Source organism: Vidua macroura, chromosome 1 (genome assembly GCF_024509145.1).
Source record: "Vidua macroura isolate BioBank_ID:100142 chromosome 1, ASM2450914v1, whole genome shotgun sequence".
NCBI lineage: Eukaryota > Metazoa > Chordata > Aves > Passeriformes > Viduidae > Vidua > Vidua macroura.
Window position 1 is genome coordinate 146,855,758 of NC_071571.1, and position 60,948 is coordinate 146,916,705.

General features: G+C 41.0%; 1 long non-coding RNA gene across 1 annotated transcript; it reads left to right on the forward strand.

Annotated features, from left to right (window-relative positions):
- The first annotated feature begins 40,483 nt into the window (after nucleotides 1-40,483).
- On the forward strand, nucleotides 40,484-41,070 carry LOC128819871 (uncharacterized). Its single transcript, XR_008440775.1, has 2 exons — nucleotides 40,484-40,530; nucleotides 40,876-41,070. It is a non-coding gene; the product is annotated as an uncharacterized LOC128819871 (long non-coding RNA).
- Nucleotides 41,071-60,948: the final 19,878 nt, after the last annotated feature.

Consider the following 60,948-nt stretch of genomic DNA (forward strand, 5'->3'; position numbering starts at 1 on the left):
ATAAAATTCTTATTATAGATTTTACTTGGCTGTGGGGAAATTATTGACTGGATATGAAAGCTTTTACCCATTAGGCTAAGAGGACTTGCTCTCAGGGAACAAAAAGTTGATTTCTGATCTCAGGGAGAACATATCTGGGAGAAGCTTAGCTAGGGACTGCTTTCCTTTGCAAAGCTCATTCATAAGAGAACAAATCCTTAAGCGTGCTAAACAGTCACTTTCAGTCATCACCCTCATCCTTTAAGTGGTTCAAGGCAACTTTCTTAGCAAAAAAAATTATCATGGCAGAAAAGTAGTGATAATTTCTCAGTAAGGTTAAGGACTGCTAGATGAGTGACAAATAGATTAATTTTGTAAACATCCCCTTTATCTATTGTTTGGTTTTAACTTGATGCTTAGTGTTATGGAATATTGCCACATGGTGTGGCCTGGAATTTTCACTTCCTTTGGCAGGCTGCTTAGAGCTGAATAACGAATTGTCTGTCCGATTCTAAGGGAATTACCTCTGCTGTTTAAATGCCAAACTCCAAAACTACGGTCAAAGTCACATACCCAAACAATGTCAACTTGCAGATACCTAACCATCTGTCATACAGTAGAAATCCTTTTCCTGTACTGTTTGAGTAGGAAATTCTTGATCTACCTCAATAAGACAAGGGTCTTCACATAATAATGCAGCAGAGTTCCAACAGCAAACTACTGAGAGATACCTAATATCAAAACTGATGAAGAACAGATAGAACCTGAGTACCCACAGGGACAGGTTCTTAAAAAAGTCTTCCTTCTTTTTTTTAATACAACTAAAATTCACCAGAAGATTTTGGCCATAAAAAAGCAGTATAACTTTGGTCTATACACAAGGATTGAGTTATTGTAAATCTCTCCTTTTTTTTTTCTTTTAATGTTAATATCATTATTCTTTTATAAGCAGAAAATTGGCCTATCTGAATACTTTTGAGAAGTATAATCAAATTATTATCATGAGTTATTCTCGGTTCATAAGGCAAAAAAAGAAGATGCCTACTGGGGTGGAAGATATATTTTTTCCCAGCATTGTATTTTATATTTATAGGAAAAAGAGCCATTACTGTCCAAGAGGTGGTATTTGATGGCACTGTCAGTCAGAAAAAGAATCAGGGAAAAGAGCTGCCTCTGTTACAGCATGTCTGGGGATATTTGACTAGCAGAAAATTGCTCAGTAAATCAATTAATGCTGAACTTGGTTACTGATGGGCTCTGAACATCTATTTCCTACATAATGTGGGTTTTACATCACTGTCCAGTATTTCAGGCAAAGAATTATGTACTAACTGGTTTATAATTGGATTAAAGTGGATATATTACTTTGGTGTATCTGAACTCAGATAGACCTGAGGCTTTTTACTTTGCTTCCATTTTTCTATATCTCTACAATTTATTGCTACAGAAAGCTTTCTCTAAACAGGCCATTCTGCAAAAGGATCTGAACAGAGCTGACTATTGATAGATCTGGACTCCTCACTGGGGGTCTTTCCTCTGGGTCCCACAAACAAACCTCCAGGCAGGCAGGTCCACCTCCAACAAGAGCCCCTTGTCTCATTGTCAAGGGATGAGCAGCAGCTCCAAGAGATGAGCCCACCCTTACCCAAAGTGATTCACTTACTGCATCCAGAGAAGAACCACTTGTGTGCTGTGATCTCCTTATATTGATTCTTCTGGGAAATCAGACTGAGAACAGATTGCAGGCTTGGTTTTCATATTTTATACACATTTTTCTTTTTGTGGGGGGGAGGTGGGGTAAATTCTAATCATGGAACTCTGAGTCATATGGTGGTTTCATTTCATGTTCTCAGAAGTTATGATGTATAAAATACCAGGCATTGAGTTGGTTAAGTAATGTAAAAAATAATCAGAATTTGTTTGTATGAAAAGAAGATGCTAAAGAAGGGAGAGAAAAATTAAAAAAAAAAAAAAATAGTATGGTTACTTTGAGCCTATTCCTTCTCTCAGATTCATCAGATGCTTACTGGACTCAGAAAAAAACCCATATTTTTTCAGAAAGGCAGACAGAAAAAGAATGTTTTTTCAAAAGGCTAAAAAAAAATCAAAAATATCAGTTGGCTTTGTACAGCCTGCTTAACCCTCAAGAAAGCAGTAGACACATGAAGAATAGATGGTTCAAGGTCACCTGATCTCAGATGGAAAAGAGAGTGGCAGCAAAAGCCCAAAATTTCAACAAGTGAGAATTTGGCCATTTCTTTCATACAGTCCTTTCTCAGAAATGCAGGAATCACACTTTTGTTTGAATTAGAGTCTCATCCCTTTGTCAGAAGTTGCACCAATGTCCGTAAATAAGGCCACAAGGATAAGGATCTGACCTTTAACATTCTGTTTCTTTTGAAATCACTGATCAAAGATGGCTTTTCTATTCCCCTCCATTTTCCCCTTTTTTCTTGCTTCCTCAAGAGGGATCACAGCATCCCCATCTCACCCCTGTGCACTGAGGCAGGTGCCAGCAGAAAGGTCAGCAGCTCTGTGGTTTCCAGCACACTGCTGCCCATACAGTTGTGACAAAAGCACATTCTGGCCCAAGACGTTTAGGCTTCAATTCTGCATTTAAAAGCATGTTCAACCACAACTTTAATGTTCCCCCCAGGACAAAAGGCACAGAGTCAAACTGGAGCAAGGTCAGTGGAAGGCCATTAGGACAGAGCACTTGCCCACTGAACAAAATCTGAGGAAACAGGACTCATTCAGAGGAATCCAATCCTAAAATGTTTTCAAGACTGGACCGCATAAAGCTCAAAGTGACCTGGTCTGAGCCGTAACTGACCCACTTTGAGGAGGAGGTTTGACAAGAGAGCTCCAGAGGTCCCTTTCAACCTGGATTATCCCATAACCCAATGATCCCTAATGCTTTGCTACACACAGGTACCCAGTCCCCATGCTGTAATTCTCATCAAGAACATCAGAGCACATTTTTCTTCTTTTTAACCTCATTGTGAGGTGGACTTGGAGTGTTTCCACTGCAAAAGGTCACAGCCCCTGCCTTCCCTGGTGTGATGGCATCACACCCATGTCCTATCACTGCCTTTTTCTGAGCCTCTTTCCTGGCTTAAAGAGGCTCCTAAGTCAGTCAGCAGCACAAGGGATCTCACTGGGGAAAGTTAGAGAAACTCTGCCTAATGCTGTTTCAAATTAAAAAAACAAACAAACAAACAAACAAACAAACAAAAAACCAAAAAAACCACCTAGTTTATGGTTAAGGGATTACTTCTTTATGCACAAAATGGGGCAATATTTATGTCTCTGGTAGAAGCAATTGAGCAGAAAAGTAAAAAACTATTTGCTTCCATACAGAGTTTAAATCTCTCAGACTGCTCACTGTAACTGTGTGGTCATTGTCCTGAAGGGTTGAAAGGCAGTTTAACATTGTCTTGTTGCTCCTCCATTGTAGGAGCAAATGAAAATAGCCCCAACTTTGCTCAATAAAGCACAAAGGGGCTGCCATCCAATCTGGTGCTCCTTGTGCCTGGTGGTTACTGGCCTGAGGTTAGGTTTCCCAAGCTCTGCCTCCCTGATCACTGCAGGTTAATTGGAACCTGGAGACTGGTGCTTCATCACATCCTAAGACACAGCAACAGCCAGAGGAGCATGTTTAATAAACTGCACTGGAAGTTGATACACACTTATTTCTATCAGCTTCTGCTTGCAGTAAAGAATAACACAATTTAATTCTATCTAACCTAGTTGGGCTGAGGATTTATCTGATGCCAGTGTTACAAACAATTAGCAAGGCTGAAAATTACTATTCCATTGATTACACGTTTGGGATTTTTAAATTTCTTTTCTCCTTAATCACACCTCAACCAGGTTCTATGTTGCCCTTGACTGGGCATGACATAAATCACTTTGTGCTTGTAGCAGCTCACTTTGCTGCTGGCCTGTCTGGTTCACTGGGTAACATTGCAATGTGCAGATAAAGGAAGTCAGCTCCTTTATAAGGTGCTGTCTTCCACTACAAAACTCTTAAATGCAGAAAATCATGTTTGCATAAATGGCAGTTAATAAATTCCAGCCCTTGACACTTATTGACTAAAGTTCCAGAATAGGTAAATCCATTGCTGGTGGCTTATTAAAATAATAAGATGAAAGGAGACCCCTATCTCCGTGCATATTTGTGATCCGTCAGGCCTGAGATTTGGCAAGGAACTAGCAACAGGTTAGGCTGATGTTTCCCTTCAGAATATATTTTATTTTAAGAGGAATATATGTGATTAAAACCAAGTACAATTCCAAAAATTTCCTGTGTACGAGGGGAATAGCTCTGTTCTTCAACATCAAAACACTTTTTTGTTTGTTTGTTTGTTTGAGGTTTTTGTGGTTTTATTTTGGTTTTGTTTGGTTGGTTTGGTTTGTTTTTTCTGGTTTTATTGGTGGGAATAAAATCACATTCCAGGTGCTGGTCAAAACTCAGAAGAACAGCTCACAGTTCTGAATTATGCCACCTATTCAGAGGATGATGTCAGAAAATTAATTTTCCTTTCAACTTCCCTATCCAAATAAAACCAGTAATGTTGATCTTCATTGCTGATGGGCTGTTGACTGACAGAAAACACTGCAACAGTGATTGCTGTAAAACTGGGGCATGTGAAAACCGGACAGTTAAAACTCTTACCAGATTTCTTGGATTTGAAGGATGGTATTTGGTTTTGTTTGCAGTTCTGCTATAAGAAAAAATCCCACAAAAAATGTGAACCAGGGTGCCTAGACCAGCATTTCAAAGGCTTCTCAGTACTGGGGTCTCCTGATATTCTCAGTTTTCAGGTTTATCCTGTAAGAGCAGCTACAGCTCAGACTTAATATTCCTGACATTTTATTGCTCTTTTTTTCCAAAGGAAGAGAGGCAAATCCCAGCTGCCCTTGGGAAATCTCCCTCACAAAGAAGAGGACAGGGATTTGCTTTACAGAGGTGCTGGACATTGACTTGTTCTAGAACAGGAAGAACACTTTCCATTGCATTAAGGAACATGAAAAACGTTTTTATCTTGAAATTGAAGAGGAGATAAAACTTAAGTGACTACAGCAGGAGCCTTTCCAACTCCAGAATCAGCAGAAGAGTCCATCTGTCTCTGAATTTAGGAATTGTTTGGGCTGGGTAGTGCAGCTCACTTGCAGACAGCAATACAGAAAGGAGGGACAGTAGCTCTTTTCCATTTCCTACATTTATAAAGACACTATTTTATTGAAACCACTCTTTCTGAGACTTTCCTTAGCACCTTATCTCCCTGCCTCTTCATTTACAAAATATCAGTATGGGGTTTCTGCTCTTTTTTATTTTTTTTGAAACAAGATTTTTCTTTGCATTTTGTTCAAAGAAGCACCTTTATCTGAAAATAACTTTCCTTAAAAAAATGATAGAAAATACTTCAGTAAGTTCTTAAGGTGCTTTTACAACCCCAAATTAAAATGAAATATTTGAATTAGAGTCAAATAAAATTTCACGAAAATTTTATATCCATAAATATATTTTGGTTTACTTTTTTTTTTCCTGTGGGATTTTTCTTTCTCCCCAGTTGACTGAAGAACAAATAATACTCTTCCTGTGAAGAATTACAAAGCTTGAAAGAGGGGAATCACCTGGCATATGTGTCTTTTCCACTCTCACAGATGGGACCTGCTGCTCACAAGTCCCTTTTGCCTTTCAGTCACATGTTGTTATGAAAATATGAACTATGTTTAAAGCACCATGCAGCTGACGGACACTTTATGAAATGCTTTTTTAAAGCTTTGAAAAACTGCTTTTGAAACCAGTTGCCTGTCAGAACTTCCTCTCATTAAAATTCCCACTTCAGCTACATTCCTCATTTTTCAGAAAAGCTTTTTTCACCACTTCCAATCAGATACCAAGAATCTGAAAAAGGTTATTTTCCCTCATGAAAATGTGGATTGTGATTTACTCCACTGTGACAGATAATATTTCAGATTTATGTTTGCTTTTTTTTTTTTCTGAGCAGTAATATTAAATTACGAACCCTAAGTGTTTGCACTGTGTGCTTTTCTTCCTTTGTTTCATTTTCACAGCTGAAAATTAATTAGCTCAGTAAAACTTTTTTTTTTTTTTTTTTTTTTTTTTTTTTTTTTTTAATCTTCAACTGCATTTTCTTCTACTCATGGGCTTGAAGTCAGAGACTGGTTGAATGTTTTATCATCTGTAAAAGTGCTGATTTTGGTGCTGGATGTGGCTGCTGGTGTTGGAGACCATTGTGCCTGTAAGAGATCTAGTTCTGTTCTACCAGGGGTTGCAGGATGCTGCAACCTGGGAACAGCCTCTACATTCCTAAAGCTGAACTGGTTGTCATCAAAAAGCTCCTTCAAAAAGTTCCATTGACACTGAGATTTAGGCATGATGCCTCCTTAATTTATACTACTCTCTCATTCAGAAATCAGCAATTCCAGAAAACTTTTGCTGATACAGACTTGACACAGAAGGAAATTTTATACTCTGGGTGTGTATGGACTGCATGTGAGACAGCTGGTCTGCTACACCTTTGGAGCTGCTGTTTCCTTTGATTCTCCATCAGATTTGGGACAAAAATGTACCATCACTGCTTTTTCCCTTCTCATTCGTCAGCTGACCTGTAAGTTCCTTTTCAAAAAACTCATCAGTGCTGACTTGTATCTCAAAGTTATCAGGTCTTGTATTTTGATTAAGACTCCAGTTAATGACAGATAAGCCAAAGCAAAACGATTTCCAGCTCCCATGGTTGCCCACTACAGGACTAACAGCTCCTTTTTTTGGCATTATGCAAATGGGACTCTGCATATACACAGTGATAAAATATGCTGAGTAAGAAAGCCTTCCTGCTACCTACTCAGTCTCTGAAGCAGAATATCACTCTTAAGTCAGAAACAAAAATGAAAATAATTCAGCAATAAAAATAATTACAATGTATTTCTTCAGTTGAGTGCTTTAAAAGAAATTTACTTTTCCTGTCTTGGAAGACACTGTTAATTTTCTTAATATAAACTTCCTTTTTATTAATGCTGTAGCAAAGAAAATATTTACAAGGAGGTGAAGGAAAAAGTCTCCTGTTTCTTTAGGATTTGGTTTCCCAAAAATTTCTAGAGCAAACTTGTTTATTTTGTCCATTCATCAGCCTTTCAAGATATCCTTTGTGTTCCAATTTTGCCATCTGTAGTTGGGGATTTTTACAGTTGTCACTATTCCAAAGACTTAGTTTTGCAACTAATTTGGAGAAGGCAAGGACTCTGCAATATGTAAACTTTAGAGCAGCTAAAGAAGGACTAAATTATATTTGGGAATTTATTTCATAAGAAAAAACATCTTACAGGTTCTCTTGTTTTCTAAACACCACGTTGACAGGCAGTGTTTAGATTTAACTATGTCAAGATAAAATCAGATTGAAGCTGTGAACCATGCTCCAAATCATCCTTTCCATTATGTACATGCAAATTTTTGTGCTGCTACAGATTTTGAACCACATGCAAACATCTAGTGAATCTAGTGCTGTATACAAATGAGCCCCAGTACACACAGGCTTTGCTGTAGCCATTTTATACCTTTCTGGTCTTTTAGACCAACTTTGGAAAATATACAAGGGGCCCCTTGGGAAGTATGAAAACACCACTTGGCTTTTCAAAGCTTTCAACACCTGTGTAAGCTGCCAAGGAGACAAGATGCAGCCTGTGAAGCTGAGGATCACTGCACCACCATGGCACAGCTCAATGCACCTGATCATTTGCTTTTCTTCTGGTTCCCTGGATTACCTATCCAAGGTAGGTGGCTAGGGGTCCCTTCCTACCCCCAAATTCAGTAATGAATAGGGACGATTTGGAAACCTGCTCTGAGATAAGAGGAGGGACTGCTGTGGTGGTCTAGCCAATTTAGGCACATCCCTAACATGGACCAGAGACCTAAATGTGATAGCAACTGGTCATTTGTTCTCACTGTCTGAATCTCATGTTTTGCAAACACTGCACCTATTTTTGCACAAGGGACACTGTTCCATGTATGTTTGCCATGTGTTCCTGTTATTTTTCTGTGTTTCTAGTACTTGGGGTGTTTTTTGGTTTTATTCCAATTCCTGGTGACAAATGGAAGATTGTTTGTATGTGGAATATTGCACTCCCCCTTTTCAGTCCCAAATCTAGATGCTGGCAAACACCCCAGAAGGAGACATAAGTAACACCTATTCCCCAGTTATTTCAACTGTGACTTTATCTGCTTCAAGGAATAAATTAAGATGAAACCTCACTTCTGCTATTTGTGTGTGAAAAAAGGCAACAAGCTGCTAATGACTGTCCCATTTAGAAGATAGGGGTCTTCTGTATCCAGAATTCCCTTCACTTGAGTTGTAGTAACTAGAGTTGTGTATTTCTCCATACATGAATTCATTTTTTGTAAGCTACTCTGGGGCTAAGAAGGTGAAGGTCTCAAAATAAAAAACATGTTGGAATTAACATTTCATCTTCATGGTTAAAATCAGGTGATCGAGTATTTTGACTATAACTCAGTTCTTTTATAGTATTTTGATGTGCTCAGAAATTTGGAACTGGTTTTTGGATGAAGACAGCTGTCAACAGAGTGCTGTTATTGAACCACTGTGGCTTGAGAAGGAAAATACTGCTTTGGTCATCTGTTCCTTCTATTGCCAGGACAGGATTGGTCTTCATTATTGCACACTTGGCTAATGTTTTGTTCTGTTTTTCTTCTTGCCAGACCACGAGTTTTGGAATTTTTTCCTGGGAGATGCTTTTTCTGGCTAATAAAGCTGCAAAATTAAATTAAAACTGAAGCTGTTCAATTGTGAATCACTTTGTTTCTCACGGATGTTTATGTGCCTACTGGCTTAAGCTGGGAGAGCTTAGGTTTGCCTTTTTATTATTTTTGAAGTGCATTTAAGTTTTAAGGATTGCAAGTAACCAGATGTCCCTCAGTGTGGGTGCTGCAGATCTTGCCTCATCAATCTGGGCATTGCTTTGTGAGCAGCACCAGGATCCTACAGGCTGGTGCTGATCTCACAGAATTATCTCTGCCTGGAAGGACAAACCAATGGTTCAGAGCCAGCTCACCAGGTCACCATTTCAGGCTCTGCCAGGAATTACCACCTGACAGCTTTTTGGCAAGCAGGGCTTCTGCAAAATGAGCTGATGAACTCAGACCACTCCAAAGAGGTGCTTATGTTTTAGAAATTGTCCCCAGATAGCCTGAAAGAGCACAATAAACATATGCCAACGTAAGGCAGTACTGAATGCATCTGGCCAGATATGCCTGCCCAAAAGATCCTGTTTCTTTACCTGAAAACTACAGCCTAAGTCATGCTGATATCCCCTATCTTATTATAGACCAGCAGGCTTGGGGCAAGATGTTAATATATGTGAAGAGAGGGCATCATCCAGGGTTAAGAGAATGAGCATGGTAACTCCAGCCCAATTGTTTCAGAATCCCTGTTTCTCCTAGTAACTGGAATAGAGCAGCCAAGAGGATCCTGCAGAGGAAGAGAAACCAAGCAAAAATGGTTTTACTGGAATTTTTCTACTGTCTATTAATATTGACAGGGACTAAGGCACAGGAAAGGGCCTGCAGTTGTCATCTTCCATTTATTTCCCTGTTACAGCCTTGGGAAGAGCATTGCACCTTCCCTGCAATCCCCTAGGGGATGCAGAGAACTGCAAAAAGCTGTGACAAGGTAGGAAGGGATAGCTCATGGCTGTGACATTGAAGTTCTGTGCCACTGATCCATGGGATCCCAAGGGAGCCTTGTGTGGATGTACCAGCTCAATTTCAGCTCCAGGGCTGTGTTAGATACATAAATCCACAGCAGGAATTTTGTAACACCACTCACTGCCTCCTCTCAGGACATAGATTAATCTGTGAGCATGTTTGGAATTTCCAGAATTTTGAGGATGACAGTCTCAGCAGTTCTTTAGCTTCAGGCACAGCACATGCAGCTTTGAGGCAAGATCCCAAGAGAAAGTGGTGGCTGTGTCTGCTGAAGAGCCAGCAGCCTTTGGGGGAAATTGAGCAGCTGATATAGTTCAGTCACAGTTCCCATTAAAGCAGCTTCTTAACTTTGTCCTTTGATTAAAATGCAAAAGCATCTTCCAGGAAGGGTCTGCCATGCTCTTCTGTTAACAGATGGCAGACGGGAGCTGGGCCACCTGTGCTGAGCTGAGGATGAACTTTCTAGCACCCACCTCGACAACAAATAATATCAGATGCTGTTTCTCTAAAGCCCTGGCAGGGAAGGTAAAATTCATAAATGGAGAGTTATTTGAAGCAGTGTTGTCTAAGCTTAAATGATCCACCTATTTAAGAGTAAGACCAAAGGATTAGAGCAAAGAAACTGGATGCTCTGTTAGTGTGCTGAGCACAATCAGTGCTCCAAAAAATGTCCCTGAGCTCACCAAACCAAGGGCACTCAAGGGCTGAAGTAGAGCACTCAGCACATTGAAGGAGGAGGCTCTAAATGTGCTCTTTATTAAGATGATAAACTCCAAAGAAGGTACAGAAGGGAGCGTATTTTTTAAAATGCAGAATTCTGAAAAGGTGTGAATAGCTTCATCAACCGAACACATGAATATTAATATTCATACACTCATTTCTAAAGCAATTGCTGGTGAATCAAGTTGGTATTTTCAGAGCAGGATGCAAGGACATTTCATTTAATCAAGTTTTTTAACTGGTTTACTAATTAGTTTCCCCCAAAGCAAAGAAGCTCAAATAGTGGTATTGAGACCTGAATGAGTCAAGTTCTGAAAAGATCAAGCCTTGTGCTTTTTTTTTTTCTTTTTTACATGATTTATGCGCCTTTTATGGTTGCCTAAGTTGGCTCCCTATAACTATTGAAAACGAGTTATTAAATTCAGGGTATAAACTGTAGATCCTCATATGAAACTTTTGAGGTTTGTTGATATGCCAAAATTTGCCAAAATTAGCGCACTAGCTGCACTTTCAGTGCAAAAAGATCAAGTGAATATTAAATCAAATAGCCCAGGTGCAAAAGAGAATTGTACGTTAATGTGCTGCGCTTGGTAGAAGTATCCAGGTACATACAGGAAAGCATCTCCATGTCCATTTCCAATAGATATAAATAAAGAAAAATTCTTGTGCCAATATTTGTGCTTCACAGTATCATGACAGCAGGAACAATTCTGCTTTAAGCAATTTTACAGCCTTTTTCCATCTTTTCTAAATCACTGATGTGGAAGCTATTGAACCATGTAAACTTTAAACCAAAGTTTTCAAAACTGGAGACTTAGAGAAAGATTCATGAATTTTTGCACAGGTATTTAAACAGATGTGCAATTGTAAAAGTGCTGAGTACATCTGGGAGCAATTTGCCTGAAAAAAGGTGTTGGAACCTCATATTTGGCTATTTACAAAAGGGAATTAAATGCCTAGAGGCAGATTCTGGGCACGTGAACATCACATATGCCTCCAACTGAGACGAATTCTGGGCCTGTTTAGCCTTGACTGAGAGGGGACCTTATCAGTATCTAAAAGTAACATAAAGCACTTCTCAAAGCATTAACTTGACCCATTCAACTTTGCAAACTCTAAGCCTGTTTGATTTTAAGTTACTCAAAAATTCCAAGAAGAGGGAATGAGAAGAAGAAAAAGACAGAAGAGATATAGAAGAGAATAAACGTAACTACCACTCCTGGATCCAGCAGTGTGCAGCTGATAGAAATTCCAAGAGGAGGCAAGGTCAAGACGTGCTTGCCTTGTGTTTGGCCTTAAAAACCCCTGGCCTTCCTGGGCCCTTCCCCCAGGTGTGACTCCTGGTCATTTGGCCACTCAGGAGCTGGGTTAGGGGCTTCAGGAACAGAGTGTGGAGCATTGCCTTGGTGTTCTGGGGATTGGCAGCCACTGTGGGGCTGGGACATATGCCCAGGGGTTGTGGGGTGTGCAGGGCAGGGCATCACCTCCCCAGAGCCAAAGCCCAAGCTGCCCCTTCCCCTCACCCAAAATGCTTCAAGCCAGCAACCCTTCCAGTCTCTCACACTAGGTTATTTTGCTTTACTCTCTCCTACAATAGATTTGTCTTTGAATCCTGGCACAGGGTCTAGGGAGCATTGTACGGTGTAAATCACAGAAGAAACTCCACTGAGGATTTCTAAAAGGTCAAAGACTTTAAGCCTGACTGAATAAATCCTATTGGCTAAGTTTAAGCACAGCACATGGGCCTGTGACTCCTGCTCCTGGACATCTCACAATATCCAAGCCTTCTATGAATTCTGAATGCCAAGACACACACTAAGAATGAAGGTGTCGTATATATAAATACCTAAAAATTCAGCAATGTCGTAGTCTAGTTCCAGTTTTTTAACTAATCCACCTTTTCCATAATCTCAGCCAGAGCAAAGAACTATCAGTAGTTCCTTCAGTTGTGACTGAAACAGGCTCCTAGGAAATTATTCTGTTCTCTTTCCAGACAACAATCTTCAATTAAACTCGGGCTGTGATGGTGGGTAGAAAGCCGTATTCATTTAACCACTTTTGTTCATAATAGTTAGAAAGAGGTAGGATAATTGCTCTTGATAACAGACTGTGTTTCAGGATGTGGGATCTGTGCACATTTGCCACTCAGGAGGATGGGAAGGTCTTTCTTTCACCTGAATGATTTAGTGATATCGAGGAAGAAGATACGAGCAAAGCCAGCTTCAGTTTCTCAGCTCAGGAGAGAACTGGGGGCGTGGGCTCTGTGGTGAGGGGGAGGTTGTGTTTTCAGTAGGAGAGAAGCAGAGTCCTCAGGTTTCTATCTCTGACCTGTACAGTTTTGAGTTTCTCTTCCTCTCTTTTGCCTCAATGAGAGATCTGTATTCTATATCAGTCAGGTAAAGAGCCTAACTTTCTTTTGGCCCTTGTCCATGCTTAAGCTGTTGAAAAGGAGAAGAAAGAAGAGGTTTGGATCTGAAAGATTTGAGAACAACCAAGCTGAATGCATCAGCTTTAATCAAAAGGTTTAATCAAAAATCATCAGGCTTCATTCTATTGAGTTCACTAGGCATGGGATCAGACCTCTTCTGAAACAGTGAACTAGGACTCCCGGAATAAATTTTCCTACTATTCTTTCCAGAATTTATGCAGTATTTTAAGAGCACTAAGGAAAGCTGACCCAGAAAGCCTCCTAAAAAGAAGAATATAACTGCACAAGGAAAGGTAATACTGAAGTACATCCTCAGCTGAGTGTGGTTTAATTAGATAAAATCCAAGATGTATTGGTAATCATTTAAAAGACAGCCTGCATACTAGGGAATGAGGAGGTAACTTGCAAACCCATTGTTTGCGAATGCAAATGTAAGAAAAAGAAAGCAAAAGTAAGCAAAGCCTTGCACTGCATTAGGAAGTTTATACAAGGCAAGTAATCTACATCTAGCTTAAAAATTATGATACTGGGGTAATACTTATATTGGAAAAGTGTGCTACACTTGGAAGAAGCTAGAATTTAAAGATCTATTTTTTACTAATAAGAATGTAAGAGTCCTTGAATATTAAAGTGCTGAGAGAAGTTTGGGAATGAAACAGGTCTTAGCAGTAGGAGAGGAGAAATATATATAAAAATAAATTATTATTACACTTTATATTTCTTGTGATATGATTCAGGAATTGGGAAAATAATTTCCCTAAAGGAAGTGGCATATAATTAGTAGGATGTAGTAGGAAGTTTAATTACATAGGGCTGCAGTAAGTTTCTTCCACGGAAGGTGAAATTATTGGAGTGTTTTGTGAAAGGAGTATAGGAACTTTTCTTAATTTCCTGAAGTTATTAACAAAAAAGGTTGGGGAATGATTAAAAAAAATAGTCTTCTCAGGAATTCATATTGAAGTTTTAGGATCTGTGTGTCGAGGAGAGGAGAGGAGAGGAGAGGAGAGGAGAGGAGAGGAGAGGAGAGGAGAGGAGAGGAGAGGAGAGATGTTCAGAAAAAGTAAGGGATACTTATTATATAGGATTAAAGTTTATTTTTGAAACTGAGTTTATTAATGAAAGGTCACGGTATCAGTATGAATAATTCACTCCTCAGAGATCTGCCATTTCATCTGGAATAAAAAGCCCCATTGCACAGCCAAGCCTCTCCCAAGCATGCTCAACATATGGGACAGCAGTTGAAAGTGTTCATAAAAATAATTCTACTGAAGAGATGCCCTTTGGTAGAGCAATCTACCATCACAACTGTGATAGTGGGGCTTCATCACTCATCTTGCAGAGATCAAATACCCAGAACTTGTTAAGAAAAAGAATGTTCTTCCAGACTCGTGTATCTCAGTTCAATTAACATCTGAGTTTCTATTTCAATTACAGAGAAATTTTACAGAGTGTGATATGAAGGGCTTCTACCCACATTCTGGAGTGCTAGAAAGTCAGGGAAGTATGGCTAAAACAAAAATATGACAAAAACAGAGGTGAAGGTTGCAGCCAAAGTTGACTAAAGTGGAGGTGTGAAGCCACCCTGTGGCCATCTCCTTTACAATGGAGAGTGATTTTTCATCCTTGAGCTTTTAGAGAAGAAAGGTCTCTGGCAGAGGCAGAAAAGGACTGAATGAAAATAACTGGAGCAGGGTGACCTGTAGCTCTGCAGGAGGACGGTTCAGCTGAGGGAATTTTCTGCAGCCAGTGATCCTTAGGCTCCCTGACTCCGAGGCAATGCGAGGGCACAGTGCAGCGCCTCCCTCCTTCCTGCTGCACTGCAACACCCACTGCCAGCACAAAACTGCTCCTCTTGGCAGAAAATGTTTTGCTCTGGTTGATTATTGTGACTGGCAGCCTGCAAACACTGTGGATGCTCATGCTCACAGTGGTGTTAAAAGCTTCCTGCTTCCAATCCATTAAGCATGGTCTGTAACAATGTGTGCACCATGGCTTCTTATACAAGTATGTGTAGTATATCAAACAATTCAAAAAAGTAGAACCCTTCAAAGTTTGTAGAAACTGACTTACAAATTGTGTTTGCTTTGTGGAATATGCACAGAAGGCAAGTTAACTAAACAGTTGAAAGCACACCATAAATTACATATGGATCAAAGCAGACGTGGATGTACAAAAGCAAACAAGCCCTCCCTTTCCCCAACACAGAGATAGGGATAATACTTGAAAGCAGTACAGCATCCAACAGTATGTCACGGGTTGTGGAATTGGATCTAAAGTGCTGGAATCTATGTTCTTTGGGATAAAGGGGATTCAAAATTTTTTCATTACCATTAATCTCCCAAAAGCATGTCTAAGAGAAAAATAGCAGCCAGTAGCTAATTGGACATCTGCTTTAAAAAAACAACATTCATGTCGGGGTTTTTTCCTGTAGTATTAATAAATATGAAATGTGTCAGACAGCAGGGGCTGGAGATGGAAGCTCTCTATTTACAGAGCAAATGCTGTGTGTCTGTGCCAGGCTAGACTGTTTAGCCTTCCTCAAGTATGGTCCTTGCCAAAGAAAAAGAAAATAACAATTTTGCAGACATCTCCTACGTGTGGTCTTCATGCATTTTTCAGAAGAGCAGCCCCAAGCTGAGATAGCATAAATGTGTCACTGTATGTAGCACATGAGGTTGCATAAATGTGTAGCACGTGTGTACTACTATCTTTAATTGGAAATGTAGAAGTAAACTGGCAGTGACATTCTAGAGTCTGCTGTTTCCCAATCCTGCTGATTCCCATCCACATTATTTTCTAAAACACTGTTATTTTCAAAGAAATAATCTCTCCTGACTCCTAGATAAATTATTTAATTCATAGGCTTGTGGTCCCAAAAGTTTCAGAGCAAAACATCTGAAATCTTGAAATTTCTGGCAGATCCATGTGCAAATGAGCAAGTCTTTACCTGGAGATCCTGTAAAGTCAATATTGTTTCATGGAGCAGCTTGTGGAAGTCCCACTAACCACAGCCACCACTGCTGCGAGCCACTCACTGGCAGCCCTGATCCTTGATGGACAATTTCCAGACTCCACATTCACAAGCAACCCTTTAAACCCACCACATCCCTTGAGAATGGGACACCACCACCTTATCTCTTGCCTGTCCTAGATTTTGGAACCCTTAATCTCTCCATTCAACCAATCACATCTGTAAGTGTTGCTACGAAAGACAGAAGCCTTATTTCTACTTATGTTTCATACAAACACATGTGCAAAACTGCACAAAACAGATGGTAAAGTTGTTTTTCCTAATGCATAGCAAGAGTCTGGCTTTCCTTGCCCAAGGAGTTCACTGTCCAAGGGTCATAGCTGGGATCTGAGGGTGACACCTCTGATGTAGGGTGAGAGATACACATCTCAGTAATGTGTTTTGTTTAGACTGTACTACAGCAGCATAAGAATTATGTCTGCATTTGTGTACATAACATATTTATATCTATGCAAATTTGGAAATGCATCTGAAAATCAGTTTTCTTTTATTAGTTCAAGCCTGAACAATGTAAAAGAATCATTGGGTTAATTAATATGCTCTAAAATTCATTAGTGTCTTTGCCAATAAATTGTGAGATATTAACAAATCTGCATGCCAAAATTACTTGATTACTTTATTGCAAGAAACTGCAATGAGAAAAAGTTAGAGAACCTAATGAGATCAAAACTTGAAATAAAAGCTTCATACCCAGGAGATAACACTAATCAAAGCCTGATAATTATCAGTTTGATACTGCAAAGTCTTAATTGCACCCAAGTCCATGTCAGTTCCTCAGGATCTGCTGAACATCTTGCAGAACTGTAATCCTCTTAAAAACCATCAGGGACAGATTTTGTCATCCTTGTTTCTGATTTCAGTGGCTCTGTTTGTGAAGTGAGGCAGTGGTGTGAATGAGCTATTTATGCTGCTTATTTTAGATAAAGGAACATCTGAAAAAGACTTGGGCATAATTTTGCATTAAGGTTGTTTGCACTTTCCATGGAAACTGCTCTAAAGATCATCCCTAGTAGGAAATCTCATCTTTACAGAAACTGCTTGAAGATTTCTTTCTGCAATACACATTTTAATTTTCTTTGATCTATATTTTTTCCCCTAGAGGGGATTGTTAAAGACAGCTATACCTGTTAAAATAATATACTAAGAAAAATGCAAATTGAATAAGGAAACTTACCTCTCTGAATGAAGTGCTGGTAGGACAACACATTGAAAACCACAAACTTCCCTATTTTCCCAGCTCTTCAAAATGGCTAAAAATATTGTCAATGGCATATTACAGAGCTTGACCTTAAAACTGATTGGATGAAAATAAGAAAATCTCTTGCAAACCTTGTTTAACAATTTTTCAAGCAATGGGAGGCAGTTTTGCCACAAGAAGCATAAATATGACTGGACAATTTGCTGTCCTGGGCTTATATATAATATGAAGTTTGCTTTTAAAAGGTTGGCACTAATTATCTTTAGCTATTAACCTTAAAAAAAAAAAAAAAAAAAAAAAAAAAAAAAAAAAAAAAAGTAAATCCAGCATTGCATTACAAATTCAGAGGCTGAAAAAACTTTTTGCACCAATGACTCTGATTCTTACAGATGAGGACTATTCGATCAGTTAGTTTGACTTTATCTTACTATCAGGCACTTTTTACTCTTCCACTTCAATGCTGAGCTCAGTAAGTTACCTAACTAGTAACTTCCAGGGAATTTCACATTCTTGATCTGAAGACTTCGCAGACGGAACATTCAGCTGGCCTTGATGATCAAAGTTTGTTTTCACTTCGGATTTCCTTGGCATTAGCACCCAGCTATTAGGCTACCTGTGGGGAACCAACCTAATTATCCTGTGCAGATGATGGAAGCAGAAATATTTCATCATGTCCTACTCTGTCATTAAAAATGGGGCCATGAAACCAATACTCCTACTGTGTAGAAAAATGGATTGATTACCCAGAAGGCAATATCCAGGGGAGGTGATGTAATGGTTCCTATTCAGTCTGTTGTTACAGGTGCATCCATCTAAAGAAGGCACAAAACTTGATTCAATAGCATAATTTAGACCAAGCCTGCTATTTTCTAAGCCAGTACTGGACTGAGACCATATCAGACATTCTCTCTGTCCCTTATCTACATAATCAGATCAGAGCCGCTGATGGCTGAGGTTCAGAGGTGCCAAAGTGAGTTGTCATTGCTATCCCTCGCTGGGGAGCAATCAGCAAAGTTCTCTAGGGCCACCTGAGAGCTCTGACCACCTGCTCAAGGACAACAGCAGGTCCTTCTGTGAGCAGGAGTTCATCACTAGAAAGAGTGGTGTCACTCTCTTCTGCTTGTGACTGTTTTCAAGTAGCTGTGCTTGGTGCTATGAAGAACAGCAGCCTTTCATGGTAATTACCACTGGAAAATCCTCCCTGTGGTCACTTCAAAAGAGATGATGAAGAAGCAGCCCAGGGTAGAAGCAGAGAGTCCCAGACATCATCTCTCCCAGCCAACACAAAATGAAAGCAAACCTCTCTCAGCTCCCTGAGATTCTCTGGGTGCCGCTGTGCCTACCCTGAAGCTCCCTGGCTTTGCCTGCCAGGCCGAGGCACGATCAGCAGCGGGGGACACTCCCCTGTTTCTCGAGGAGATTTGGGGAGCGGCTAAGACAAAGCCCTTCGCTGTCTGCCTTGTATGGAGGAGAGGCGGCGTCCGAGGAGGTAATGAGGGAGTCGACTCAAGGCTGGGGAAAAGTCTCAGGTTTAATGCAAGCTCCTGGGAGCTCTGAACGTCATTGTCCCAGTGGCCAAAAGTGGCCTCGAGGCTCTCACAATCATCTTAAGTACCGGGGCGGTGACAAGGGGGAAGGGACGCTCACCACCCAATGGGGGAATTCAGGGGAGTGGAAGGCAAAAGGACAGACAGACACACAAACCAATGGGGAAAGTTTAAGGGAGGGACCCCTGGCCCTTGTCCACTCACTCGACACCCAAGGTGGAAGATTTTGGGAGAGTGGGATTAGGAGCTGAGTGATGGACAGGGTACCAGGGAGGGGAAAGGGGCGTGACTGAGCATTTTCAGGGAGATTGGTGCTGGGGGAAGGGCAGGAAAGCTCAGGGTGTAACCATTGGGAGACAATGGGGGGTGAAGGGGCAAACCATTACAGGACTGTTACAAAGAGATAAAAACACAATACAACAACTGGGCTTCACTTTAAATCCGCTGATTTCAATTAGAACCGTGGAACTAATTTCTCCTCTGATCTCCAGCATCCCTCAGCTGCTTTCCTGGTTTATTGGCCCCCTCTCCTTTGACCGTAATTTTTTCTGGCTGTGGACCAGAGGGAACATTAAGCACCTGAATTTCCAAATTTAATTACAGTGTTTAAATAATGATACAGAGCATCGATTCCATTTACTCACAATGGCACAAAACAGCTTTAAGTATTTAACACCTGGGGCACTTCCTGCCTCACTATTCTCTATTTAATCACATTCTGCCAATTAGAAAAATCCCTAAGAGGCCGGTCTGCTTTCTACCATTAGAGAAACTGAATGCCTCAGGCACTACAGCAGCTTTTATTTAGAGTTTTTGTCCTGGAGAGAAAGATTTACTTGAAATTAAGTAGATGGTGTATTTGAATCTATATATTGCACATGTACAACTCATTTTGAATTGCTTGGGCACTGGCACAGTCTGACTCGAGTTTATAACTGGTGCATTTATAAACTCTTTATGTTGGTCTGGCTGCACGAAAGGACTCTGAGGTAGAGAGACATGGGTCTTTGCAGAGAAAATAATGTCCAGAGCATGTCTGAGAGGACAGTTATACATTTCATTGTCCACGAGTGACAGTTCCCAAGCACACTGCATCCTCTCAGGCCCAGAATGCTCCCTGCAAGTATCTGCTGTGGGCACCTGGTGAGGTGCTTTCAGTCCTAGTGTCCCATGAGGCCACACGTGTCCTGCATCTTGGGCAGCTGCTTTGAGCTGGCCTGGGATGAGCTGAAAGCTGGCCATGTTCTGTTCTCTGAGTATTTCCACATAACTCCAGCAAAAAGCCAACCCAGAGCTACAGACAGCAGCAATACCTCAGCACACCTTTGCCACAGAGCTTGGAGCTTTCTGATTTAATGAGATCAGCAGGAAGTTTTTCACTATGCTCACTCTTTCCCCAAGGCTCAGGCCAGCTGAAATTCCCTGTCATTTTTCTTTACAATATCTGCAAATCCATCCCTCCCTGTCTACTCTGGTGCCTGATGTTTATATGCAGACACTTCCCAAGATCATCCATGTGAAGTGCCCATACAGAGGGACTTTCTCTGCTGTACTTTTCCCCCCACTGTTCTTGGTATTTCACTTTCTGTGTTTTGCCAGTGATCATGCACCCAGGGAAGCAGAAGGACCCTGACTCAGGTCTGGCCAATGGGGAGCACACAGGGAACTTTGATTTGACCCTTCTGCCTGAAAAGCCCATGGAAAAAGTCTCTTTGATATGGACACAAGATTGTATTTGTATTTTCTCCATGTGCAGGTGAGGCCAGTGAGAAGTTGGGAGGAAAAGAAAGTATGGGAACTAAGGAGGGAAGTCAGATACAAATGTATTTACATTTATGGCTTTTGCTTCTTGGGATTAAAATCACAGGATTTCTTACCCACGTTTCCCATACTGGCTCAACAAAACAACCCCATTTATGTTCTCTGTGTCACGTTTATTCAGTCACTCTCGTAAGAGAGGTTAATTTTGCAGTTTCCTTGAATTGATTAATAGCAGCTTTACGTTAATAGCAGTGTCCTCTTGACAGCTCTTGATGCTGATTTGTTATGCTGCTGTGGCTGCAGCCCCAGCACCATATCCAGACGAGAAACATCCCACCCTCAGTGCCCTGGCTGCTCCCACCAGCCCAGCAGAAGACAAATCTCTTCCCTCACCCCTTGCAGTTCTAAAAATGTCACAGCCAGGCTGACACTGCCCTGACTGCCCAGTTCATGGCTCATTGCAACCACCTGGGAGATGGCTTTCCTCCTGCTCACTATTCCATCCACCATCCATGAGTTCTTGCTGCCCCAGAGTGGGACTGATTGTTCATCTGCACCCCAGAACAGATTTACTCCCTGCAGAGACACCTCTTCACTTTGTCCTTACCTCCCCCAAGATCCATTATTGCCTCCTGTCACCCAGGGAATGTGCAATTAAGCTTAGGCAGACGGCTTAAAATCTCATTTGCCTTTCCTTGCAACCATCCTCAGGCTTCTGTTTAATCCTTTGGAATGTCTTCAAGTTTGCTCTTAGCCTTAATGGTTCCTCATGGCTTCTGCCGTGAGTGCCCTGTGCTCCCTTGGGCTCAGCAGCAGGAGCAGAGGGGCTGAGGAACTGCTTGGATGTGCTTATGTCCCCTTGATCAGAAGCTTTGCTCCCCACATGAGCACAAGGAAATTCCCATCAGATCCAGCTGCTCATTTTTCTGTTGAAGATGCCTTATCAGACCCTGTCTGAAATAGGTTCAGTTTTATAAATCTGGTGTAGGTTATTCAGCTGCCCCTATCCTTTTCCCCTGTTGTCACTGGCATTACAATTTTATCTTTAAGATGACACAGATCTCCTGAGATCTGCCTGTTTTGAGCCATCTCTTCATCACTGGAATAAGCCACGAAGTCTCTGTGCTGAAACTATGTCTAAATTCCTCGTGCCACATTATATCTTAGTCACCAAGAAAACCTTTTTGCTGATTTTGTATTTGCCTCCTCTGAAGCTGAATTCTCATCTTCCCCTTTACTAGCTTTTCCAGATTTTTAGGTTTTTTAGTTTGCTGGTTTTCACACTGGAAAGATCTGGAGGCAGTAAAGTGGTTTATGAGGTGATTTTTTTTTTCTATGCAACAACTTGTATTTGCAATAAGATTTTTAGTTATCAAATGCAAATATTAGCAGAAAGGTGGAAGGAAAAGCCATAATCTCTTGCTTTGTAGCTTTAATCAACTTCTTAGGCACATCCCTTATTAAAAATAACATTTATTTATTCATCTTTTCTCAATTATAGTTTCATATTGATGCTGTCATTCTTCTTGTGCAAATACTGACAGAACAAAAACGTGTAAAGTGTTTCCATTTCAGTTGAGGGACTTTTATATCCCCTTACCACTCGGCTGTGAATGGCCATACCAGGAGCACCATCTGGCAAATCTGGGTAAACATCCACTCCTCCTGTTTCCCAGGGCAATTCTCAACCTGAATTGATGGAAGGCTGTCAAAAGGAGCCTGAGGTGTGAACAGGCCCTTCATCTCAGTGCAGTTTTCAACCTTAAGATTAATGCAGGTGGAGGAAGAAACCTTTTCCCTAAAGGCTTTGGCATGCTCCCATCATTTGTAAATGCAATTACTGTAACTCTACACTCGGTATATTTGCATGAGCAAGTGGTCTATATTTAGTTTAAAGAGAGGCTGTTTATTGAATGTAATATGAGGCTCAGACTTTACAGATGAAGACTACAGACCATGGCTAGAAGTTGTAATTGTCCTTTATCTCTGATTGCATTTGACATCTCTGCCATACATGGAGCATTTGAAGAAAACGAGAGGGCTCCAATTCCATGGGGCAGTTTGCAGTGAGGTGAGCTACAGCTGCACACTGCAATTTTTCACAAGGTTTTTGCTGAAAAACTTCTCCAGAATATAAAATAGCATAAAACATCACACTCATCTATTAGCTTTGAAAAATAGAAGGCACAAACACAGCAAATGAAAATTGGAATATGTGCATACATTCAAGGCCTCCAGAGGAACGGGCATGGAGGACTGCTGGGAATCAAGTTAGGTTCAAGAAAGAACTGATAGAAATTTGTGCTCTTGGGAGGAGGAAGGGGACACATATATTGAGGAAACTTGTATTTTATTCAGAGAAAATTATAGTTTTCTCCTTCATCTGTCTTCTTTTCTCCCAGTGCCATGGGTATTCATTCCCCCTGCTCTGTGAGATTAAGAGTTGAAGAGGAATTGGCACAAGGGGTCAGCTCCCCAGCTCTTTTCTCTTGCAGTGTCTGCCCTACACTGAAGAGCTGGCCTTTGTACAGTTGGTCTCTGTATAGGCTCTATCTGCTGGAGAAATTTTCTCCTTTGGCTGGTTACAGAGAGGGCTTGCAACTGAGACAAAGCTGGGATTTTATCCTCTCATTTTTAGGATTTCTTTTTTTTTTTTTTTTTTTACATTACCAAAAGGACAAACTGATTTGTTTCCCAATGTATGAAGCTTTTTATTATTGTTCGTATTTCAAATCAGTTTTTTGAAGATTCACATATTTCATATGAGGATAGATCCTCTGGGTTTTACAGTGTAAGTGATGGCACAACTACCCAAAGTAGCAGCCACAGCAACATGGAAAGCCAGAAAATAAACAGGCTCTGGAGGCTGCATTCATAAAACAAAATGAGGCAATAAACAACAACAAAAAAAAATTCTCAGAAGTTGGGTATTTCATTTCTGAGGGCATCAGCTCCCACGCAGCCAAAATATATAGAAAGATGTAATATTTTGCTACATAAGGTTTTTCAGATAATAAATATAAGCACTGCTATCCTCTCTGGAATTGCTTGCTTTATTTCAGGGAACTGGGAAAAAAATGTGTCCTTTCTGGAAGATATTTAAAACAGAGGCAATTTTTTCTTGTTAGAGAAACTAGTAATAATCACTTTTTTTCTGAGTTTCCCAGGGCACTCCAGTGACCAGTGAATTTTGCTTTTAATCAGTAACAAAAAAATCCCTCATGTGGGAGGGGAAAAAAACAGAGGCCAGAGATGAAAGGGATTGTACTACATGGGTTTGACATGGACTGTTGCAGTTTGTCCAAACACAGAGTTTAAAATTAGATGCTCATTTTCAACTACTCATTTTCTTAGATGACAACCTCTGGTTATAGGTGCAATGCTTCTCAAATTCTAAGCTGCTAAAATACTAGTTAAACAACATCCCATTTTGGGATGTCTGTCAGTCTGTCAAGATTGGAGGCAGATATTTGCAATGAGCTCACAGTATTCTGCTACGGTTTAAGTTTTTTTCACTTGTAGTCAGGCCACAGAAAAATAAACTCCTCAGAGATATTGCTGCACATATAATGAAAAAAATGTATCTTTTTTGTGAATTTATATTGTACCCAGCTGGAGTACTGCATCCAGCTTGGGAGACCTTGGGGTGTTAAGTCTGAGGGGCAGAACTATAGATCACATTTCTGGAATGGGAAGGATTTAAAACTGTAAGAGCACCACTCAAAGGTGCTTGTGCCAGGGTGCTGTGTTGCTTGATGATGAGGTCCAAGACATGGGAGTCAGAGAGGCTAGAACAGCTCTGAGGATGCCAAGGTATGCATGGGCTACTCTGGTGCCCTGCACCATCAGGAGTTTCCTCAGGCTGGCAAGCAGACAGGGGTCATCTGAGTGGAAAGTGATCCAAGTCTGATAAAGCTCTTTCAGATCATCATCTGTGACAAGGGATGTGGCCTTCCAGCAAGCCAGGGTACAATGGAAACCAAAGTCAGTGATGGTCCTGGGTGCCCACCCGGGTGTTCCACCTCTGCAAGGTGTAATGTCTCCTCCAGACAGGGGTGCCTGCCTTCTGCTGTTGTTTTCTATTTTAATATGAGCTACTCAGATAAAGTACAGATTGTCATACTCTGGAAGGTTGAATATTTATGTATATGAAAAGACCATCTACAGCATTCTCTGACTAATCGGAGAGAAAGGATTTGACTGCAAATGTTTTATAAAGGACAATCTGGCAAATATTTACTTAATCTGTGAAAGCCCCTAGTTTAGACTGGAAAAGCCATCTTCTCTTCCTGGGGAAAATTGTTTTGTTAGGCATTAAAAGGAAAAAATTAAAATGCTTTATAAGTCACTGAAGTTCATAATTGCTGAGCTGAGAGCTCAAATGTCAGCTATGACTGAAACACCTTCTCTCCATTCCGATTAAGGGAAATATCTTCTGATTAAACTTACAATTGGCTGGTGTCAGGAAGTTATCATGATAAGAAATGCAGTACTATCTAGGACATCTGCATGCACTTTTCCTATAACCACAAGCAATCCAGACTTGCATTTCAGCAGATCAAACCATAGAAGACAGCAGACATACTTTTCTCTCCAGATAACACTAAACAGCTAATTAGTTGGGTGAAATTTATGTATTCCACATTTAATCCATAAACAGATTACGGTATACAGACAAGTTAACATGACATTCTAAGAGGAGAAAGAGTACAATGGAGGGTGTCTACACTATCCCAATAGTGTCTTTATCTTGCAGCCTCTCTGACATAATTAAAATTTGTTGGACTATTTATAGGCAATATTAAGTCTGGATGAACACAAGTCTATTAATTAGGTTTTCCCAACAGATAAGTTGTCCTCAGTGGTTTGTGCAATGTCAATATCACAATGTTGTTCCCAGCACAGGCTGTAGGATGCAGACATTCAACCACTACCCTTATCCAAAACAATTACTTCACACACCAAAGACTAATGAAGGAATTGTGAACTGTTTCCCCCTTAGCTGTAACCAACAATATCAAGAAAGATCAAAGGAAGGCTTTTCCTCAGATGTCACACTCCATTTCCATTTCATTTCCCCTTGCTTGGTTTGATTGATGCCTCAAGCTAAGGAAAAGAGCCTTATTTCTTTTCTGAGCAGATTTTCTTTCTCAAGTGTAAACAAGCAGAGATGTGTAGGCTGCATAGCACAGGAAGACAACAAGCTAAATTCAAATTAAGGATATCAGAACTGAGTACACTCCAGAGACTTGTGGGAATGAGAAAAGCATCAACATCTCTGAGGCTGCCACCCACATTGGTGCTGTGATTCAAGTCCAAAGAGATGGTCTATGTGTGGCAACCCTACAAATAGCATTTTGCAAGTGTAAACAACATACTGTGTGCTCTCTCCTGGTCAGGATTTGGAGCACAGCAGTGCCCAAGCCCAGTCCTAATCCTGTGCTGCCTTGCAAGCAGGGTGAGAGGGGAATGCCATTGAGCAAAGCACAAAAAAAGGAGGGCACTATGCAGTCACCAAATACTGACATTTGGTGGGAATCCAGGGCAGCCAGAGAGGGATGCCCTGGATTCCCACAACATTTGTCTTTGGCCTGGGAATTTCAGATATCCAAATCCATGTATGCCATACATTTGACCAGGACATCATGTAAAATATAGACATTTGAGATTTTGAGGAGACACATCCCTTCCTCCTTGATGCTCAGCTACAGCTCCCTTTTACCCTTCCAGTTCTCTCCCCATCCCACTGGGAGGAAGTAAGTGAGTGTCTGTGTGTGCTTAATTGTCATCTGGGGTCAAACCACAATGATCCTTCTGGTGCTCAAAGGCTTTGAGGTAACAACGCATTTGGTTGGAATGTGCTCGATCAAATTTAAAGTCTTGTGCTCCTTAGTGACTACTTTTGGTTTTGCTGCTTGTCAGGGTCTTTTCTGCTCCTCACTGCAGCAATGGGAAAGTTGGGGGTACACAAGAGCTGGGAGGAGCCACAGCCAGGACAGCTGATCCCAAGTGACCAAAGGGATGTTCCATACAATATGGCATCAACAGCAGCACATAAAGCTGAGAGAAGAGAAAGGAAGGGGCAACATTCGGAGTGATGGTGTTTGTCTTCCCAATTCACCATGGTGTGTGATGCAGCCCAGATTTTCTAGAGGTGGCTGAGCACCTGCCTGCCCATGGGAAGGGATGAATGAAATCCTTGTTTGGCTTTGCTTGTGTGCACAGCTTTTGATCTACCTATTAAACTGTCTTTATCTCAAACCTTGAGATTTTTCACTTTTACCCTTCTGATTCTCATCCCACCACGGGGGAGCAAGTGAGTGGCTCTGTGGGGCTTGGTTGTCAGCTGGGGTTAACCCACAATGCTATTTTTGTCAAAGAGTCTATTCTGTGCTCACAATTTATGGCTGAAGGAAGCAGTGACCCTGCTGCCAGCCCAGTGATCAGTGCACACCTCCAGGGACTGCAAATTCAGGTTAACAGTTCCCTCCAGCTGAGATGATTCTGCCCCATGCTCCTCAGAGTCCTATCCTTATTCCACACAGCCCTCCTGACACTCCTGCTTGGGCCCAGCTCAGGACTGGTGGCTGCTCAGAGGAAGTACAGGCAAAGCTGAATCTGTGTCTCTTGTGGAGCCCATTGCACAAGGTTCTTGTTGAGACAACAGTGCAGGACACCAATACCTCTCGAGAAAAGTAAATCTGCCTTTTTGACAGCACAAAGTGTAGCTGCAAGAGTAACCACTAAATATATAGAATGTAATATTAATATCAGTTAACTAGGAAAGAACATTAACATACAGGAATTCAATTTAGCTTATGTCCTACCCAGTGACTGAAGGACAAGAAAAGGGTAAATGTGCATTAGATCATAACAATGATGATAGTTTTTCCTAATAAAATGCATTACTGTCATCAGAAACACTTGATATATTTACTACCAAGTCTCCATCGTCCCTTTGCATCTGCTGTGACTTAATTATGATGGTAGCACCAGCCTGTTAATATTGTTTGGAGCTGGCTTAATTTGCCTTCCATAATTTAGGCAAATTACAGGAGGTGGGAAGAGCTGAATGAGTAACCTTATTAGCAGAGAGACCTTCTTCAGGATGCAGTCTGGATGAAGGTTAAAGGAAAAAGATTACAGCAAAACCAAAAGAAAGCTAAATATTTCAGTCTGAAGTTTTCCCTTTTACTTGGCTTCTCTCATAGCAAAAAGTTAATTTACTTGATCCCATGCTGTAATCAATATTTTTATTACTTTTTTTTTCTATTTCTATTTTCAGTTTTCAAGTCAGTACTTTGTTGGCAGCATACTGTATGAACCTTGCTCAATGGCCATTATTTGTATTTACAATATTGTAGATCATCCTTCCACAAAGGAAAAGAATAAAAGAATAATGTTTCTGAAAATTATGATGTCCACATTATAGCTTTTCCTCCTCTTGAAAAAAAAAAAAAAAAAAAAAAAAGAAATGGTATTTGTGGAAACTTTTAAGCTTTTTCTTCTGTCTCTCTCACAGGTGTAAATACAAAGTCATCTCATTAAAATGTATGAAATTACCCTGGCATAAAATTAATATAGGAGTAGATTTGATCCCATGTTTTTTTGTATGGCTCTGAAGTATCAAAACTGCCTTTGCTGTCTCAGGAGCTGCATTCATGTAATTCAGGCAAGGATGGGGTCGAACGCACTCTGATTATCCCTGTATCAATTTTCAGTGGCAGACTAGTCTATATTATTGAATAAGTTATTATGCATTGATTGATTTTTATTTCTTCAGGCATGAATTTTATATTTCAGGCAATTCCTGTGAAAGAAAGAAAACTGATGCCACAAAACAGGAAGCACAACTTTTCAACACAAAAAGAGTTTTTTAGATAATTCCCATGGACAATAAATTGTTAGTAACACATTGTTCTATACTTGACACCTAATAAAGACATGTAGATTTTTCTCCTAAAGGGTTGGATTTTTGCTCCAAAGCAATTTGTTCCAATTGGTTTGATTTTTCTCTGCCCTCCTCGCACCTGGGATGGATTATGGCTGCTCTCTGAAGAACTGACTCAAAACACATGGAAGACTGTAACACTGACCTCCACAAGTTTTGGGTTAGACCAAGCTGGAGTTTGCTTGGCTTTTAAGACTGTTGGTTCCTGTTTTTCCTAAATTTCAGCATGAGGAAAAAAAATGCGCTTAAACCTGCCTCTCTTGGATGTATGTTTGAGGCAGGCAGTGGAATATGGGGTTTCTAACTGAAACCCAACACCAAAACCTTTTAAAACTGCATGTTTTAGTTAGTGTTTGCTTGTCCCCCAATGCTGTTCCAGAATTCCTCAGACTGTTCAGAACTTTCTCTCTGCCTCTGTCTTATCTCTGATTTTACTAGATGTGGGCAATATTTAACCCTACCACCTGTCTGGAAAATTGATTTATTAGCTTAACAAAATGAAAGCTTGGAAGATACAAGGCAGTTCACCCACAAGAAGTCAATTACTATGGAGGGAATGGAGATGGAAGGCAATATTGTCATGAGACTAAATGAATCAAAGGAGAAAAAAAGATGGCCATGGCTGCCCTGAACTTGGCCCTGATGACAGCTGCTCTCTCTATTGCCATCATTTGTGGAGGAATTCAAGCTACAGAGGCTGTGGGGGACCTTGCTGCAAGCACATGGTAGTAGGAAAAAAACAGCATAAAAGGCAACCAGACTATCTGTGAACATCTAGAAAGGAGTGAAGCAGCAGGTATATTGAGATGTCATATCAGAGCAACCTGTTGCTGTTTGTGACTGGCCAAGATGCCTGGGCTGGGAAAGAAGCAGCGGGTATCATTTATCCAGCCTTTATGAGGGGTTTTTCTTGGATGCCACCTTGCAAAACATCATCAAAAGTAGAAGAGAGGTCTTGAATGAGCCCTTCTAGTGTGAACCTCAGAAGAGGCACTCAGCCAGCATTAAACTGCAGCTCAGTGTTTAACTTGGAGAAAACATCTTGCTCCCACCACCTCTTTCACTGGAACCCCTCGTTTCCCTCTCACATTCCTGTGTTACAGGGTGTTGTTACTGGTTAGCAGAAGAGAATATTTCATAGAATTTCATAGAATAGTATTTCATAGAATCATAGAATGGCTCAAGTTGGAAGGAACCTTAAAAATCACCTATTTCTACCTTTCCCTTGCCAATTTAAAGCCAAGAAATACAAGACTTCTGTCATCCTTCCCTTCTCCACCCACACCACGTGCAACCCTAGGAAGTGATGTACTTTCTCAGAGAAAACAGGCAACCCAGTCAGATCCTACAAAATTCCTGGTCACTGGACTGCAGAGACAACCTCATTTATTCCTACATATAAGCAAGAAGAACTTAAGGCAATTGCAGTTGTCAACTTGCTTATCAATTTTGGGAGAAATAACAAGTTCCAAGTTTATCAAAAACACAGTGTTATAAGGAAGTTATTACACATAAAGATGTTAATAGATGGATAAGGATAAACCATAATGGTGCCTTTCATGCAACCAGCATAAAAATCCTTGACTCTGTAAGACTAGAATAGACCCCATAGGATTATTTTGCTAATTCTGACCTTGTGTCATGGTACTTTTATCCATTTTTATACTGTGAAAATGAGACAATAAGTTTACTTTAGTTTCATTTTTCAAGTCCTTACTCTATTTCAGAGAGGTATTTCACCATAAGACTTCAAAATCAGTCAATTTTGGGAGGGATACACATACTCATAATGGACACATGCAATTTACTTGGTACCAGAAAGACAGAGATAGATATGCCGTGTTTATTCAGAAATAAGATCTTTTTTTAATGATTCGTTGCCTGTCCTGAATAAATAATCTTGCATATATAATTTGTTTCAAGATGGATGAGCTGTTGCACCAATATTAAAGATAGTTAAGAATACCCTCCACAATATAAATCATCCAGTTGCTGTGAGGGATGTCACCTTGCATGACAAAATGGGAGCTTAGGAAATTAGAAAGGAGATTAATGTCATGTTCTGATGCTCTTGCATAGAAGTTATATATAGTTTGAATCTCTACTGCTTGATCATTTCATAGCTGAAGTAATTTGCTTTATGGAACATCCAGATGCACATAAGGAAAGATTAGATGCAGCAAATATTTCAATTAATCTGTGTACTAAGTGTGTCCAGAATCAGTCCCAGGATGTAGATTTTTAGTGTTTTGAGCTTAATTCCTCACTAATGAGCAGTTGTTTTCACTTAATGGAGTTCTTCTGGAAGGCAAGTGTCTGCCATCTCGTCTGATCACAGCAAATGACCTTCCACTTTGAAGATAACCTGAGCTTATTTGATTTAAATTTAAAATTATCTCCTAACAGGGATCACTGATAAGCACTGAAATTCTCTGGAAAGGGCGATCCCACAGTGGCAGCCAGTGACTCCATTCAATGTGTGGCTGCATTGGATGCAGTGTGAGGATGTCAACTTGCTCTCCTTTGAGCTGGCCAGAACCCCTTGACCCAAATTTTGCTGTCGCCTGGGCTGGATCTGGAGGCTCAGAGCACAAGTTCATTGCTCTGGGGTAGTCACCATCATGTAAGCATGATCACTCTCTGGGCACAGTGTAAAACTTCTGGGAAGGCATCTATGGTTCCTTCACTGAAATTCTGAAGCCAAGGAGGGCCAAGAAACCTGACTGATGTTAAAAGCTAAAAGTTTAAATTCTGTGTCAAAAGACATCATCCTCTAAGCTTTGCCTTTGTAATCACAGTTTGCTACTTAAATATGTCTGAGCTGTTTTCCAGCACAATATACTGTATTATCTGCCAGATGCTGCCCTCGGGAGACTGAACAATCTCTAGCATAAGGGAAATAGTTCATTTTCCTTAACAGTTTTGAATTTCAGTCCTTAGATAGATTTGAATTAAAATAAATTCATCAAATTCCCATAAAGAACATATGGAGTCAAAAGCTTGCAAATTCTCTTCCTGAATTTCTCCATGATGAACTGGACTGGCTTGCTGAGTAAGTCAAATTGTAATGGGACATGGTTATGTGGCAGCCAAAGCCCATAAGGTTGTTTTAAATTAGGCATTATTTTAGAATTAGGAAACAGCAGCCTTATCAGATCTGCTTGAATCTGTAGTTTAAAATAAATTGGGTCATTAGAATGTGTAGTGTGGTTAATGCTAATGAGCTGGTTGGTTTAATTACATGAGAAAAACAGCTCTAATCATTGGAAGGTAGGGGTTTGTGTTGTTTTGGGATTTTTGTTTCATTTTTTAAATTTGCTGTTTAATTACTATCAGTGATGATGCTAATGTTCTCTGTGCTAAATTTCTTCTCATAGTACATTTACTAGTTAGCAGGTCTGGTGATACAACCTTGAAAGTGTTAAGGAGAAAAAAACTAAAACACTGAAAAGCTGTGACTGATGCTGATTTTCTGATACATGTTCTCTCACCTCTTTTCCTTGTCAAATGGAAAGTAATACACAAAGACTTTCCAAGCTCAGAAAAGCAAGAAAAGCCATAGAGATATGAATTAACACACTAGTCTATTTTTAAATTGAGAGAGTGTCAAATGTCATCTGGGAGGGTCAAGTGTATTTACAAGAGCGAGCCTAAGCTCTTCACTGTTCACCTTTTTTACTGCATGCCCTGTGTAGTGAAGGTCCTTTGGGTAATAGCTTATTGTCATATGACTACGCAAAAAATAAATTAGTAGAAATTATGAACATATCTAACAACTTCAATAATGGGCTACCTGATGCCCAGAAGACACCTTTACCAACCATCTGGTATCTCTCTGATGAGGTTCATGAATCAGTGCATTTTTCCTAGACCCTGATAAAGATTGTAAAGCAAACACAGCCCTGTGGAGTGCGAGGTATTGATAAACTGGATCAGTCATAGAGAGTCACCGACTGCACTTAATAAATCAAGAAAATACATGGAAGTACCTAAGATAAGCCATAATTTGAGAGTGGAGTGAGAAAAAATAACTCATCATGAACCCTTCTGAATCAAAATCATCCAGTGAGCCATTTGAAGATGTGTAGTGAATGTGAGCAGAGAGGTGACCTCACCTGGAAACAGGTAACCAGCACTTAAGAGTTTCATCTGACATTGGTATTCACTGTAGAAGTAACTATTTAACCTAATTGATACTTTAGTTTTTCTCTAAAAAGTATATTAATCTATTAAGATATATTCACAAAAGCAATCATCTAAAATATCTCAGCAAAACCTGCTCTGGTTTGCAGTCAGTTCTCCTGTTAGGGTGAACTCTGTCTTGCAGTTCCTGCCCCAAGAGATGCAGACCAGTGCATGGCATTGAATCCACAGAGCCCTGGTTGTGGTCACAGTCAATCCTGATACAGACAACGATACCTGAGATTCTCCCAGAAAAACAAAATTTGCAAAACTTGTGACAAGCTCAGCCTCAGCCACCTCTTTATCCATAGAATCATGGAACTGTGGAATCATAGAATCACAGAACAGCTTGGGTTGAAAGGGACCTTAAAGATCATCATGTTCCAACCCCTGCCATAGGCAGGGACACCTTCCACTGGGCCAGGTTGTTCAAAGCCCCATCCGACCTGGTCTTGAACACTTCCAGGGATGGAGCAGCCACAAATTCTCTGGGCAACATGTTCCAGTGCCTCACCACCTCTCACAATAATTTCCTCCTAATATTTAATCTAAACCTATCCTCTTTCAGTCTGAAGCTTTCTCCCTTGTCCTGTCACTCCAGGTTCTTGCAAAAAGTCCCTCTGCATCTTTCACATAGGCTCCTTCAGCTACTGGAAAGCTGCAAATATGTGACCCCAGTGACTTCTCTTCTTCAGACTGAACAATCCAAATTATCTCAGCCTTTTCTCATAGGAGAGGTACTCCAATTTTCTAGTCATCTTCGTGGCCTCTTCTTGACTTGCTCCAACAGGTTGAGTTCCTTCCCATGCTGGGACCCCCAGAGCTGGATGAAGCACTGAAGGTGGAGTGTCACCAGAGCAGAGCAGAGCAGAGCAGAGCAGAGCAGAGCAGAGCAGAGCAGAGGAGCAGAATCCCCTCCTTCACCTGCTGCCCACAGGGTTGTGGATACAGCCCAGGACAACTTTGGCTTCTTGGGCAGCAAGTGCACATTGCTGGGTCACGTTCAGTCTCTCATCCATTACTACTGGTCTCATCTCTAAATGTAGCATCATAAAGCTGTTAAAATCTGCAGACTTCACATACTAAAAATATAAAGCATTACAGCATGTGCCAAGTAGAATATGAATGGTTATATTTATATATATGTTGGCCACATCCCTTAAGGTTTTCTCCCAGAAGAGCATTAGGTGAGTACAAAATATCCCAAGAGCACAGAGTTAAGCGTTGACCCTGTTCATATTTATTAGACCATATGCTTTGCTGCCAGGGGGTATGAACCTTTCATGCTCCAGAGCTGAGAGCAGCAGTCCCATCTGTTAATGCAGCTCCACAACTACTGTTGTACAGACAGGCAAATACTGCCCGTGTTGGGTATGGACTTGGTACTAAATGCCAACAGAATCTCTAGGACCTTCTCCATTTAACAACTGAACCATCAGTGAGAGTCTCATTGTATTCCAGATCACAGGCTTTGATTCAGAATAGCTTTTATATTATATGAAATGCATTTAAAGTATTCCAACTCTTTAGTAGATCATGACACATAAGAGAGTAGATGCAACATTTTATGTAGTGTTTTGGTTGTAATACTTTGGACTAAAGAGGGAGGGTTGGGAACTGATCACTACAGGAACTATGTGTTTTGAAGAATGTTTTCTGTACCTCACATTTGCTGCAGGCAGGATAGATGTATGCATATTTTCACTGAAATAGAATGTATAGTGATATATTTCTTCATTTCAGTCAAATTTGGATGTCTAGCCTGCCATTATAGATGATTAGATAGCTATATTTACTACTCTGAAATTATTCTTAATAGCACCATTGCTCTCAACCTGCTTCTTAAGCTCCAGAAGGGAAATTGATATTGTGGGTAATTATTTTCAGCAGTTCTGAATACAATAAAGCTGCACACACTGGAATCACATGTATGTCTGTTCATGAAAAAACACACCCCCACACTGCTACAGAACAATAGGCACTTTTTAAAAATTGAAATCCTTCCTGGTTTATCCATATATCATAGATAATATGTATGTCTGCAATGGATGATATATGGAATAATGTCTTACTTTTCTCAGCAATTGCTTCATTCACTTATCTTCAGAACATAGTTCCTGCTAACACCAAAGCTAGGGACTCCTACTTCCCTCCGTGGCCATTTAAACATAATAACCTCACACCATCTGTCATCTTCATTGCAGTGTGGTTGATAAAGGAACAGACACTGAGGGCTTATTTCTAGCTTGGAATTTGACCATGAAACTCTGAAATTGCAGGTGTAATGTTTAAAGTCTACAGCAAAATATGCCTCCAATGCTCCCTCTGCAGAGGGGCCAGGACTGCTCTATCCAGGGAGCCACTCTCGAGGAGGGATGAGTCACCAGAAGTCAGACTTCATTACCTTGTTCATTGTTTGGGTCTTGATTGGGAAATCTCCAGTTTAGATTCTACTAAGCTTGTTGCAGATGTCCCAGAAATGGGGCCCAAAACCAGTTTGTGAAGGAGGACACAGCACTTTTCCTTCCTTAACACCACATGAGAGCCACTCACACTGACCACTTATTATCCTGTCAGAGAGATTCCTAAAGGGACATGGTAAACTATAACCCACACTCCCCTCTTTGCTCTGTTCTCAGCCAAGGGGATGATGATATAGAGTGCCAAATTCCCCATTTGTTACTATGAAAAGGAAAAACAGAAACTAGGAAGTACAGCGTGAGAAAGAGAGCAAAATGAAACCACCAAAGAAATCCCACTACAATAAATAACATTATTTTATCTGAATTTTACATTTTTTCTGTTAATCAAGTAAAGCTTATTAATGGATGGGTTCAAAAAAAGGATGTCTTTGTCCTGAATTCATCCTTTCTCACATTAGTGCCTCACATTTAGCTCATCTGTCTCAAGGTAGTTTGGGAGCTCTTTTGATATTTAAAGGTACTTCTTCTCCTAAGCTAGACTTCCCTGAAGGGCATTTTTTCCCCCTAATTATTTTACACTAAATGTAGAGGACAGTTTTTTCAGAGAGAAAGATGAGGTAAATCCTATCTTTGGGTACCTGACCCACTCCAACTGAATCAACAAAGGACAAATCAGTGCTATTAAAATAATTTGAATTTCCAATCTTAACACCACCTGAAGGTGATAGAGAAGAGTTGCACAAACTTAGAACATTTCTACTTGAAATGATGAAGGTGCATATATGGCATATATCATGTAAGGCACTGTTCTCATGGAGTGGTTTGTTTCCTGTACTTTCCTAAGAAAAATATTTCAAGCTCCTACCTCTCCTCCCTGCTAAATCAAAGTTTGACAGTAGATATATTGTCATTGTGCATGAGTTGATGATGCATTAATTTATAAGTCTTTAGAAAAATGTCGTTTAGCAACTCGGTATAAGATGAAAGAATATAGTCATTACTTGTTCCTTGTAAACAAACACCAGGTATACAATTTACACAAAGAGAGCAATATCTGGCACAATCCTTGTTGCTGGGAATAGAAGGAATTGCACAAAATACCCCATTATCCTATCAGCCTAATTTGGCTAAGCTCGTTTTAATGGAGCGCGGAAATGAGGCTGCCTGCTCAGCCTCTCATCCCAGGAACATATTGTAATTAACTGCCTGAGCAGCTGCACGGCAGCAGGAGGAGGCTCTAAATGATGTGACTCTGTTGATATTACCTGTGCTAAAATGATTTTGGAGATTGGAAGGGAAGAGCTGATTGCCTTTTACGGCAGTGTCTAAAGCCTAAATGAGTTCTGACACCTGAAGGAAGGAGAAATAACCCACAGACTTCACATCAGCACTCTGTAAAATGTATTTGGAAGCTCGATCACCATGACCTCACCCTTGCAATTATTTCAGCCCCTCCAGTTATTGTCACATATTTGATCCTCAATTTTGCTTTAATTGATACTGTGAATGTTAACATAAACTTGATGGCAAAGGAACAGCTATTCACTGTGTAAGCCAATTTCTTCATTATTGCAAGGAACCAAGATCCCACCAATGACCCTGCTTGTAGTAAACAGCAATAATACATTGAAAATCTGACAAAAAAAGGGTTCTTGGGGAAACTATTATGACACTTTATTAAATGGAAGAAAATCTTTCAGACAGCTATAGTTTGTTGACAAGTCTTTCAGACAGCTATAGTTTGTTGACAAGTATGGGGCAAGCCCTCAATGATAATAATACATTTAAGGTATTAATAGCAATGGTTAAAATACTGTCTTCTGTAGAGTGGCATAATAGTACTGCAAAGCAGGGTGCTATTTTTTTTTTTTCTAAAGACACTGAGATTAAGACAAACAATGACCATGGTGAATTATCATGAAATGCAGCTGTGAGCCAAAACATAACTCCATAACTCTGTGTCCTGTTCATGTCACTTATTCCTGGCCTAGTGGAAGGTATCCCTGTCCATGGGTGGGGGGATGGAACTAAATGATCTTTAGGGTCCTTTCCAACCCAGCCTATTCTCTAATTGTTACCAGAGGTATGTGCTTCACTGGTCCTTTTGGCTGCTGGAAGCAAGGAGAGTTAGCTGAGGGTATCAAGGATGTGCTTCCAAATGCATAATCAAGAGAAAGCTGTGGGAGCTCCAAGAAAGAGTATGGGACTAAGTGATTTGGTTAAACATCTCATCCATCTTTAAGAACCTCTGCAGATGTCATCCTGCAGCTGTTTGGGGAGATAATCCAGTGCAGAGCCTGTCAACAAGACACAGATCTCTGAATGACCCTGGAGCAGGAGCACAGAGGCTGCTGCTTAGTAAGGCTTGTGATCTCATGAACATTTTTTGGCTTCCTTCTGTCTGTAAAAATGTGACATGGCTGCAACTCACATTTATAAATGGATTCCATAACCACCTCTCAGTTAACTACGGCTTCCCCTGCTTGTTTACAAAAATCACGTGTTGAGTCTTGTTTAAGAACATAAGGTCCCCTGTGAAGAAAACATTTCTCACAAGATAGTTGTGCATTGTTCAATACAGAAGCTTCTGGGTCTTATTAGTGTTATTATTTGTATTTCAGAGAGCACCACTGAGATTTGAGAAAAATTGTTTTCTTGGCTAGAAGAAGGGGTTTCCCCATGAAGTGTTGCTTCAGGGACATTAAAATCACAAGTGAAAATGGCACAACACAAAGCACAGAGTGGCACTGTGACATGATTATGGGGGAATATAAATTACAGCCACAGGAGTACTGAGTACTAAATATCAGCATAAATATTTGTATGTTCCTTCTGTGTATTCTAATAGAGATTTAGACACAGAAGTGCTTAATATTACTAAAGCATTTGTTCTAATAATTGTTCTAATAATGGATTTTTATATTCCTAGTGTTATGAGTAGTATTAATTCTTCATTTGAAGTACATTTGTCATCATCATTCACAGTATCCCTTTCATTTACACTCGAAACTCCATCAGAAACATGCTGTATTCATTACACTGATTCTGATCTAAACTATCCTCTTGGGTGAGAAATGCAAAATACATTTATTCTGCTTTAATTAGACCTCTAGCAATTCCTTGGAAATGGCAATTTTGAGCAGAAAATGAGAGAGCTATTTCCTTTAGATTCTCCCTACCAAGAGCAGGATGACAGAAGGAGTTAGGAGTTAATAGGAAACATTAACCAGAATTTGCCCTTGCAGCAGCCAGCAGTTCAGCTGCTGTTTCATATTTCTTCCATGACATCACACGCACTTCCAGATTTTAACATTTGTCCACGGCCTTCAGGGAGAGCACAGCTCAGTAATAAGATGAACTGCTTTTAAAAGATTGCTCTAATACCATCAGGGCTGACACAGCACTGATGTCAGTGGAGGTAAGGGAGAGTGCTGAACTCCTCACCTCTGTTCCTATCACAGGGAGGATGAAAAACTAACACCTTGATGCTGCCAGCATTGCAAGCTGCCCACAGCCAGCAGTCAAAGGGTGGGGGGTGCCAGGGCCCCACAGTGCTCAGGTTTGAGTGCCGTGATGGGAGAATAGCACTGGGGACTATTGATGTGGGGAGAAGAAGGGGCACATAAATTTCAGCCTTACTTTATGCTAGGAAACCTGGATCTGACCATCAGCTTAAAAATGCTCTCCAGGGGTACAGGTACACTGAGACATGATTAAGCTACAGTGGCTCATCCCAGTGGTCCCTTTATGAACTGGCTGGCTTTTGACAGGTTAGAGAAACACCCAATTTCTCAGTCACAACAATCTTTGTCCTAAAAAAAGGATACAAGTGCATAGGGAAAACAGTGACCAAAGCATCACTGAGATAAAAATTCCTTCCCAGGCTTGCCCTTTGACTGCCCACTGACTTGGGGTAAGTCCCTGTGCTTTATCTTCTTTCTCTTAGAAGCTTCATCTACTCAGTGCAAATCTTTTAGGTCAGGAGCACCTTCTGAAATGGGTTCGTCTAACATCAAAGATGTCCCCAAGTTCAACTGCAGTATATAAACAGTAAGAAGGAGACCAGCAGGCTGCAGAGAGAAAAAGCTTTGTGGTTTGCATTTTTTGACCTTTCCAAACTATAAACTTGCAAATATTAAAAGGAAAGGATCCAAATGTGCAAAGGAGGAGAAGGAGACAGGAAGGGAAACCATGTACTAATGGCTTATGAAAAATCACTTGACAATTTGTCATCTGCCTTCTTTGAGATAAAAAGCCAATATAAAGGAATCAAGAGCAATTATGTCCCAGCCTATGAAGTATCTTAAGCTATGCTCAAGCCTTCATTTTTCAGTTTATGAAATGTCTTGGTCTGTACTCAAGCCTTTATTCTTGATTCTATATTTTGCACTTTGTGTATTTTGTCTCTTTTGTGAATACTGGATCCTATCACCATTATTAGGTATTACTTTCTTTGGTGTGGTACTTACACTCACGAAGGTTCAGGATATGGTGGAAAAGTGACCTGATGGTATTTGTAGAATATACTGGGGTTCAGCAGTTCTTTAACATGCCTAATGAAGACATAATTGGGATAAGAGGGCCAAAGGCTGAAACTTAAAATACCCAGCCTGGAAAGTTGTTTTTTTTTTTTTTAAACAATGGCTGCAGAAATTTCTGTTGGAGCCAAGATAAATAGTTGATAACTTTGTCTCTCTTTCTCTCTCTCTCTCTGGGTTTTTCAAAACAATCTTTACACACAGAGTGTGTTTCCCAACAGCCCAGTGGCTTTGATGTCATTGAGCACAGCTGGGTGGAATATTGCTACCTTGTCAAGTAACATGGAGAAGTCATAGAAGAAGACAGATCCTGACTTAATAAAAAGACCAAACAGCTGCCTGTAGAGTATTAATTTATTTGGACAGTAGCTCTGTCCCATCCTCCTCCTGGAGTTAAACACTCTGTGAACACAGCATAGGGAAGCTCTCTCCCTTGCAGAAGTCACAAGGTAAATGTAAGATGGGATACAACAGAACAGGCAAGGAAAGCACAAGGAGACCAGCACACATCATGGGTGAAAGTGATAAATCCAGTGGTTCCAGGAGAGGAACCCAAATCACAGAGCAAACAGGTGTTTGAGGGAGGGGTTTCAAGGAGAATCATAACATATTTCAGACTGGTCAGGAGGTTTTCCTGCCTAATGCCAGGGAAAACCAAAGAAGGCACTGAGGAGGTCACTTGAAGGCACAAAGCAAGCAACTGAGCTGATGCCAAGGACCAGCTGAGGATAAGGAAGATGAGAAAGGCAAGGAGACAAAAATGTAGGTTGTGAAATATTTTCAACAAGTTTCTGCTGTCTGTGCTCTAGGCCAGTGAACAGCAAAAGCAGCTGGAAGAGAGGGTGGATGACATGAGCATCAGTGTTTTGAAAGGGCAGGAAAGGGGAAGGGAAGATGCCACATTATGACAAAGCAGCAAGTTAATGGTGTCACCACAGTGACAAAGCCAAGGGATGGGGCAGGCAAGAGGGCAGAATCAGGGCCAGATTCAGCATCCTGGTGAGACTGCACACACCCAAAAGAGGTACAGAAAACAGGCTAAGATGTTGGGTAGGAGATTGATTGTTGTGGTCTTCGTGTACTGCTCAGCACAGGATTTATTCTCAAAATGCCTGACAAAACAGATTTGCTCTTTTTGGTGTTTTTGTAATATATTCTTCATAATTCTTCCAGCCAGCCAGCTGATTCAGCCTCTGCCAGCCATAGGTGGGCTGTGGGCTCATCACAGCAAGCAAATGCAACTCTATTGATTTAAAGATATATGAGTCTCCTGCTAGCAAATCATTGTATTCAATGGTTCCTTCATTGCATTTAATCATGGGAGTAGGTGTTCCATTATATTCAAAATACATTTTTTTTTCCTTTTTAGGAGACTTATGGAATAGCACATGGAGAGAGGCATCTTTAAGCAGGTCTGCGCATGGGAAGAAGACTTTAATGACAAGAAAAGTCAGGCTGGCAGATCCTTTTCATGCGCAAGGGCACAGTGCACTTTCCAAATACTAAACTGTTGCTATAGAAGTGCTCAGGACCAAATAAAGACTGCCTTTTCTCTCTCCTTCAACTAGGTTTATTAGCCTAGTCATAACCCTCACCTGCTTTTCTCAGAGTAGAGTCAGGTTGTTGTTTTTCTATTCTTCTCCTGGACTCACAAATCTTGAAATCTGACTTGTGCATCTGGAGGGATGGAGTACAATTTCTTGGGGCACAGAGAACAGGAACAGGAGTGACAGAGGCTCGAAACTCCCCACATCTTGGAAAGTTAAATTCCTGCTTTTTAGGTCCTGACTTCTTCTGTCATGGGTTTGAACATCTGTGATCTGTCAGCCCTGTGGATCTGTGCATGGCAGTGGGCGCCTGCAAATACAGCACCATAGGCCAAGTTCTCCAGGCTTTTGGGTGGAATTAGACATTGGTGCCCAAATCTGAATATCAAGAGATCTCGAGGGTGACATGGGCACCAACCTGATCTGAATGGGTGACAGCAGAGATGTGCAATGTTTGTGTTTGTATGGAACTCTGGGGCTGACCAAAGGCATGCACAGATGTTGGACAGTAAGGAGAGTATCAATAGAATGGCTGCTTTGAAGCAGTGGTCTGAACTGTTGGCACACAAATTTTGCAGAACATTAGTCTAAATTCAGTCTTAATTTAGGTGACTTCAATCTTGCTTTCACTGCAATTTCATGGAATTGAATTTTGTCCTGCACTTATCTCTGAAGTAAGCTCTTCAGGGACACCTCAGTCTTAGGCTGGTATCAAAACACATTTATCATCCCCCTAAATTTTCATTAGTTTTGTGACTGTGCCTTTCTAACCTGATATGCTGCTTCCATTAGCCTATAAACAGAAACAGCTGATCTGACAGCTGATCTTGACAGATCTTGACTATCTTGTTTATCTTTTTCAATATTTTTTTTATAATTTCTAGATCATGTACTTAGAATAAGTCTGAAAGATAACAATTTGAATCAGTTCTTTCTTAACCTATAGTTATTTTTAGCTAGGTCTCAGTGTAATCGTGGCAAAGAACCGCAGTCTTGATCAAATCTGTCTGCTCTTCTCCCTCTGTTTCCCCAAAACCGTAATTGAATTGTTGTATAAGCCTAGTGAAAACAGCGTTTTCCATTTTCAAGCATCAAAGGTCTTCACAAGCATTTATTGATTGCTGTCTCTTGTGAATCCTCTTTGAAGCAGGTACAGTCTGTTACAGCTGTTTAACCAACGGATAAACAAGGCATGGTGCTCTTCATAGAGCTTGAATGACGTACAAGCATAGATATTTTTATTAAATCCCTTCTTTCACTCCAAACTCTGATAGGAAAATTCATCCTTCCCTCACAAGCCTGATCATGGACTCAACAGCTCAGGAGTTTTAGTTCAGCACACTGGAGCTGAGTGCAGAGCACTGGGCTCTTCCATTGACTTGCCTGTGCTGCCATGGGGGTGTCAGGAAACTGCTGCTGGGAAAGTTCCCTGGATGCCGCTGGCACTCAGCCTGTACCTGGGACAATCTGCAGGACATGGCACAGCCCAGATGTACGAGAAAGATTCCAGCCAAAGTAAGTGATGGCAGACACATCCCTCTGCATTCCCATGCAGTGAGAGACCAAGCAGCTGAGGTCTCATTTTCATTTGATCTCCCTCATCTCCTCCAGTGGAAAAATGTCCATATGTCACGTGCTTGTTCAGGAGCTTTCAAAGGGCAATAAAGTGTTTTGGCCTTTGCACAACTGATTTCCGCCCCCCCCCCCTCCCCCCCAAGAATGGCTTGCAATACTTTCTTTTGAACTTTTTTGGCATCAAATAGGATCTCCCTACCAGGCATGCACCACTGAAGGAGACCTGCCAGTCTTCTCCACCTGGATGGAGACACATACCTATCATAGATGCATTCTTGTATCTTTTTTTTCTTCTTTTTTTTTTTTTTTGTTATAAAATAAATTTTGTTTGAAATAAATTAGGTTCTTTTTGTTTCCTCCAGTAAAATAAATTTCTTCATTTTGTATTTCTTTTTCTCAGGTATGGAAAAGCAGAATTACCATGCTATTTCAGATGAAGTCTCATGATAGTCTTGTATTTCCTTATCTCCAGTTATCTCACAGTTGTACTGATATCCAGTTTAGGAAGTAATAAGTAATAATTAAGTAATAATTTCTTAAATGTCAAGAGAAAAATATACTGATTAATTTAGAAAATCTCATATCCTATCAAAGAAGACTTCAGATTATTCTGTAAATTTATTTTGATGAAGACGTGTAACATATTAACTCATCTGTATTTCTATATTTTCTATAATAATTTCTTCTAAAGTCAGGTATAACTGGCATCAAATTAATTGGGTATTAATTATCCATGAGGTTTTTTTTACCTGCTTGGTAAGTCTTCTCCAGTGAATTCTTTTGACAAGCTCTCTGATGAGATCAAGAGATATATGCAAAGAAAATGAGCCAAGGAAAAATACTTTTCACAATACCACAGGTCAGCTATTTTTCTTTAGTCCACTGAAATCCAAAGGGCTGATGGACATAAGCTTGTGAAGCCAGAGTCAGATGTAACAGTCCTGTCCTTAAAACCCCCTTTTCACAAGATTTGGCCCTTCAGAACAGGGTGATTTAAAAGCCTGCCATCCAAAAGCGTCCCTGCCAGATCACTGATTAGGTGAGGTGCTGATTTTGTCATTGCCAGTAAATGTAAACCACTATCAATCTCAGTTTACATTAAAACATGAGGTTGCAAACTGGGCAGGCTGACAAGCCAGATTCACAATCCTCTCTGATTTAGCTGCAGCAGCTGAAGAGTTTATCATCTAGGCAGGAAACATCTTCAGCCAGAACAGGTAAATCCAGTGTGAATCAGTCTGAATTGCCCTTGTTTTCTCAATTACCCAGCTATAAATGTACAAAGAATCATGAGAGACATGCTGCAGAGCTCTGCCTTCTGCTCCAGAGATCTAAGTCTTATCAGAAAAGACATGATTCAAAATACCCTGCATACATTTCAGCTATCCCACTTGTCTCATCAAGCAGTAGCTATGTATTATTATTAATAAAAATTTTTCAGAATATTGTATTCCAAAGCCTAGGGAATAAATGCACCAGGAAGTAGATCCCTGCTTTTCTTATTTTGGGGGAAATGCTGACTGTTTGTTGCTGCAGTTCCTGTCTTGGTTGGCAGCTGCATCAGTGACAGGCAGGGAGAGGAGAGAGCTGTTGTTGGACAATTAGACTGAGCCTGGTGGAATGAGCCTCTGAGAGCAGAGAGCTTTGTGCCTGCTTTGAGTGATGGAGTTAGCTCACACCTCAGCACAGACCAGTCCTGCAGGAGGCTTTTGAAAATGGCTTGGGCTCAGAGGGAATAAGGATCACTGCAGTGGCTGAGATTTGAAATGGCAGGAGCCACCAGAGAGGTGACAGGCACAGAGGAAGGGACATGGTGTGACACGCTGGCTGCCTTTGTGGAAATAAATGTTCCTGGACCTTGAAGTCAGGAGGTACACATGAGCCTGCATCCTGTAAATCATGATAGCACCCAGAACACGGTGGCTGCACAAAAAAATATTTTGGGGAATGATCCCTGGACTGTGCAATCTGTTGGGGTATATCCAGGGACTTCTGGGGAGCTCACAAGTTTGAAGAGGAGAAATTTTTGACAGAGAACAATCTAGGGATTTCCTGCCACACAAAACCACGTTTCAGGACTATGCTGGAAGTTACAGAGGTAGCCTTGGTATGCAAAGGGATGCAGAACTGGCACTTCACTGGTTGGGAAAGGTTTGTTATCATCCAGTTCTTGTGGTATGGTAGAGGACGTCACCAGTAGGGATGGCTGCTCTGCACACACAAATAGGAGTCAGGGCACAGAGGAGACTGGTGAGGTGTTTTGCTCCCTCCTCAGTGCCAGCACATTGAGGCTGGATGAGCACACCCACAAGCCCAGTGCTGGTTGCAAGGCATGGGCTGGGGCTTGTGGCTGCAGGGACAAGGCAAATCCACTGACCCTGGTGTGTGAGGTTTGCAAAGGGAACCTTGCATGGGTCTGTGAAACCACATCCAGCCCTCTGCTCAGCTGGAGCAAAGCCTTTAGGGTGCACCTCCCACATCCAGGTGTAGGGGAAAATACCTGCTGTGTTTTGACTGAAATTCTCTCTAGCTGTGCTGTGTATCCATTAAGTTCCCTCACTTTTGTATTACTTTGGTCAGTTTAATAAATTTCTCCTGAGAAAAATGAAAGGCAATCTTTCATTGTTCATGTGTCATATGTGACTTTCAAAAACAACCTTGTGGGCAAATATTTTTAATTTCACCTGTTTAAAATGGCCTTTAAATAGGAGTCAGCAGGACCTCTGCCAGGCATTGTCCTTGTGTACCCAGGACAAACATCTATGAAAGATAATGGAAAGAAAATAGAATCACCTACATTGTTCCCCAGTGCAGGCGAATTTTTAGAAAAGGCTAAGATAGGTACAATTACATTACAAGGAACATATGCATGCAGATATATGGTTTGTTGGCGGATTTTTTGGCTGACAGAGAAAATAAACTATTTCATCTTTCAAGTGACAAATGAGTTCTTATTTGGCAGAGATGATTAAATTTGTTTTGTGGATAGAAAAAAAAATTGTGCTGCAGTTCATTGATATAGAAACAATCAAAATAGATTGTTTTACCTGATGCAATTCCAGACATGAAATAATTATCCTTTTATGAAATCACATCTGTAAAAGGATAATTGATTTGAATGAGTACAATATTTCACAGAGACAGGAGTGAGTACAGCACCTATTTACCTACACAGAAAATTCTTATAGTCTTTAAGAATTTAATTCTTAATAGTGGCTGATTTATTTGCTTGTTTTTACTTCAGACACACATTTTCATTAATATATATGCTTCCTTCTTGGATATATATTTAAACATCAAAATATTTGGCTTCAGAAAAACAAGTAATTAGCTTGGAGCACTGCAGATGAGCCACAATTTACTTAAATGACACAATGGTTTCTAAACCTTCTGTTAAATCTTGTTGCTTCCACAGGCTGTCTCAACGAGTTCATATAATGTGATGTAGCTCTTTCTGTTGTTGTTATTTGGATATTAAGTAAAATAGTAGAAATTTCTCCCATTTCTTTTGCTGAATGGATGTTGTTCCTAGAGAATAGGATTCTCTACAGCAGCACATTTCCTGCTGGCCCTTGCAAGTGCTTTGACAGGCAGAAATAGGATCTACACTGGCATCCAAAAGTCTGAGACACATTGAAATTATGCCAGAGAAGGGTTGAAAGTCCAACAGAATAATTTAAAGGTGTGACACAGGAAGAACACCTAAAGGGATTTACAGCATATGGTGTAAGAGACAACTACCTTAGCGATAGAGCCATAAACAATATTTTGAGAATGTGTAAAATAATGTCAGGAAGAGTGGAAAGTTAAGCATGCTTTTTGGAAACAATCAGTGACATTTAGCTGTCAGATCAGTTAGCTGGTGGAATAATATATACAGGGCAATAATAACTTGGAACAAATGAGAAGGAAAGCTGCTTCAAATTTGCCCATCGTGGGCAAATGAGAGTCACCACTGCTGCATCTGTGAGAAAAGCAAAGGGGTTTCTAGGACAGATGAGAACTCTTTCCAGAATATACAATGAAACACAAATGTCACTGAATCTCATCCACCTTGGTGCCCTTATTCCTAGAGAGCCCTCACCTGCAGTACTTTGAGATTCAAAGCCCCAGACTGGGCATGGTGAAGAAATCAACAGTAAAGTGGCTGGGCTGTTGTGCAAAAGGAATCTGGACACACCAAGCTTGTTCAAGCCATAATGACAAAAAGAGGAAAGATTTTTATTAAAAAGTATTCCCTTTTCTCCATTTTTTCAATTCCAGAGGGGGTGAACCAGCTTAATGCAGGACAAATAAACTGGGCATGAATACATTCAGACAGAAACCAGAGAGTTTAGATAGAATGCAGAGTTTCCAACTCTCTGGATCACAACCAGTAAACATCAATAAGAAGGACTTTTGAGACAGATCTTGATCAGCAGTTTGTGTAGATAAGAAACTGTGTACCTGTAATAGCAGGAAGCAGAATCTAATGACCCTTCTGGTCTAACGTTCCTAGTAAAATAAAATAGAGCAGCCTGATCAATTACTTCTGACTCAGGAAATTTAGCATCTATTTAATTACCTGACTGAATTAGAGTTTTACCGAGCACTGCAGGCTAATGTATTTTGATAACAAAAACTAAATTTCTTAATGCAATATTGTGTTGTTAATAGAAAAAAATGCATCATAAAGCAAACAGAAAATACAGCATAAAATAAACCAAATTTAAGATTAAAATAATAGTATAAACACCGCAGTACTAATTTTATTTTTTCATAGCAGAAATTTGGTGTTAGTTTGTCTTAAGCAACAGAAAACCAGGTTTTATATCATCCAAACATGAAAATTATAAATGGCCAGGGTATCTCATGTTCCGGGTGTTCATTCTGGTCAAACGTTGCATTGATTTTGTGCTATCCTCTGCTTTAAGTGCATGCTATTAAAATTGTGTGCCATTTCCATACTGCTGAAATGTTGTGCTATTAACAAAGAGAAAGGAGTCTTTTTAAAGGTCCATGAATATTTACTTGACAAGGATTTTGGCGGAACTGGAATCATCATTACCTTATATCAGGAGAGACCAAAACAGCACCAAAAGAAAAGTGAAAAGTTCAGATGTAATTAAAGAGGAATGTCATTGATTCCATTCTCAGAGCAGGTTCCAGTAACCTAAAGAGTTATTAATGGAGACAGCATGATGATGATCAAAGGAGAAGCTTGCAAGAAATAAAGATTTTCAATACTGTGCTATTTTCACAGCTGCAGGCCTAGAGCCAATACAGTTATGAGTAACTGCAAAGACAGGTGAAAGTAATATGTTTTTTATGGAGGATATGCTTTCAATTTTGGAACTATAACAAAAACCAGTTTGCATTTGGCATTACTTAACAAATGGGAGCAGAGAACGTGGTTCAGTTTAATTGTTGGAACTACTAAGATATTCTTTTATGATGAAGTCATTTAAGTAAACAGTGGCATGCCAATAATCTTCAACCCTCCATTTCCATTATTTACTTAAAAAAAAATGATTTATAACTGCCCCACAGCACTGTGTTGTCTATTGGGTGTACTGGATTGAATATGCAAATTATCTTAATGCTGCCATTTTTCATCAGAGAACCCCTAGAAGAGGTAGTGATGGAAAGAATTGGTAGAAACTTTGTGTTTTGACAGCAAATGAGGCAAATGAAAGGAGAAAAATGAAAGAAGCAAAGGAAAATTCTGTTGCCAAGGCTGGCAGCTCCAGTGCCAGCATGACCTGCAGTAGAGCACTCCAGAGAATTCCTCAGCTGGGGGAATCTCAGGGAAACACAGAGACCTGGCAGAAAACCACAGCACATGTCACAGCAACTGATGGGACTTGGGCAGGACCAGGGCATCAGCAGCCAAGCCATGGATCAAAGAAACTCAGGAACTCACAAACAGTACAAGAGAACAGGTGCAGCAGTTTATGTGGGAGTTTTCATGGAATGGTGTGCAGGCTGAGGCTGTAACTCAGCCAGCTTGACCAGGGAGCAATGGCATTGACTGTTGAGTTACCAGGGCTCACGGAAAGAGCTTTAAACTAGTTTTGAAAGGGGAAATAGATAAACCAGGATTTCTAGGGGTAAGCCAGGGGGCAGCACACCAGCATTTTAGGGAGTGTTCTAGTGAAGCCCCTCAGGCTGCTCCAGGCTGTGCTGAGCACACTGAAGCACATATTAAACATCTCTGTAAGAATGTGTGGAACTCTCAGCCATCTCCATGGAGAAGGGGCTGGAGATCCACATGGCAGCAAATGAGTAAAAGCTGTTGATATGTTAGAAACCATGGGAGAACATGAGAACAGTCCCATAGGAATCATGGCTTCTCCCCCAACAAAGGTGGCAGGAACAGTAGCCCAGCTGAAGTGCATCTCCAGCAATGCATGCAGCATGGGCAAAGAGCAGGAGGAGCTGAAAACCATTGTGCAGCTGGAAAACTACAATAGAGTTGCAATCACAATATGATTGGATGGGTCACACAGCTGCAGTGGATGGCTATAAGGTCTTCAGAAGAGACAGGCAAGAAAGGCGAGACAGTAGAGTAGCTCTGTGTGCTTGGGAATGTTTTGACTATCTAAACTTGATGATGGTGATGAAAGCATCAAGTGTTGATGAGTAAGAATCAGAGGAAGTCCAAAAAGACAGATATCCTGGTGGGAGTCTGTTATAGATTGCCCAGCCAGGACAAAGAGGCACATGAGACATTCTATAAGCATCTGGGAGAAATCTCACAATTGTTAGCCAGCTCCTACACTTGTGTCACAGTGCTCCCAGCTGGGGGCAGAGTGGCTGGAAAGCTCCCAGTGGGAAAGGCCCTGGGGGTGCTGGCCTCCTAGCATTCTGTGTCAGCACCAGTGTGGCCAGCAGGACTGGGGCAGTGATTGTCCCTCTGTGCTGGGCACTGCTAAGGCCTCCCCGCTAATCCTGAGTTCAGTTTTGGGTTTTTCATGGCAAGAAAAATGGAGATGCTGGAGTGAGTCGAAAGCAGGACAATGGAGCTGGGGAAGTGTGTGGAGCACAAGCGTGAAAAGGAGCAGCTGAAGGAGCTGGGGGTGATTAGCTTGGAGAAAAGGAGGCCCACGGGGACTTCACTGCTTTCTACAACTCCCTGAAAGGAGGGTGCAGTCATGTGGGTGCTGGTCTCTTTTCCTGAGTAACAAGTGATGACAGAAGAGGAAACGTCCTCAAGTTGCACCCAAGGAGGTTTAGATCAGACATTAGGAAAAGTCACTTCATGGAAAGTGTTGTCGAGCATTGGAAGAGGCTGACCAAGGTTGAGTCACCATCCCTGGAGGTATTTAAAGGACATGTGATGTGGTACTTAGGCACTTTAGGGACATGGTTTAGTGGTGGACTTGGCTTGCAGTTGGATTCAATGAGCTTAAGGGTCCTTTCCAAGCTAAATGATTCTGTGATTGTATGTGTGGTGGGAGTCCTCTAACTTCCAATATCTGTTTCCCAAAGAGTAGCTCCTGCAATTTCAGATCTAGAATTTTAACTCACTCCATAGACAACCTTTCACATTTGGTCTTGAACAAATCTCAGGGACAGAGCCACTAGTATGTCACAGGAGGTGAGTCTGAAGGAGACAACAACAAAAGATGGTTTGCAGTTCCTCAGAGAAAGTACACTTAAAGCAAAAGTGTAAGCTATGTCCATGGAAAAGGAAAGTAGAATGAGGTTGCTCCACACAGAAGAACAGGAAGAGAAAACCACATTTAATTATCATTTCAAGGAAGACCACGGAAATTGCTGATCAGCTTCTCAGTGGAGAGGGGACACTGGTGACCAAGGACAGTGAGAAACTCCAAAGAGGACTTGTTTTTTTACTGAAGACAGGGAACATTTTATGCCAATGACAAAAAAAAAAAGCTACGCTGTTTAGTCTTAGTGTTGGACTTGATGATCCTTGTGGGTCACTTCCAACTCAGGACATTCAATGACCCTAGTGTTACTTGAGATGTTCACCCCATCTCCAGCTGTTGGTACAGAAAGATGCAGGACGCTCCACAGACAACGGAGATGCTCAGATATGCCCTGGCATCCCAAATACCATTCTACGTTCAAAAAATTCATTTGAGCCTTTGATATTCTCAGTACAATTCGGCCTGTGAGGTTAACCCTGGTGTCTGTTGGTTATAGGCTGTGAGAATTTGTAAAGAGTGGATGAACTACCAACAGACTGTGAGGGTAAAAAGCATTCTTAGTCCTGATAATGGCAAATAGAGAGGACCTGGAGGAAATACAGACCTTTCAGCTTGGCTTAAATGCACTATAGATTTCTCAATCAAGTAAGCAGAACAGCCATGTGTAAGAATCTAGAAAATAAGGAGTCAGAAAAGAAAAAATGCCTATGTGCCAAGAATTAAATCATGACAGAACCTACCTAGTTTTCTTCCAAAACTAGACAGAAATTCACACATCAGCAAAGAAGTTCTGGATTTCATACAGTTTAATTGGCACAACTATATTATAAATAAGAACAAGTGCAGTACAAACAAAATCATACATAGCAGGTGCAGATATAGTGAGACACCTGCACTTCACCCTAGTGGTGTTCATAGGTCAGGACTTTTACCAGTAGTTCTTTGCCAATTTGAAAAAAATGCATTGGGTGTGGTCCCATCTTCTGTTCAGTGTTTAACAGCAAGATTTAATGAATTTTCAAATGGTGTGAAGGCACTGCTGAGCCTCTTTGAGAACTGTTATGATCCTATTACTGAGAGATGCCTCTACCAGAATTAAGGTGCAAATGAGAGACCACATGTCGAAGTCAATACTACAGATTTTATTTAACAGTAAATTTTAGAGGTGGTACAGATAAATCAAAAGAAACTGAAAATGGGTGGAGGGAGGGAGAGAAGGAGAGTGAGAAAGAGACAGATTAGGTAGACAGATATCACAGCCTGTGGATCTAGCAGCATCCTGTTGGTCCTTCTTCACCCTGGGCTTCTTGGCATTGGGGATCCTGAGGTTGTTAAAAACTTTTCACAATTTATACATTTTAGCAAAGGAGCTAATGTTTATTTGCTAACAGTTCTATTGGTTAAATTACTGCCTCGTTTCTAGCACTGATTAGCCCTATGCTCAGTCCTTCTCTCTTCCAGACCGAGTTTTTTTGAATCAGTGGGTTGAGGGAATCCCCTCCTGCTGGAATTACCTTTTACCTCCTCAGGGCTGATTTCAGCACAGTTTCTGAGTTGCTTCCCTTGTGCTCCCCTAGGCCTGAGGTAGCACTGGGATAATGGTAGCGCCTTTATCTTATTCCCATCTGGTGACTTAATTTACTGTCCAAGTTCCAGGAATCCATGGAGGCAGATTTGAGGGGAAGGGGCAGGAGAGGGGAGGGTTCCCATGGTAGCAGGTGCCATCTGGCCATAGCCTGGGGTGGTACCAGCAATATGTGTACACACAGTTTTCCACAGTGGGAACCCTTGCCTGGATGCATCACCCAGGATGTGCCAGACCCAGAGCCAGGCCCAGAGCCAGGACCATCCTCCTGCTCCATTCTGCAGAGTCCTTCTGTGTGTGGCCTTAGCAGTGTTTGAGACAGGCAACTGTGATTTTTTGAAGTCATTATAGAAAAAGGTCAAATTTGCAGATGATCTTGACATTTGAAATATGCAGGGTGTAGTTCAATATGAACACATGCAGGACAGGAAGAATTGACTGTACAAACACACCATATGGACCAAGGCCCCAGGGAGCAGCTATTCAGAAAAGGGGATGGGGATGTGGTGAGTCACAAGCTGGAGATGAGTCAACAATGTCCTGGTGTGTGAAAAAGCAAAAATGATCCTAGACTTTGTGAAAAGCAGCATGCAGTCTACGGAGGATGTGAAGCTGCAGACCCTGCTGAAGATATTGATTAGTATTTGTAATCATATAAGTGTTGGCTGACAGGTAGTAAGAGCAGATCTTGCAGAGGATGTGATCATAGAAGAACTGTTTGCCCAAGATAATGCCAATGAGATCAGGAGGATGTCACAGGGAGAACAGTCCTGCAAAACCAGGGTAAGGGAAACAAATTTATTAAACACAGGGTGTGCAGCACCCTTTGCCAGGAATGGAACGTGTACTTTTCTAAATTATACAAAATAACACGGGATTGTTTTGACTGGTGTATAATATTAGGTTATAGGATAAAAGGCTTTTCTGCACATGCAGAGAGGACCTCAGGTGCACAAGGGACATGTCTTGGTCAGAGACACAATCTGCACAACATGCGATGAACTGACCACAGCCCCCATTCCCTGTCCCCCTGTATAGTGCAGGGGAGGAGGTAGAGAATTTGGGGGTGAATTTGAGCCTGCGGAGAAAGGAGGAGTTGAGGGGAAGGTGGTTTAAAATTTAGCTTTTATTTCTCACTATACTACTCTGAATGGATTTGTAATTAATTTCCCCAAGACAAATGTGTTTTGTGCATAATGGTATTTGGAGAGTGTTGCTCATTCCCTGCCCTTATCTTGACCCTTAAGCCTGTTGTTATATTTTCTCCCCCATCCAGCTGAGGATGGCAGTGACAGAGAGCCTTTGGTGGGTACCTGGAGTCCAGCCAGAGTCAACCCACCAAACCCATCAACCGTTATTTTTTTGCACCAAACCAAGCCTGTGGTTGGTTTTCACCATGCTGTGAAAAGTGAGACCATGGGTAAATGGACACAGAACACTGACAGCAGATAACAACAGCCACAAGAGGACATCTTTCCTCATGCAGCCCTTGTAGGACCTCAGCTGGTGGCTGCTTTCGGTAATTTAGGAAAGAAATAGGTCTAATGGGGGAAGGAAAAGGAATGCTGGATTTTTAATTTCAGCACGAGCTGTTCTGGCAAGAACTCTGCCTGTGAGAATTGTAAAGCTCATATTGCTCAGAGACGTCTACAAGCAGGTTAGATCATCATCTGCCAGGATGGCTTAGCTAAAGCTGAGCTTGTTTTTGGTGAGTCAAAACATGCTAAAAAGTTGATAAGATTCCCAGTCACTGACAGACTGCAGTGAAGACAGACACCAATTCCCTGCAACAGCTTTCACAGAGAATGATGATACAAAAACAGTCACGTAAGGAGCCAGGGCAGACTTGTCCTGATGGGAAACATTCCTAATTGCATCTGGTTTCAGACCTATGTGAGGCAGGCTGCCTTCCTTGCCAAAAGCATTTGAGAGCTGCAGTAAATTAAAGCAGAAGTATCCAAAGTTCAAACCACACAATCTAGAATATAATATTTCATGTACACCAAGCACGTATCAAAATCAATGACAACTATCTAAAGCAGGCAGGAGATCATTCTAAAACTAACAACTGCAATGGATTTATTGGCTCAAAACTACACTGATATGGAAATAACGTTTCATATTGCATAATATATTCTATCAATTTCATTTCTGAAGAAATATATTATTTATCTCAAATCTTACATACAGTGGAAGAAAATATGTGATAATAGATCTGGGCCAGCAAAACATGTATATAAGTAAATTTTGCTTTTTGCCTAGGATTTGAGAGGACTGTCAGAAGAAGTAAATGCTAGGGCAGCAGATGCTAAACCCAACAAAGAGTGCAGAGTATTTCATGCAGAGTATTTTACACATTTAAAAACCAGAGTATTTATTGCAGAGTATTTTACACATTTAGAAAAACAGACACTACTTCTGTCTCTGTTTTGTTTAGTACCAGCCTCATTGAAGATACAGACGCAGCTTTAGAAAGAAAAGTAGCAAAATTTCAACAGTGGGGTAGGTAACACATAGACTGTTCTACACAGCCTTGTCACTGTAAGTTTCTAGTTGGGTAATAATTAGTATTGACTTTATGATTATAGAAGGTTGATTAATTGCTTATTATCTTATATTATGTTATACTTATTAAGAAACTCAGTAACTCTTACAGTTAGTCCGATACAGCTTTGACCTAATTGGTCAATTAATCTAAACACTATTTAGTGTCTAATTAAGAAATCACACTTTGGTAAACAAATTTTTATAACACATTCTCTATGTGTACAACAACTGGTGTAGCAAGTGGAGATAAGAATTGTTTCCATTCTTTTCTCTGATTTTCTTACAGGAAAATGCCTGGAAAGTCTGTGCCTGCTCTCTGTGGCCAGAGAGCTGCTGCCACACAGCCTGAGCTCATGATTTCCTTACAAGGTGCTCCGGCTCCAATTCGTGGAAAAGACACTCTACCCTGTACAAAAACTAAAAGGCTGTAAAAGGTCAGACAGACCATTAAATGTTGCCAAGGAGTGCCTGTGAAATTGTCTGTAGTATCCTGTGTGATATCAGACTCTGGAAAGGTCTCAGCAGCAGGGCCCAGGGATCTGCCCACCCCACACAGCAAAGCCTCACAGGTTTGCTCTCCCAAGTGACTTGCACAGAAAATGCCACACCCAGGTGACAGCGATGCAGGTTTGAGTCCTCTTGCCCTGGGCAGGGAATGGAATGGATCTCTCACAGACTCTGGATGTGCTGTGGAAGAGGCAGTCAATGTCCAGTGTTGACCCAACAGAGATGAGGCAACATAGGTGCTGTCTCTGCAAGAAGACCAAGTGCTCTGACCAACAAGGAAAACATTGCATCAGCACTTGCTTTGTTTGCATCCAGGCTGCCCCCAGTCAGCATGAAAAACATCCTTCATCTCCAGCACAACTATTCCAACCCCAGAGAGAGAGCCTGCTTCCAGAGACACCAGAATTTTGTGGAGGCACCAGAGCTACCTCTGTCCCCTGGCCATACAGATCTTAATGGATCTCAAACAAGCTACTCTAAGAAAGGTTAATCACTGCAGATAGGGAAAGAGCTAGTAGGAAATAAACTTTTTTTAGCAATGCCTGGCAGTAAGTTAGGAGAAATCAAAGTTCCTCATCTTTGCTCACCTTCCTAGCAGAGATGAACAGTGGAAATACCAAACAAGACACATAAACGGTAAAAAGCAAGATTTTTAAAGCATCAGTACAGTTTTAGTAATCCCAGGCATTATTAATAGCATCACTATGGGCATTTATTTTCCCCACACTGAAAGAAGAACTTTAATCCCCTATTGATTGAAGCTAAAGTGCAGGACACACTGCCATTTACATGATTGATTCACATACCTTGAGGGAATCAAGTCATCTGTAAACCAAATTTTTTCTTCCTTTACAGGTCCCTGTTAGATAAATGTCTCTGTAAGCAAAATATCTTTAAATTAAGGGCAAGAGGTGAAATACATTGCTAGCAAAAGCAGGAAGGGCTTCAGTGAAGTTCAAGTGGAAAATCTGACCTGATAAACACATTTTCTTGAGTTGTGAGAATGTAATTCGGTTTCAAGAAAAATAATCTTAAAACTGAGAAATTACATGATTCCATACAGAAGATACACTTGGGAGAAAGTGATATTCACCTATTATATATATTAAAAATGTATTTTCCCCAAGAGAATGGTTATTGAAAAAGCCCAATCAAGTGTCTAATTCAAACAGCTGGGATGTACTCTGGTTTCAGAAGGTGACAAACATTCCCCCTACAAAAACAACTGTCTTCACTCAGACATAAAATAAGAAGCTTGAATATCCTGGTCATTTCTTAAAAGGAAAACTGGAAACCTGTTCAGAAAGTGCCGATAAATCACCTACGGAATAAAGCCAGGAGGAGGAGAAAGCCCCAAGGGCCTCTGGTGTGTGTGCTCGTGATCGACATCTCCTAAAGTGTTCTCTTTGAAACCTTCATGTCAAAGTTTCTCCAGTCTCTTGACAAACAGCATTTTTACTACATTCAGCTCAGCAGGGAAAGTGTGATAACTTAGAAGGATGAAATTCAAAAGCATTTCTGGTTCATTTGAAATAGCAGCAGCCATGACTAGGTAATAGAAAATAAAGTTCTCTTCATTGCTGTGAATCCCAATGATGCCATCTCAGGCAGGAGCAATAATGTTTGATTTTTCTTCTACGTTTGTCATGCAGGGACTGAGTGCCTTGAGGGAGGGAATGAAACAACAGCTCCCAGCATTCAGACAGCTATATATTTATTTATATGCTGAACAACAAAGCTAAGGAGTTGTGGATTTAATACAAGGGGGCTTTCAACCTACAGCACTCAAAGTCATGAGCAAAGTAATTCAATAATGTAAAGTTTTGATCTGGTTTGTGTAAAAATCAAATTTATATTGTCTCATTGAAGTGCAAGTGGATGACCATTATCTACCCCAAGAGTGGACAGCAGCCTGTCTGGTTCCAAGGCTGGCCTGTGCCTGTCCTACCACCAATGGATCATGTCAAAGTGGTGAAGAATGGTGTCATGTTATAGAGACATCTCTTTGCCAGCTGCACATGCAAACTGGTGTGAGCAAAAGAATGGTCATCACAGAATTTCCCCCACACACTTTTTTTATGTATTACTGATGGCAGAGGTAAAGCAATTAAGGACTGTCCTGCACACAGTATCCTCCCAACAGGGTAAGTTGCAAGGAAATTATTATTATTGGAAGGCACTTGTACAAAACAAGGTAAACAAACCACTTCTTCATCTTCCTAGAGAGAACAATTTTCACCTATCACACCACTACAAAGCACTTTTGCTACATTTAGCTACAGAGATGATTTCTCTGCCTAGTCACACCAACGTTCTGGCCATTGGGCCAGGGGGTAGAAGTGGGTGAGACAGCTTTTAGAAAACCACCCATGTTTCCAAAGCCACGCTGGAAGGAGCCTGGTTATTTAGTTCAATTCCCTTCTTCCTAAGTTTTCATTTTCATGCATTCCTGTGCAGCCACGTCTCAGCTGGATATTACAGTGCCAACATTTTGAAAGGAAAATTGCTTTCTGTTTCTCATAGTATTTCATGCATGAAGCCTCCCTTACAATCCCTCATAGTATTTCATGCATGAAGCATCCCTTACAATCCAAAGATGCAACCCAGGTCTTCTCTGCTTTTCCAGATCTGTTGTCCTTATTGTCATGTCCAAGGGACCAGGAATTACACCGGCATAGGGTAGGACTGAGAAAAGAAGGATGGCATTTCTGTCTACCTTCTGCATGCTGAGGAGAACTCATTTAAATTTAAAATTATTTGGAAAAAAAAATGCATATCTGAAAATTTAGTGCAATGAAACTAAACTGAACAAATGAAAAAATGTCAGTTTTTTCCCGTAGCTGGCAGCACTGTATGTTTGTTTCTGCTTGTTTGTCACAGAATATTGCAAAGAAAGCTTTATTATCTACTACCAAGAATGGTTTATCATGTCTCTTTAAATGGCTGTAAAAGAGCTTTTGGAGAAGCATGAAGCTCTATTTATGTTATAGGCAGCATTACAGTAGCAAAAGACACATTTCTGCAAACTTCTTGTAGGAGGTGAAGATTTTACTTTTCCTTTTAAAACACATCTGTACTTAACATTGTCAGAAGGCATCAGACAATGCCATAATATAAATCCTATGTTCATCTGTCCATAAAACAGCCCCCATGCCTGGGGACTGCTCCTCCTTGTCTTCCTTGCCCTCCCTGGTGGAAGGGCTTGCAGGCAGCATCTCCTCCTCACAGAGAGCCTGTGCTGGTGCAGGACCTTGTGTATCTCCCTCTGCATGCCTCCCCTGTGAGATACAGCACTGCCAGCTGCTCTTTGGTTAGCACAGGTATTTATAGCACATTTCACCTCACTCTGATTTATCACAGCCTTTTCTTATGCTCCTGTGAAGATTATCCTCACTGCTCCTGAGGGAGGTTATCCGGAGCCCAGTAAAACAAGTCCTCAGTATGAGCTTTATGACAAACCATCCCACCCAGGAGTCCTCTGCAACCTCCAGTGGTGCTGCTGCTGCCATTTTCTGCTTTCTCCCACTTGGTTACAGCACAGATGTGCTCAGATGCCCATCTGCAGCTGGATGGCACAGGAGCAAGGAGGAGAGGGAATATGTGAGTTATTTTGTAAACTGAGGGTTAGTGAGAACCAGGAACAAACAAATGCTTGACAGAAAACCAACATGAACTGGAAGACAGACAGACATACAGAACATCTCCCTTGAGGCATCCAAGCATGAAATATTCATACCCCAAAAGGGTCCCCACAGTGACCCATAAATGGCAACTTTGGGAATGATGAAACAGATCTTCCATTTCCCCCGTGTTTCACTGGAAGCAGTTATAAATCATCTCCAGCATTACAAGTGCACCTCAGACACAAAGGAGGTGGAAAAGGGGCTCATTTTAACCCATTAAGAGTTTTCAGGCTGCCAGACTCAAGTCGTGTGTCTTTGTGAGGGTGAAATACAAAGAAGGCACCTAAGAGTACTTGAGAAAATTAAAGGCTAGCACAAGCACATCACAAATTCAAAGAAATCCTGCAGCTGGGATTTAGAAGAGCACTAGTATAAAGTAATAGCTTATAAATCCTTGATTCCCTGAAAAATACTAATGCCAGTCATCTCAAGCTTTTTACTTATTGCCTGCCTACACAGCTGCCTTTCAGTTTGAGCATTTGAGGAGAAACTTCTCTGGACAACAGAGTGTGATTAAACTTTAAAATCCAATTCATGACTCAATCTTCTGTACTTTTTGAAGAGAAAAAATAGTATTCCACTTAAAATTTAACAACAGAGCAGACCCTCTCTTGCCAGTTTGCACAACATGAGAAACTTTTTTTGGGGGGGGGAAAAAGAGAGAAATTACATAATTGGAAGGGGCTGGCAGGGTGGGGAGAGAAAAACTTTGCTGTGGTTAGGGTTTTGTAGAGAGGCTTTTATAAAGGGAGAAAGATCCAAAACATATTTTGGGGAAAAACTGTGCAGAATCTGTTCAGAACCCAGGCTGTGCCACTCCAAACCTGCTCACTTATTAAACAGAGGTGGAAGCAACCATCTTCTGATTTAAAAAAGAAAAGTGGAAGGAATTGTTATCACTGTATTTGCAGCACAGCAGGCTGACTTTTTTCTTTTCTTTTTCTCCTAACTTACTCGTACAAGTGCTCCATTAATAATTCATGCTGCTTCTAAACGGCAGGGCAGCCCTGCTGCTTTGTCACATCTCACAATATCTGAGTGACAACTGGCTCTGACTCCAGGCCACTATCTTTGACTATCTGCTGGGAGAGACACATCACTGTCCTTCCTTTGTCATTCAATCCCTGACACGGTGGTGACAAGTGCTGGCCTGGCCTGTCATTCCCTTCACCCTCCTAGAACAGAATCTGCCACTTTTCAATGCGGGGTCTGAACTCCTGTGCCCCAAAGAAGGAGATGTATGTTAATGCTGCTGCTGACCTGCTGGTCTGCTTCTGCTGGTTGTTTTCCCCTGGAGACAAATTTGGATTGACCATGCTTCAAAAAGCACAGAGTTTAAATGCTGCTCTGGGATCAGCACCCAGTTAAACTCCATAGGATAATGGTGTCCCCAGGGTGGCAAGAGGGAAACAAAAAAAAGGCTCTTTTTTTAGGAAAAGTCTCAGGTGACAATGCCAGATTTTAGGGCAGACAATAAGGGATCACACATGGAAAGAATTATACGTTTCCTCTCTGTACCAAGGAGCTTTTGGGCAGGGCACAGTGTTATCCTTCCAGGGCCCTCCCAAAACACGTGCAGGGCAGTGCAGGCAGGACACACCACGTCCCTTCCCACCGTGCTGAACAACACAAGCTGCTTCCAGAGGATCCTGAAGAAAACAACTCTGCTCTCTCTTCTAGATCCTTGGAAGTTGTGAGAAACAAGTGCTCACTTTTTAAAATTTCTGAATATTTATTAAACTTTAACAAAAAACTCAACAAAAGGACTAAATAAGGAAAAAATTACAGCGTTGGGAGCCCCCCACTGTGACTACCAGCCATGTTCTCATCTTCAAAATGGATGCTCTGCCTTTTATACTTCTAGCGCCTCCTAAAGTCTTGTCAGTCGACTCCTTCCTTGCCATCCAGTGGTGGAGATCACTTCCTTACATCTTGATTGGAGGTCAGGTGTTGCCACAGTAACAAGCCAACCCTCCCCAAATGGAGGGCCACGCAATTATCAAGGCCATTGCGTGATAATGATGCAGGGGGGAGGATATATTACAGTAATACAACTATGCATCTACAGAAACTTCTCTTAACATACATATGATGTTCACCCCTTAATTGTGAGAGCCAGCCATCCCATTACTCATTTATAACAGAAGTGGGGGGGTGTTTCTGACAGGCACCAGAAAATCTCTTGGTGCTCCCTGTGACTCTGCCAGCAAGCTGCAGCCCCGCTCCCTGTCAGCAGCAGGGCAGCACACGCCCTGTGTGTTCAGCCAAAATTACTCTATGCACTCAATGTGCAGTACCCCTCACAGAGCAGCCAAGCACCTGTGTGAGTGGCTGATCCCAGGGAAG